The sequence below is a fragment of the Pseudophryne corroboree genome, unplaced genomic scaffold, assembly GCF_028390025.1.
Source record: "Pseudophryne corroboree isolate aPseCor3 unplaced genomic scaffold, aPseCor3.hap2 scaffold_704, whole genome shotgun sequence".
Taxonomy (NCBI): domain Eukaryota; kingdom Metazoa; phylum Chordata; class Amphibia; order Anura; family Myobatrachidae; genus Pseudophryne; species Pseudophryne corroboree.
In genome coordinates, this window is record NW_026970287.1 from 44,493 (window position 1) to 112,451 (window position 67,959).

A 67,959-nucleotide genomic window follows, 5' to 3' on the forward strand; every position below is an offset into this window, starting at 1 on the left:
ATTTTAATATATCACTTGTACATTTTGTATTGCTCTTCTGGTGACAATGTAGTTTGTTTTTGTCAATTACCATTTTAATAATAGGGTAAAGAAAATGAAGTGGATTTTTGAAAGAAAACAATACTGTCAATATACTATTAAAACAAATTAAAATGGTAAAAGTTATTGTACTTTAAGTAAAAATAAAAGAGACAAAATATCAATCCCAGTTTTGGATTACTTTAATTAACAAAAAAAAAATGCATATAGCAGAGGATAGTTTCAATCTGCCTACCTCTGGGTTATGGGCCCAGCATGCTTCCATTGCAGTACTCTGCTGCACATGTAAGTTCAAGAGATCCTGAAGCACTCACTCATCATGGGAAAGTACCAATGTGTTTCTTCGTTGGTTGATGTAAGAAACATCTTACAAAAACTCTCCAGATTATTGACTTTTTAAAGTTTTTCTAGGAAACGTTTTAGATGAATGCTTATTAGCCTTTGTCAGTATGGACTTTTGCAAAGTGTCTCTGTGGCGCAATCAGTTAGTATGTACGGCTATTAACCAAAAGGTTGGTGGTTCAATCCCACCCAGGGACCTAATTGACCTTGTTATCAGATTTTGGTGATCTTTAAGTAGACAAGTCAAAATTTCAAACCCCCTGTTATGGTGTAGGGTACCTGGCCTTCTCTGATGTAATCAGAGTTAGATTTGATTCAGTGATTTTATAAAAACAGCTAGGAAGCACAATTTAGCAGTGGGTTGCAGAGAAAAAAAATATGCTGGCAGAAAAATCCAATTGAGTGATTAAACAGCTCTTTATTTTCTGGCTTTATTTTTATGCTAACAAATTTGTTCTCTGAAAAGTGTCCACAAAGCCAAGTCTCTGATTAACACCTTTGTAAGGATGGTTTTTCACCTATTACTAAATTAAACTTGCTTCATTGGAAAGGCAGCAAGATGCATCCTCATTTCAATGTCTACTGAAATAATACAGGTTGACACCAGGAAACATTAACGCCACTGCATCCTTGCTGCTTTCTCATGTGGAAGTCTGTTTAATGTGAAAACAAGGTGATATCTAATTAGCACACAGGTAAGGAATTAAGAAAATCTTTATTTAAGGGTGAAGATGTTTCTCACAAAATCGTTGCCCCCATGCATCATTGAAATTCAAGCTGGAAAGATGATTTTAATATATCACTTGTACATTTTGTATTGCTCTTCTGGTGACAATGTAGTTTGTTTTTGTCAATTACCACTTTATTATAGGGTAAAGAAAATTAAGTGGATTTTTGAAAGAAAACAATACTGTCAATATACTATTAAAACAAATTAAAATGGTAAAAGTTATTGTACTTTAAGTAAAAATAAAAGAGCCAAAATATCAATCCCAGTTTTGGATTACTTTAATTAACAAACAAAAAAATGCATATAGCATTCTGCCTACCTCTGGGTTATGGGCCCAGCATGCTTCCATTGCAGTACTCTGCTGCACATGTAAGTGCAAGAGATCCTGAAGCACTCACTTATCATGGGAAAGTACCAATGTGTTTCTTCGTTGGTTGATGGAAGAAACATCTTACAAAAACTCTCCAGATTATTGACTTTTTAAAGTTTTTCTAGGAAACGTTTTAGATGAATGCTTATTAGCCTTTGTCAGTATGGACTTTCGCAAAGTGTCTCTGTGGCGCAATCGGTTAGTGTGTTTGGCTATTAACCAAAAGGTTGGTGGTTCAATCCCACCCAGGGACATAATTAACCTTGTGATCAGATTTTGGTGATATTTAAGTAGACAAGTCAAAATTTCAAACCTCCTCTTATGGTGTAGGGTACATGGCCTTCTCTGATGTAATCAGAGTTAGATTTGATTCAGTGATTTTATAAAAAACAGCTAGGAAGCACAATTTAGCAGTGGGTTGCAGAGAAAAAAAATATGCTGGCAGAAAAATCCAATCGAGTGATTAAACAGCTCTTCATTTTCTGGCTTTATTTTTATGCTAACAAATTTGTTCTCTGAAAAGTGTCCACAAAGCCAAGTCTCTGATTAACACCTTTGTAAGGATGGTTTTTCACCTATTACTAAATTAAACTTGCTTCATTGGAAAGGCAGCAAGATGCATCCTCATTTCAATGTCTACTGAAATAATACAAGTTGACACCAGGAAACATTAACGCCACTGCATCCTTGCTGCTTTCTCATGTGGAAGTCTGTTTAATGTGAAAACAAGGTGATATCTAATTAGCACACAGGTAAGGAATTAAGAAAATCTTTATTTAAGGGTGAAGATGTTTCTCACAAAATTGTTGACCCAATGCAACATTGAAATTCAAGCTGGAAAGATGATTTTAATATATCACTTGTACATTTTGTATTGCTCTTCTGGTGACAATGTAGTTTGTTTTTGTCAATTACCATTTTAATAATAGGGTAAAGAAAATGAAGTGGATTTTTGAAAGAAAGCAATACTGTCAATATACTATTAAAACAAATTAAAATGGTAAAAGTTATTGTACTTTAAGTAAAAATAAAAGAGACAAAATATCAATCCCAGTTTTGGATTACTTTAATTAACAAAAAAAAAAATGCATATAGCAGAGGATAGTTTCAATCTGCCTACCTCTGGGTTATGGGCCCAGCATGCTTCCATTGCAGTACTCTGCTGCACATGTAAGTTCAAGAGATCCTGAAGCACTCACTCATCATGGGAAAGTACCAATGTGTTTCTTCGTTGGTTGATGGAAGAAACATCTTACAAAAACTCTCCAGATTATTGACTTTTGAAAGTTTTTCTAGGAAACGTTTTAGATGAATGCTTATTAGCCTTTGTCAGTATGGACTTTTGCAAAGTGTCTCTGTGGCGCAATCAGTTAATATGTACGGCTATTAACCATAAGGTTGGTGGTTCAATCCCACCCAGGGACCTAATTGACCTTGTTATCAGATTTTGGTGATCTTTAAGTAGACAAGTCAAAATTTCAAACCCCCTGTTATGGTGTAGGGTACCTGGCCTTCTCTGATGTAATCAGAGTTAGATTTGATTCAGTGATTTTATAAAAACAGCTAGGAAGCACAATTTAGCAGTGGGTTGCAGAGAAAAAAAATATGCTGGCAGAAAAATCCAATTGAGTGATTAAACAGCTCTTTATTTTCTGGCTTTATTTTTATGCTAACAAATTTGTTCTCTGAAAAGTGTCCACAAAGCCAAGTCTCTGATTAACACCTTTGTAAGGATGGTTTTTCACCTATTACTAAATTAAACTTGCTTCATTGGAAAGGCAGCAAGATGCATCCTCATTTCAATGTCTACTGAATTAATACAGGTTGACACCAGGAAACATTAACGCCACTGCATCCTTGCTGCTTTCTCTTGTGTAAGTCTGTTTAATGTGAAAACAAGGTGATATCTAATTAGCACACAGGTAAGGAATTAAGAAAATCTTTATTTAAGGGTGAAGATGTTTCTCACAAAATCGTTGCCCCAATGCATCATTGAAATTCAAGCTGGAAAGATGATTTTAATATATCACTTGTACATTTTGTATTGCTCTTCTGGTGACAATGTAGTTTGTTTTTGTCAATTACCATTTTAATAATAGGGTAAAGAAAATTAAGTGGATTTTTGAAAGAAAACAATACTGTCAATATACTATTAAAACAAATTAAAATGGTAAAAGTTATTGTACTTTAAGTAAAAATAAAAGAGCCAAAATATCAATCCCAGTTTTGGATTACTTTAATTAACAAACAAAAAAATGCATATAGCAGAGGATAGTTTCAATCTGCCTACCTCTGGGTTATGGGCCCAGCATGCTTCCATTGCTGTACTCTGCTGCACATGTAAGTGCAAGAGATCCTGAAGCACTCACTCATCATGGGAAAGTACCAATGTGTTTCTTCGTTGGTTGATAGAAGAAACATCTTACAAAAACTCTCCAGATTATTGACTTTTTTAAGTTTTTCTAGGAAACGTTTTAGATGAATGCTTATTAGCATTTGTCAGTATGTACTTTTGCAAAGTGTCTCTGTGGCGCAATCAGTTAGTGTGTACGGCTATTAACCAAAAGGTTGGTGGTTCAATCCCACCCAGGGACGTAATTGACCTTGTTATCAGATTTTGGTGATCTTTAAGTAGACAAGTCAAATTTCATACCCCCTGTTATGGTGTAGGGTACCTGGCCTTCTCTGATGTAATCAGAGTTAGATTTGATTCAGTGATTTTATAAAAACATCTAGGAAGCACAATTTAGCAGTGGGTTGCAGAGAAAAAGAAATATGCTGGCAAAAAAATCAAATTGCGTGATTAAACAGCTCTTCATTTTCTGGCTTTATTTTTATGCTAACAAATTTGTTCTCTGAAAAGTGTCCACAAAGCCAAGTCTCTGATTAACACCTTTGTAGGGATGGTTTTTCACCTATTACTAAATTAAACTTGCTTCATTGGAAAGGCAGCAAGATGTATCCTCATTTCAATGTCTACTGAAATAATACAGGTTGACACCAGGAAACATTAACGCCACTGCATCCTTGCTGCTTTCTCATGTGGAAGTCTGTTTAATGTGAAAACAAGGTGATATCTAATTAGCACACAGGTAAGGAATTAAGAAAATCTTTATTTAAGGGTGAAGATGTTTCTCACAAAATTGTTGACCCAATGCAACATTGAAATTCAAGCTGGAAAGATGATTTTAATATATCACTTGTACATTTTGTATTGCTCTTCTGGTGACAATGTAGTTTGTTTTTGTCAATTACCATTTTAATAATAGGGTAAAGAAAATGAAGTGGATTTTTGAAAAAAAAACAATACTGTCAATATACTATTAAAACAAATTAAAATGGTAAAAGTTATTGTACTTTAAGTAAAAATAAAAGAGACAAAATATCAATCCCAGTTTTGGATTACTTTAATTAACAAAAAAAAAATGCATATAGCAGAGGATAGTTTCAATCTGCCTACCTCTGGGTTATGGGCCCAGCATGCTTCCATTGCAGTACTCTGCTGCACATGTAAGTGCAAGAGATCCTGAAGCACTCACTCATCATGGGAAAGTACCAATGTGTTTCTTCGTTGGTTGATGGAAGAAACATCTTACAAAAACTCTCCAGATTATTGACTTTTGAAAGTTTTTCTAGGAAACGTTTTAGATGAATGCTTATTAGCCTTTGTCAGTAAGGACTTTTGCAAAGTGTCTCTGTGGCGCAATCAGTTAGTATGTACGGCTATTAACCATAAGGTTGGTGGTTCAATCCCACCCAGGGACCTAATTGACCTTGTTATCAGATTTTGGTGATCTTTAAGTAGACAAGTCAAAATTTCAAACCCCCTGTTATGGTTTAGGGTACCTGGCCTTCTCTGATGTAATCAGAGTTAGATTTGATTCAGTGATTTTATAAAAACAGCTAGGAAGCACAATTTAGCAGTGGGTTGCAGAGAAAAAAAATATGCTGGCAGAAAAATCCAATTGAGTGATTAAACAGCTCTTCATTTTCTGGCTTTATTTTTATGCTAACAAATTTGTTCTCTGAAAAGTGTCCACAAAGCCAAGTCTCTGATTAACACCTTTGTAAGGATGGTTTTTCACCTATTACTAAATTAAACTTGCTTCATTGGAAAGGCAGCAAGATGCATCCTCATTTCAATGTCTACTAAAATAATACAAGTTGACACCAGGAAACATTAACGCCACTGCATCCTTGCTGCTTTCTCATGTGGAAGTATGTTTAATATGAAAACAAGGTGATATCTAATTAGCACACAGGTAAGGAATTAAGAAAATCTTTATTTAAGGGTGAAGATGTTTCTCACAAAATCGTTGCCCCAATGCATCATTGAAATTCAAGCTGGAAATGTGATTTTAATATATCACTTGTACATTTTGTATTGCTCTTCTGGTGACAATGTAGTTTGTTTTTGTCAATTACCATTTTAATAATAGGGTAAAGAAAATGAAGTGGATTTTTGAAAGAAAACAATACTGTCAATATACTATTAAAACAAATTAAAATGGTAAAAGTTATTGTACTTTAAGTAAAAATAAAAGAGACAAAATATCAATCCCAGTTTTGGATTACTTTAATTAACAAAAAAAAATGCATATAGCAGAGGATAGTTTCAATCTGCCTACCTCTGGGTTATGGGCCCAGCATGCTTCCATTGCAGTACTCTGCTGCACATGTAAGTTCAAGAGATCCTGAAGCACTCACTCATCATGGGAAAGTACCAATGTGTTTCTTCGTTGGTTGATGTAAGAAACATCTTACAAAAACTCTCCAGATTATTGACTTTTGAAAGTTTTTCTAGGAAACGTTTTAGATGAATGCTTATTAGCCTTTGTCAGTATGGACTTTTGCAAAGTGTCTCTGTGGCGCAATCAGTTAGTATGTACGGCTATTAACCAAAAGGTTGGTGGTTCAATCCCACCCAGGCACCTAATTGACCTTGTTATCAGATTTTGGTGATCTTTAAGTAGACAAGTCAAAATTTCAAACCCCCTGTTATGGTGTAGGGTACCTGGCCTTCTCTGATGTAATCAGAGTTAGATTTGATTCAGTGATTTTATAAAAACAGCTAGGAAGCACAATTTAGCAGTGGGTTGCAGAGAAAAAAAATATGCTGGCAGAAAAATCCAATTGAGTGATTAAACAGCTCTTTATTTTCTGGCTTTATTTTTATGCTAACAAATTTGTTCTCTGAAAAGTGTCCACAAAGCCAAGTCTCTGATTAACACCTTTGTAAGGATGGTTTTTCACCTATTACTAAATTAAACTTGCTTCATTGGAAAGGCAGCAAGATGCATCCTCATTTCAATGTCTACTGAAATAATACAGGTTGACACCAGGAAACATTAACGCCACTGCATCCTTGCTGCTTTCTCATGTGGAAGTCTGTTTAATGTGAAAACAAGGTGATATCTAATTAGCACACAGGTAAGGAATTAAGAAAATCTTTATTTAAGGGTGAAGATGTTTCTCACAAAATCGTTGCCCCCATGCATCATTGAAATTCAAGCTGGAAAGATGATTTTAATATATCACTTGTACATTTTGTATTGCTCTTCTGGTGACAATGTAGTTTGTTTTTGTCAATTACCATTTTATTATAGGGTAAAGAAAATTAAGTGGATTTTTGAAAGAAAACAATACTGTCAATATACTATTAAAACAAATTAAAATGGTAAAAGTTATTGTACTTTAAGTAAAAATAAAAGAGCCAAAATATCAATCCCAGTTTTTGATTACTTTAATTAACAAACAAAAAAATGCATATAGCAGAGGATAGTTTCAATCTGCCTACCTCTGGGTTATGGGCCCAGCATGCTTCCATTGCAGTACTCTGCTGCACATGTAAGTGCAAGAGATCCTGAAGCACTCACTTATCATGGGAAAGTACCAATGTGTTTCTTCGTTGGTTGATGGAAGAAACATCTTACAAAAACTCTCCAGATTATTGACTTTTTAAAGTTTTTCTAGGAAACGTTTTAGATGAATGCTTATTAGCCTTTGTCAGTATGGACTTTTGCAAAGTGTCTCTGTGGCGCAATCGGTTAGTGTGTTTGGCTATTAACCAAAAGGTTGGTGGTTCAATCCCACCCAGGGACGTAATTAACCTTGTGATCAGATTTTGGTGATATTTAAGTAGACAAGTCAAAATTTCAAACCTCCTCTTATGGTGTAGGGTACATGGCCTTCTCTGATGTAATCAGAGTTAGATTTGATTCAGTGATTTTATAAAAAACAGCTAGGAAGCACAATTTAGCAGTGGGTTGCAGAGAAAAAAAATATGCTGGCAGAAAAATCCAATCGAGTGATTAAACAGCTCTTCATTTTCTGGCTTTATTTTTATGCTAACAAATTTGTTCTCTGAAAAGTGTCCACAAAGCCAAGTCTCTGATTAACACCTTTGTAAGGATGGTTTTTCACCTATTACTAAATTAAACTTGCTTCATTGGAAAGGCAGCAAGATGCATCCTCATTTCAATGTCTACTGAAATAATACAAGTTGACACCAGGAAACATTAACGCCACTGCATCCTTGCTGCTTTCTCATGTGGAAGTCTGTTTAATGTGAAAACAAGGTGATATCTAATTAGCACACAGGTAAGGAATTAAGAAAATCTTTATTTAAGGGTGAAGATGTTTCTCACAAAATTGTTGACCCAATGCAACATTGAAATTCAAGCTGGAAAGATGATTTTAATATATCACTTGTACATTTTGTATTGCTCTTCTGGTGACAATGTAGTTTGTTTTTGTCAATTACCATTTTAATAATAGGGTAAAGAAAATGAAGTGGATTTTTGAAAGAAAGCAATACTGTCAATATACTATTAAAACAAATTAAAATGGTAAAAGTTATTGTACTTTAAGTAAAAATAAAAGAGACAAAATATCAATCCCAGTTTTGGATTACTTTAATTAACAAAAAAAAAATGCATATAGCAGAGGATAGTTTCAATCTGCCTACCTCTGGGTTATGGGCCCAGCATGCTTCCATTGCAGTACTCTGCTGCACATGTAAGTTCAAGAGATCCTGAAGCACTCACTCATCATGGGAAAGTACCAATGTGTTTCTTCGTTGGTTGATGGAAGAAACATCTTACAAAAACTCTCCAGATTATTGACTTTTGAAAGTTTTTCTAGGAAACGTTTTAGATGAATGCTTATTAGCCTTTGTCAGTATGGACTTTTGCAAAGTGTCTCTGTGGCGCAATCAGTTAGTATGTACGGCTATTAACCATAAGGTTGGTGGTTCAATCCCACCAAGGGACCTAATTGACCTTGTTATCAGATTTTTGTGATCTTTAAGTAGACAAGTCAAAATTTCAAACCCCCTGTTATGGTGTAGGGTACCTGGCCTTCTCTGATGTAATCAGAGTTAGATTTGATTCAGTGATTTTATAAAAACAGCTAGGAAGCACAATTTAGCAGTGGGTTGCAGAGAAAAAAAATATGCTGGCAGAAAAATCCAATTGAGTGATTAAACAGCTCTTTATTTTCTGGCTTTATTTTTATGCTAACAAATTTGTTCTCTGAAAAGTGTCCACAAAGCCAAGTCTCTGATTAACACCTTTGTAAGGATGGTTTTTCACCTATTACTAAATTAAACTTGCTTCATTGGAAAGGCAGCAAGATGCATCCTCATTTCAATGTCTACTGAATTAATACAGGTTGACACCAGGAAACATTAACGCCACTGCATCCTTGCTGCTTTCTCTTGTGTAAGTCTGTTTAATGTGAAAACAAGGTGATATCTAATTAGCACACAGGTAAGGAATTAAGAAAATCTTTATTTAAGGGTGAAGATGTTTCTCACAAAATCGTTGCCCCAATGCATCATTGAAATTCAAGCTGGAAAGATGATTTTAATATATCACTTGTACATTTTGTATTGCTCTTCTGGTGACAATGTAGTTTGTTTTTGTCAATTACCATTTTAATAATAGGGTAAAGAAAATGAAGTGGATTTTTGAAAGAAAACAATACTGTCAATATACTATTAAAACAAATTAAAATGGTAAAAGTTATTGTACTTTAAGTAAAAATAAAAGAGCCAAAATATCAATCCCAGTTTTGGATTACTTTAATTAACAAACAAAAAAATGCATATAGCAGAGGATAGTTTCAATCTGCCTACCTCTGGGTTATGGGCCCAGCATGCTTCCATTGCTGTACTCTGCTGCACATGTAAGTGCAAGAGATCCTGAAGCACTCACTCATCATGGGAAAGTACCAATGTGTTTCTTCGTTGGTTGATAGAAGAAACATCTTACAAAAACTCTCCAGATTATTGACTTTTTTAAGTTTTTCTAGGAAACGTTTTAGATGAATGCTTATTAGCATTTGTCAGTATGTACTTTTGCAAAGTGTCTCTGTGGCGCAATCAGTTAGTGTGTACAGCTATTAACCAAAAGGTTGGTGGTTCAATCCCACCCAGGGACGTAATTGACCTTGTTATCAGATTTTGGTGATCTTTAAGTAGACAAGTCAAATTTCATACCCCCTGTTATGGTGTAGGGTACCTGGCCTTCTCTGATGTAATCAGAGTTAGATTTGATTCAGTGATTTTATAAAAACATCTAGGAAGCACAATTTAGCAGTGGGTTGCAGAGAAAAAGAAATATGCTGGCAAAAAAATCAAATTGCGTGATTAAACAGCTCTTCATTTTCTGGCTTTATTTTTATGCTAACAAATTTGTTCTCTGAAAAGTGTCCACAAAGCCAAGTCTCTGATTAACACCTTTGTAGGGATGGTTTTTCACCTATTACTAAATTAAACTTGCTTCATTGGAAAGGCAGCAAGATGTATCCTCATTTCAATGTCTACTGAAATAATACAGGTTGACACCAGGAAACATTAACGCCACTGCATCCTTGCTGCTTTCTCATGTGGAAGTCTGTTTAATGTGAAAACAAGGTGATATCTAATTAGCACACAGGTAAGGAATTAAGAAAATCTTTATTTAAGGGTGAAGATGTTTCTCACAAAATTGTTGCCCCAATGCAACATTGAAATTCAAGCTGGAAAGATGATTTTAATATATCACTTGTACATTTTGTATTGCTCTTCTGGTGACAATGTAGTTTGTTTTTGTCAATTACCATTTTAATAATAGGGTAAAGAAAATGAAGTGGATTTTTGAAAAAAAACAATACTGTCAATATACTATTAAAACAAATTAAAATGGTAAAAGTTATTGTACTTTAAGTAAAAATAAAAGAGACAAAATATCAATCCCAGTTTTGGATTACTTTAATTAACAAAAAAAAAATGCATATAGCAGAGGATAGTTTCAATCTGCCTACCTCTGGGTTATGGGCCCAGCATGCTTCCATTGCAGTACTCTGCTGCACATGTAAGTGCAAGAGATCCTGAAGCACTCACTCATCATGGGAAAGTACCAATGTGTTTCTTCGTTGGTTGATGGAAGAAACATCTTACAAAAACTCTCCAGATTATTGACTTTTGAAAGTTTTTCTAGGAAACGTTTTAGATGAATGCTTATTAGCCTTTGTCAGTACGGACTTTTGCAAAGTGTGTCTGTGGCGCAATCAGTTAGTATGTACGGCTATTAACCATAAGGTTGGTGGTTCAATCCCACCCAGGGACCTAATTGACCTTGTTATCAGATTTTGGTGATCTTTAAGTAGACAAGTCAAAATTTCAAACCCCCTGTTATGGTTTAGGGTACCTGGCCTTCTCTGATGTAATCAGAGTTAGATTTGATTCAGTGATTTTATAAAAACAGCTAGGAAGCACAATTTAGCAGTGGGTTGCAGAGAAAAAAAATATGCTGGCAGAAAAATCCAATTGAGTGATTAAACAGCTCTTCATTTTCTGGCTTTATTTTTATGCTAACAAATTTGTTCTCTGAAAAGTGTCCACAAAGCCAAGTCTCTGATTAACACCTTTGTAAGGATGGTTTTTCACCTATTACTAAATTAAACTTGCTTCATTGGAAAGGCAGCAAGATGCATCCTCATTTCAATGTCTACTAAAATAATACAAGTTGACACCAGGAAACATTAACGCCACTGCATCCTTGCTGCTTTCTCATGTGGAAGTCTGTTTAATATGAAAACAAGGTGATATCTAATTAGCACACAGGTAAGGAATTAAGAAAATCTTTATTTAAGGGTGAAGATGTTTCTCACAAAATCGTTGCCCCAATGCATCATTGAAATTCAAGCTGGAAATGTGATTTTAATATATCACTTGTACATTTTGTATTGCTCTTCTGGTGACAATGTAGTTTGTTTTTGTCAGTTACCATTTTAATAATAGGGTAAAGAAAATGAAGTGGATTTTTGAAAGAAAACAATACTGTCAATATACTATTAAAACAAATTAAAATGGTAAAAGTTATTGTACTTTAAGTAAAAATAAAAGAGACAAAATATCAATCCCAGTTTTGGATTACTTTAATTAACAAAAAAAAAATGCATATAGCAGAGGATAGTTTCAATCTGCCTACCTCTGGGTTATGGGCCCAGCATGCTTCCATTGCAGTACTCTGCTGCACATGTAAGTTCAAGAGATCCTGAAGCACTCACTCATCATGGGAAAGTACCAATGTGTTTCTTCGTTGGTTGATGGAAGAAACATCTTACAAAAACTCTCCAGATTATTGACTTTTGAAAGTTTTTCTAGGAAACGTTTTAGATGAATGCTTATTAGCCTTTGTCAGTATGGACTTTTGCAAAGTGTCTCTGTGGCGCAATCAGTTAGTATGTACGGCTATTAACCAAAAGGTTGGTGGTTCAATCCCACCCAGGGACCTAATTGACCTTGTTATCAGATTTTGGTGATCTTTAAGTAGACAAGTCAAAATTTCAAACCCCCTGTTATGGTGTAGGGTACCTGGCCTTCTCTTATGTAATCAGAGTTAGATTTGATTCAGTGATTTTATAAAAACAGCTAGGAAGCACAATTTAGCAGTGGGTTGCAGAGAAAAAAAATATGCTGGCAGAAAAATCCAATTGAGTGATTAAACAGCTCTTTATTTTCTGGCTTTATTTTTATGCTAACAAATTTGTTCTCTGAAAAGTGTCCACAAAGCCAAGTCTCTGATTAACACCTTTGTAAGGATGGTTTTTCACCTATTACTAAATTAAACTTGCTTCATTGGAAAGGCAGCAAGATGTATCCTCATTTCAATGTCTACTGAAATAATACAGGTTGACACCAGGAAACATTAACGCCACTGCATCCTTGCTGCTTTCTCATGTGGAAGTCTGTTTAATGTGAAAACAAGGTGATATCTAATTAGCACACAGGTAAGGAATTAAGAAAATCTTTATTTAAGGGTGAAGATGTTTCTCACAAAATCGTTGCCCCCATGCATCATTGAAATTCAAGCTGGAAAGATGATTTTAATATATCACTTGTACATTTTGTATTGCTCTTCTGGTGACAATGTAGTTTGTTTTTGTCAATTACCATTTTATTATAGGGTAAAGAAAATTAAGTGGATTTTTGAAAGAAAACAATACTGTCAATATACTATTAAAACAAATTAAAATGGTAAAAGTTATTGTACTTTAAGTAAAAATAAAAGAGCCAAAATATCAATCCCAGTTTTGGATTACTTTAATTAACAAACAAAAAAATGCATATAGCAGAGGATAGTTTCAATCTGCCTACCTCTGGGTTATGGGCCCAGCATGCTTCCATTGCAGTACTCTGCTGCACATGTAAGTGCAAGAGATCCTGAAGCACTCACTCATCATGGGAAAGTACCAATGTGTTTCTTCGTTGGTTGATGGAAGAAACATCTTACAAAAACTCTCCAGATTATTGACTTTTGAAAGTTTTTCTAGGAAACGTTTTAGATGAATGCTTATTAGCCTTTGTCAGTACGGACTTTTGCAAAGTGTGTCTGTGGCGCAATCAGTTAGTATGTACGGCTATTAACCATAAGGTTGGTGGTTCAATCCCACCCAGGGACCTAATTGACCTTGTTATCAGATTTTGGTGATCTTTAAGTAGACAAGTCAAAATTTCAAACCCCCTGTTATGGTTTAGGGTACCTGGCCTTCTCTGATGTAATCAGAGTTAGATTTGATTCAGTGATTTTATAAAAACAGCTAGGAAGCACAATTTAGCAGTGGGTTGCAGAGAAAAAAAATATGCTGGCAGAAAAATCCAATTGAGTGATTAAACAGCTCTTCATTTTCTGGCTTTATTTTTATGCTAACAAATTTGTTCTCTGAAAAGTGTCCACAAAGCCAAGTCTCTGATTAACACCTTTGTAAGGATGGTTTTTCACCTATTACTAAATTAAACTTGCTTCATTGGAAAGGCAGCAAGATGCATCCTCATTTCAATGTCTACTAAAATAATACAAGTTGACACCAGGAAACATTAACGCCACTGCATCCTTGCTGCTTTCTCATGTGGAAGTCTGTTTAATATGAAAACAAGGTGATATCTAATTAGCACACAGGTAAGGAATTAAGAAAATCTTTATTTAAGGGTGAAGATGTTTCTCACAAAATCGTTGCCCCAATGCATCATTGAAATTCAAGCTGGAAATGTGATTTTAATATATCACTTGTACATTTTGTATTGCTCTTCTGGTGACAATGTAGTTTGTTTTTGTCAGTTACCATTTTAATAATAGGGTAAAGAAAATGAAGTGGATTTTTGAAAGAAAACAATACTGTCAATATACTATTAAAACAAATTAAAATGGTAAAAGTTATTGTACTTTAAGTAAAAATAAAAGAGACAAAATATCAATCCCAGTTTTGGATTACTTTAATTAACAAAAAAAAAATGCATATAGCAGAGGATAGTTTCAATCTGCCTACCTCTGGGTTATGGGCCCAGCATGCTTCCATTGCAGTACTCTGCTGCACATGTAAGTTCAAGAGATCCTGAAGCACTCACTCATCATGGGAAAGTACCAATGTGTTTCTTCGTTGGTTGATGGAAGAAACATCTTACAAAAACTCTCCAGATTATTGACTTTTGAAAGTTTTTCTAGGAAACGTTTTAGATGAATGCTTATTAGCCTTTGTCAGTATGGACTTTTGCAAAGTGTCTCTGTGGCGCAATCAGTTAGTATGTACGGCTATTAACCAAAAGGTTGGTGGTTCAATCCCACCCAGGGACCTAATTGACCTTGTTATCAGATTTTGGTGATCTTTAAGTAGACAAGTCAAAATTTCAAACCCCCTGTTATGGTGTAGGGTACCTGGCCTTCTCTGATGTAATCAGAGTTAGATTTGATTCAGTGATTTTATAAAAACAGCTAGGAAGCACAATTTAGCAGTGGGTTGCAGAGAAAAAAAATATGCTGGCAGAAAAATCCAATTGAGTGATTAAACAGCTCTTTATTTTCTGGCTTTATTTTTATGCTAACAAATTTGTTCTCTGAAAAGTGTCCACAAAGCCAAGTCTCTGATTAACACCTTTGTAAGGATGGTTTTTCACCTATTACTAAATTAAACTTGCTTCATTGGAAAGGCAGCAAGATGTATCCTCATTTCAATGTCTACTGAAATAATACAGGTTGACACCAGGAAACATTAACGCCACTGCATCCTTGCTGCTTTCTCATGTGGAAGTCTGTTTAATGTGAAAACAAGGTGATATCTAATTAGCACACAGGTAAGGAATTAAGAAAATCTTTATTTAAGGGTGAAGATGTTTCTCACAAAATCGTTGCCCCCATGCATCATTGAAATTCAAGCTGGAAAGATGATTTTAATATATCACTTGTACATTTTGTATTGCTCTTCTGGTGACAATGTAGTTTGTTTTTGTCAATTACCATTTTATTATAGGGTAAAGAAAATTAAGTGGATTTTTGAAAGAAAACAATACTGTCAATATACTATTAAAACAAATTAAAATGGTAAAAGTTATTGTACTTTAAGTAAAAATAAAAGAGCCAAAATATCAATCCCAGTTTTGGATTACTTTAATTAACAAACAAAAAAATGCATATAGCAGAGGATAGTTTCAATCTGCCTACCTCTGGGTTATGGGCCCAGCATGCTTCCATTGCTGTACTCTGCTGCACATGTAAGTGCAAGAGATCCTGAAGCACTCACTCATCATGGAAAAGTACCAATGTGTTTCTTCGTTGGTTGATAGAAGAAACATCTTACAAAAACTCTCCAGATTATTGACTTTTTTAAGTTTTTCTAGGAAACGTTTTAGATGAATGCTTATTAGCATTTGTCAGTATGTACTTTTGCAAAGTGTCTCTGTGGCGCAATCAGTTAGTGTGTACGGCAATTAACCAAAAGGTTAGTGGTTCAATCCCACCCAGGGACGTAATTGACCTTGTTATCAGATTTTGGTGATCTTTAAGTAGACAAGTCAAATTTCATACCCCCTGTTATGGTGTAGGGTACCTGGCCTTCTCTGATGTAATCAGAGTTAGATTTGATTCAGTGATTTTATAAAAACATCTAGGAAGCACAATTTAGCAGTGGGTTGCAGAGAAAAAGAAATATGCTGGCAAAAAAATCAAATTGCGTGATTAAACAGCTCTTCATTTTCTGGCTTTATTTTTATGCTAACAAATTTGTTCTCTGAAAAGTGTCCACAAAGCCAAGTCTCTGATTAACACCTTTGTAGGGATGGTTTTTCACCTATTACTAAATTAAACTTGCTTCATTGGAAAGGCAGCAAGATGTATCCTCATTTCAATGTCTACTGAAATAATACAGGTTGACACCAGGAAACATTAACGCCACTGCATCCTTGCTGCTTTCTCATGTGGAAGTCTGTTTAATGTGAAAACAAGGTGATATCTAATTAGCACACAGGTAAGGAATTAAGAAAATCTTTATTTAAGGGTGAAGATGTTTCTCACAAAATTGTTGACCCAATGCATCATTGAAATTCAAGCTGGAAAGATGATTTTAATATATCACTTGTACATTTTGTATTGCTCTTCTGGTGACAATGTAGTTTGTTTTTGTCAATTACCATTTTATTATAGGGTAAAGAAAATTAAGTGGATTTTTGAAAGAAAACAATACTGTCAATATACTATTAAAACAAATTAAAATGGTAAAAGTTATTGTACTTTAAGTAAAAATAAAAGAGCCAAAATATCAATCCCAGTTTTGGATTACTTTAATTAACAAACAAAAAAATGCATATAGCAGAGGATAGTTTCAATCTGCCTACCTCTGGGTTATGGGCCCAGCATGCTTCCATTGCTGTACTCTGCTGCACATGTAAGTGCAAGAGATCCTGAAGCACTCACTCATCATGGAAAAGTACCAATGTGTTTCTTCGTTGGTTGATAGAAGAAACATCTTACAAAAACTCTCCAGATTATTGACTTTTTTAAGTTTTTCTAGGAAACGTTTTAGATGAATGCTTATTAGCATTTGTCAGTATGGACTTTTGCAAAGTGTCTCTGTGGCGCAATCAGTTAGTGTGTACGGCAATTAACCAAAAGGTTAGTGGTTCAATCCCACCCAGGGACGTAATTGACCTTGTTATCAGATTTTGGTGATCTTTAAGTAGACAAGTCAAATTTCATACCCCCTGTTATGGTGTAGGGTACCTGGCCTTCTCTGATGTAATCAGAGTTAGATTTGATTCAGTGATTTTATAAAAACATCTAGGAAGCACAATTTAGCAGTGGGTTGCAGAGAAAAAGAAATATGCTGGCAAAAAAATCAAATTGCGTGATTAAACAGCTCTTCATTTTCTGGCTTTATTTTTATGCTAACAAATTTGTTCTCTGAAAAGTGTCCACAAAGCCAAGTCTCTGATTAACACCTTTGTAGGGATGGTTTTTCACCTATTACTAAATTAAACTTGCTTCATTGGAAAGGCAGCAAGATGTATCCTCATTTCAATGTCTACTGAAATAATACAGGTTGACACCAGGAAACATTAACGCCACTGCATCCTTGCTGCTTTCTCATGTGGAAGTCTGTTTAATGTGAAAACAAGGTGATATCTAATTAGCACACAGGTAAGGAATTAAGAAAATCTTTATTTAAGGGTGAAGATGTTTCTCACAAAATTGTTGACCCAATGCATCATTGAAATTCAAGCTGGAAAGATGATTTTAATATATCACTTGTACATTTTGTATTGCTCTTCTGGTGACAATGTAGTTTGTTTTTGTCAATTACCATTTTAATAATAGGGTAAAGAAAATGAAGTGGATTTTTGAAAGAAAACAATACTGTCAATATACTATTAAAACAAATTAAAATGGTAAAAGTTATTGTACTTTAAGTAAAAATAAAAGAGCCAAAATATCAATCCCAGTTTTGGATTACTTTAATTAACAAACAAAAAAATGCATATAGCAGAGGATAGTTTCAATCTGCCTACCTCTGGGTTATGGGCCCAGCATGCTTCCATTGCAGTACTCTGCTGCACATGTAAGTTCAAGAGATCCTGAAGCACTCACTCATCATGGGAAAGTACCAATGTGTTTCTTCGTTGGTTGATGGAAGAAACATCTTACAAAAACTTTCCAGATTATTGACTTTTTAAAGTTTTTCTAGGAAACGTTTTAGATGAATGCTTATTAGCCTTTGTCAGTATGGACTTTTGCAAAGTGTCTCTGTGGCGCAATCAGTTAGTATGTACGGCTATTAACCAAAAGGTTGGTGGTTCAATCCCACACAGGGACCTAATTGACCTTGTTATCAGATTTTGGTGATCTTTAAGTAGACAGTCAAAATTTCATACCCCCTTTTATGGTGTAGGGTACCTGGCCTTCTCTGATGTAATCAGAGTTAGATTTGATTCAGTGATTTTATAAAAACAGCTAGGAAGCACAATTTAGCAGTGGGTTGCAGAGAAAAAAAATATGCTGGCAGAAAAATCCAATTGAGTGATTAAACAGCTCTTTATTTTCTGGCTTTATTTTTATGCTAACAAATTTGTTCTCTGAAAAGTGTCCACAAAGCCAAGTCTCTGATTAACACCTTTGTAAGGATGGTTTTTCACCTATTACTAAATTAAACTTGCTTCATTGGAAAGGCAGCAAGATGCATCCTCATTTCAATGTCTACTGAAATAATACAGGTTGACACCAGGAAACATTAACGCCACTGCATCCTTGCTGCTTTCTCATGTGGAAGTCTGTTTAATGTGAAAACAAGGTGATATCTAATTAGCACACAGGTAAGGAATTAAGAAAATCTTTATTTAAGGGTGAAGATGTTTCTCACAAAATCGTTGCCCCAATGCATCATTGAAATTCAAGCTGGAAAGATGATTTTAATATATCACTTGTACATTTTGTATTGCTCTTCTGGTGACAATGTAGTTTGTTTTTGTCAATTACCATTTTAATAATAGGGTAAAGAAAATGAAGTGGATTTTTGAAAGAAAACAATACTGTCAATATACTATTAAAACAAATTAAAATGGTAAAAGTTATTGTACTTTAAGTAAAAATAAAAGAGACAAAATATCAATCCCAGTTTTGGATTACTTTAATTAACACAAAAAAAATGCATATAGCAGAGGATAGTTTCAATCTGCCTACCTCTGGGTTATGGGCCCAGCATCACTGTATGCAAATCCGTCTTCTGCAGACCTTCCCCCAGGAATGCTTGTACTAGTTGTTGCATTTGGTTTGTTGTTTGGGGGTGCTTCAGTATTAGGCAGCCTTCTGCCCTCCCATGTTCATTTGAAAATATGTGTTCTCCCTGCAGTTGTTGTCCCCAGATGAGAGTTCCCTTGTGCTGCCTCAGTTGAATCGCCTTTACTTGACAGAGATGTGCCTGAGCAGCGGCCCTCCCCAGCCCTATCCCAAATCATACTTATTTTGCATAGGAGATATCATGGTCATGAAGATTGTTCTCCCAGGGTGAGGTTCATTCATTGCATTCTGGGTATGATGACCCCTGTGATTTCCCCAAATATGGGAAACACGACTGCATTATTTGTGGTAGTGGGGGACTGTGTTTGTGCTTTCCTCTGGTCAGCTCTGGTAAAAGTCAGATTTCTTTGTCTCAGATCTTCCTCTAGCCTTGTTCTTCTTTCGAGAGTTCCCTTGTGCTGCCTCAGTTGGATCTCCTTCACTTGACAGGGGGGTGCCCGAGCAGCGACCCTCCCCAGCTCTAGCCCAACTCCTACTTACCTGCCAGGTGAGATACTATGATCAGGAAGGTGCTTCTCCCAGGGCAAGGCTCACCCATTGCACTCTGGGTGTGCTGCCCCTTTGATTTCCCCAAATGTGGGACACTTGACTGCATAATTTGTGTTTCCCCTGGTCGGCTCTCATATAATTCAGATCTCTTTGTCTCAGGTCTCTCTTCAGCCTAGTTTGCTGTCTGTTTCCACTTCTCTTTTCTTGAGCCGCTCCCTTCTATGCCCTTGCACACTAGCCTGACTTCTCCCATCTGCTTACTTTGTGCCTTCCAACGCACAATGTGAACTACAGGTAGTGCTGCAGGGCCCACACCCTTTTACTTGCCTTACAGAGCAGCTCTGGAGCTGTTACAGTGCCCAGCTGCTGCAAGAAATCAGCTTGAATGCTTCAGGGGCTGGGGCATAGCCAACATGAGCCCCACACCGAAGGAGGGTGGAGGTGTTTAATGCGAACTAGGGGTCATCCAAGCGCCGCAAAAGGCCGCCATGCCCTGCATGCCCCTTTTCTCTTTTCATATGCAGACGAGGGTTGAAGCCAACTTTGACCCACTGCTTGGATGACATCACCATATGCAAATCCATCTGCTGCAGGCCTTCCCCCAGGAATGCTTGCACTAGTTGTTGCATTTGGTTTGTTGTTTGGGGGTGCTTCAGTATTAGGCAGCCTTCTGCCCTCCCATGTTCATCTGAAAATATGTGTTCTCCCTGCAGTTGTTGTCCCCAGATGAGAGTTCCCTTGTGCTGCCTCAGTTGAATCTCCTTTACTTGACAGAGATGTGCCTGAGCAGCGGCCCTCCCCAGCCCTATCCCAAATCATACTTATTTTGCATAGGAGATACCATGGTCATGAAGATTGTTCTCCCAGGGTGAGGTTCATTCATTGCATTCTGGGTATGCTGACCCCTGTGATTTCCCCAAATGTGGGAAACTCGACTGCATTATTTGTGGTAGTGGGGGACTGTGTTTGTGCTTTCCTCTGGTCAGCTCTGGTAAAAGTCAGATTTCTTTGTCTCAGATCTTCCTCTAGCCTTGTTCTTCTTTCGAGAGTTCCCTTGTGCTGCCTCAGTTGGATCTCCTTCACTTGACAGGGGGGTGCCCGAGCAGCGACCCTCCCCAGCTCTAGCCCAACTCCTACTTACCTGCCAGGTGAGATACTATGATCATGAAGGTGCTTCTCCCAGGGCAAGGCTCATCCATTGCACTCTGGGTGTGCTGCTCCTGTGATTTCCCCAAATGTGGGAAACTTGACTGCATAATTTGTGTTTCCACTGGTCGGCTTTCATATAATTCAGATCTCTTTGTCTCAGGTCTCTCTCCAGCCTAGTTTGCTGTCTGTTTCCACTTCTTTTTTTTTGAGCCCCTCCCTTCTATACCCTTGTGCACTATCCTGACTTCTACTCCTGTCTGCTTACTTTGTGCCTTCCAATGCACAATGCAAACTACAGGTAGTGCTGCAGGGCCCACAACCTTTTACTTGCCTTACAGAGCAGCTCTGGAGCTGTTACAGTGCCAAGCTGCTGCAAGAAATCAGCTTGAATGCTGGGGCATTGCCAATATGAGCCCCACACCGAAGGAGGGTGGGGGTGTTTAATGCGAACTAAGGGTCATCCAAGCGCCGCAAAAGGCCGCCATGCCCTGCATACCTCTTTTCTCTTTTCATATGCAGATGAGGGTTCCAGCCAACTTTGGCCCACTGCTTGGATGACATCACTGTATGCAAATCCGTCTTCTGCAGACCTTCCCCCAGGAATGCTTGTACTAGTTGTTGCATTTGGTTTGTTGTTTGGGGGTGCTTCAGTATTAGGCAGCCTTCTGCCCTCCCATGTTCATTTGAAAATATGTGTTCTCCCTGCAGTTGTTGTCCCCAGATGAGAGTTCCCTTGTGCTGCCTCAGTTGAATCTCCTTTACTTGACAGAGATATGCCTGAGCAGCGGCCCTCCCCAGCCCTATCCCAAATCATACTTATTTTGCATAAGAGATACCATGGTCATGAAGATTGTTCTCCCAGGGTGAGGTTCATTCATTGCATTCTGGGTATGCTGACCCCTGTGATTTCCCCAAATGTGGGAAACTCGACTGCATTATTTGTGGTAGTGGGGGACTGTGTTTGTGCTTTCCTCTGGTCAGCTCTGGTAAAAGTCAGATTTCTTTGTCTCAGATCTTCCTCTAGCCTTGTTCTTCTTTCGAGAGTTCCCTTGTGCTGCCTCAGTTGGATCTCCTTCACTTGACAGGGGGGTGCCCGAGCAGCGACCCTCCCCAGCTCTAGCCCAACTCCTACTTACCTGCCAGGTGAGATACTATGATCAGGAAGGTGCTTCTCCCAGGGCAAGGCTCACCCATTGCACTCTGGGTGTGCTGCTCCTGCGATTTCCCCAAATGTGGGACACTTGACTGCATAATTTGTGTTTCCTCTGGTCGGCTCTCGTATAATTCAGATCTCTTTGTCTCAGGTCTCTCTCCAGCCTAGTTTGCTGTCTGTTTCCACTTCTCTTTTCTTGAGCCGCTCCCTTCTATGCCCTTGCGCACTATCCTGACTTCTCCCGTCTGCTTACTTTGTGCCTTCCAACGCACAATGCGAACTACAGGTAGTGCTGCAGGGCCCACACCCTTTTAGTTGCCTTACAGAGCAGCTCTGGAGCTGTTACAGTGCCCAGCTGCTGCAAGAAATCAGCTGGAATGCTTCAGGGGCTGGGGCATTGCCAACATGAGCCCCACACCGAAGGAGGGTGGGGGTGTTTAATGCGAACTAAGGGTCATCCAAGCGCCGCAAAAGGCCGCCATGCCCTGCATACCCCTTTTCTCTTTTCATATGCAGATGAGGGTTCCAGCCAACTTTGGCCCACTGCTTGGATGACATCACTGTATGCAAATCCGTCTTCTGCAGACCTTCCCCCAGGAATGCTTGTACTAGTTGTTGCATTTGGTTTGTTGTTTGGGGGTGCTTCAGTATTAGGCAGCCTTCTGCCCTCCCATGTTCATTTGAAAATATGTGTTCTCCCTGCAGTTGTTGTCCCCAGATGAGAGTTCCCTTGTGCTGCCTCAGATGAATCTCCTTTACTTGACAGATATATGCCTGAGCAGCGGCCCTCCCCAGCCCTATCCCAAATCATACTTATTTTGCATAGGAGATACCATGGTCATGAAGATTGTTCTCCCAGGGTGAGGTTCATTCATTGCATTCTGGGTATGCTGACCCCTGTGATTTCCCCAAATGTGGGAAACTCGACTGCATTATTTGTGGTAGTGGGGGACTGTGTTTGTGCTTTCCTCTGCTCAGCTCTGGTAAAAGTCAGATTTCTTTGTCTCAGATCTTCCTCTAGCCTTGTTCTTCTTTCGAGAGTTCCCTTGTGCTGCCTCAGTTGGATCTCCTTCACTTGACAGGGGGGTGCCCTAGCAGCGACCCTCCCCAGCTCTAGCCCAACTCCTACTTACCTGCCTGGTGAGATATTATGATCAGGAAGGTGCTTCTCCCAGGGCAAGGCTCACCCATTGCACTCTGGGTGTGCTGCTCCTGCGATTTCCCCAAATGTGGGGCACTTGACTGCATAATTTGTGTTTCCTCTGGTCGGCTCTCGTATAATTCAGATCTCTTTGTCTCAGGTCTCTCTCCAGCCTAGTTTGCTGTCTGTTTCCACTTCTCTTTTCTTGAGCCGCTCCCTTCTATGCCCTTGCGCACTATCCTGACTTCTCCCGTCTGCTTACTTTGTGCCTTCCAACGCACAATGCGAACTACAGGTAGTGCTGCAGGGCCCACACCCTTTTACTTGCCTTACAGAGCAGCTCTGGAGCTGTTACAGTGCCCAGCTGCTGCAAGAAATCAGCTTGAATGCTTCAGGTGCTGGGGCATAGCCAACATGAGCCCCACACCGAAGGAGGGTGGAGGTGTTTAATGCGAATTAGGGGTCATGCAAGCGCCGCAAAAGGCCGCCATGCCCTGCACATCCCTTTTTTCTTTTCATATGCAGACGAGGGTTGAAGCCAACTTTGACCCACTGCTTGGATGACATCACCATATGCAAATCCATCTGCTGCAGGCCTTCCCCCAGGAATGCTTGCACTAGTTGTTGCATTTGGTTTGTTGTTTTTTGGGTGCTTCAGTATTAGGCAGCCTTCTGCCCTCCCATGTTCATCTGAAAATATGTGTTCTCCCTGCAGTTGTTGTCCCCAGATGAGAGTTCCCTTGTGCTGCCTCAGTTGAATCGCCTTTACTTGACAGAGATGTGCCTGAGCAGCGGCCCTCCCCAGCCCTATACCAAATCATACTTATTTTGCATAGGAGATATCATGGTCATGAAGATTGTTCTCCCAGGGTGAGGTTCATTCATTGCATTCTGGGTATGATGACCCCTGTGATTTCCCCAAATGTGGGAAACTCGACTGCATTATTTGTGGTAGTGGGGGACTGTGTTTGTGCTTTCCTCTGGTCAGCTCTGGTAAAAGTCAGATTTCTTTGTCTCAGATCTTCCTCTAGCCTTGTTCTTCTTTCGAGAGTTCCCTTGTGCTGCCTCAGTTGGATCTCCTTCACTTGACAGGGGGGTGCCCGAGCAGCGACCCTCCCCAGCTCTAGCCCAACTCCTACTTACCTGCCAGGTGAGATACTATGATCATGTAGGTGCTTCTCCCAGGGCAAGGCTCACCCATTGCACTCTGGGTGTGCTGCCCCTTTGATTTCCCCAAATGTGGGAAACTTGACTGCATAATTTGTGTTTCCCCTGGTCGGCTCTCATATAATTCAGATCTCTTTGTCTCAGGTCTCTCTTCAGCCTAGTTTGCTGTCTGTTTCCACTTCTCTTTTCTTGAGCCGCTCCCTTCTATGCCCTTGCGCACTATCCTGATTTCTCCCATCTGCTTACTTTGTGCCTTCCAACGCACAATGCGAACTACAGGTAGTGCTGCAGGGCCCACACCCTTTTACTTGCCTTACAGAGCAGCTCTGGAGCTGTTACAGTGCCCAGCTGCTGCAAGAAATCAGCTTGAATGCTTCAGGGGCTGGGGCATAGCCAACATGAGCCCCACACCGAAGGAGGGTGGAGGTGTTTAATGCGAACTAGGGGTCATCCAAGCGCCGCAAAAGGCCGCCATGCCCTGCACGCCCCTTTTCTCTTTTCATATGCAGATGAGGGTTGAAGCCAACTTTGACCCACTGCTTGGATGACATCACCATATGCAAATCCATCTGCTGCAGGCCTTCCCCCAGGAATGCTTGTACTAGTAGTTGCATTTGGTTTGTTGTTTGGGGGTGCTTCAGTATTAGGCAGCCTTCTGCCCTCCCATGTTCATCTGAAAATATGTGTTCTCCCTGCAGTTGTTGTCCCCAGATGAGAGTTCCCTTGTGCTGCCTCAGTTGAATCTCCTTTACTTGACAGAGATGTGCCTGAGCAGCGGCCCTCCCCAGCCCTATCCCAAATCATACTTATTTTGCATAGGAGATACCATGGTCATGAAGATTGTTCTCCCAGGGTGAGGTTCATTCATTGCATTCTGAGTATGCTGACCCCTGTGATTTCCCCAAATGTGGGAAACTCGACTGCATTATTTGTGGTAGAGGGGGACTATGTTTGTGCTTTCCTCTGGTCAGCTCTGGTAAAAGTCAGATTTCTTTGTCTCAGATCTTCCTCTAGCCTTGTTCCTCTTTCGAGAGTTCCCTTGTGCTGCCTCAGTTGGATCTCCTTCACTTGACAGGGGGGTTCCCGAGCAGCGACCCTCCCCAGCTCTAGCCCAACTCCTACTTACCTGCCAGGTGAGATACTATGATCATGAAGGTGCTTCTCCCAGGGCAAGGCTCACCCATTGCACTCTGGGTGTGCTGCTCCTGCAATTTCCCCAAATGTGGGACACTTGACTGCATAATTTGTGTTTCCCCTTGTCGGCTCTCGTATAATTCAGATCTCTTTGTCTCAGCCTAGTTTGCTGTCTGTTTCCACTTCTCTTTTCTTGAGCCGCTCCCTTCTATGCCCTTGCGCACTATCCTGACTTCTCCCGTCTGCTTACTTTGTGCCTTACAATGCACAATGCAAACTACAGGTAGTGCTGCAGGGCCCACACCCTTTTACTTGCCTTACAGAGCAGCTCTGGAGCTGTTACAGTGCCCAGCTGCTGCAAGAAATCAGCTTGAATGCTTCAGGGGCTGAGGCATAGCCAACATGAGCCCCACACCGAAGGAGGGTGGAGGTGTTTAATGCGAACTAAGGGTCATCCAAGTGCCGCAAAAGGCCGCCATGCCCTGCACGCCCCTTTTCTCTTTTCATATGCAGACGAGGGTTGAAGCCAACTTTGACCCACTGCTTGGATGGCATTACCATATGCAAATCAATCTGCTGCAGGCCTTCCCCCAGGAATGCTTGCACTAGTTGTTGCATTTGGTTTGTTGTTTGGGGGTGCTTCAGTATTAGGCAGCCTTCTGCCCTCCCATGTTCATCTGAAAATATGTGTTCTCCCTGCAGTTGTTGTCCCCAGATGAGAGTTCCCTTGTGCTGCCTCAGTTGAATCTCCTTTACTTGACAGAGATGTGCCTGAGCAGCGGCCCTCCCCAGCCCTATCCCAAATCATACTTATTTTGCATAGGAGATACCATGGTCATGAAGATTGTTCTCCCAGGGTGAGGTTCATTCATTGCATTCTGGGTATGCTGACCCCTGTGATTTCCCCAAATGTGGGAAACTCGACTGCATTATTTGTGGTAGTGGGGGACTGTGTTTGTGCTTTCCTCTGGTCAGCTCTGGTAAAAGTCAGATTTCTTTGTCTCAGATCTTCCTCTAGCCTTGTTCTTCTTTCGAGAGTTCCCTTGTGCTGCCTCAGTTGGATCTCCTTCACTTGACAGGGGGGTGCACGAGCAGCGACCCTCCCCAGCTCTAGCCCAACTCCTATTTACCTGCCAGGTGAGATACCATGATCAGGAAGGTGCTTCTCCCAGGGCAAGGCTCACCCATTGCACTCTGGGTGTGCTGCTCCTGCGATTTCCCCAAATGTGGGACACTTGACTGCATAATTTGTGTTTCCTCTGGTCGGCTCTCATATAATTCAGATCTCTTTGTCTAAGGTATTTCTCCAGCCTAGTTTGCTGTCTGTTTCCACTTCTCTTTTCTTGAGCCGCTCCCTTCTATGCAGTTGCGCACTATCCTGACCTCTCCCGTCTGCTTACTTTGTGCCTTCCAACGCACAATGCATACTACAGGTAGTGCTGCAGGGCCCACACCCTTTTACATGCTTTACAGAGCAACTCTGGAGCTGTTACAGTGCCCAGCTGCTGCAAGAAATCATCTTGAATGCTTCAGGGGCTGGGGCATAGCCAACATGAGCCCCACACCGAAGGAGGGGTCATCCAAGCGCCACAAAAGGACACCATGCCCTGCACATCCCTTTTTTCTTTTCATATGCAGACGAGGGTTGAAGCCAACTTTGACCCACTGCTTGGATGACATCACCATATGCAAATCCATCTGCTGCAGGCCTTCCCCAAGGAATGCTTGCACTAGTTGTTGCATTTGGTTTGTTGTTTGGGGGTGCTTCAGTATTAGGCAGCCTTCTGCCCTCCCATGTTCATCTGAAAATATGTGTTCTCCCTGCAGTTGTTGTCCCCAGATGAGAGTTCCCTTGTGCTGCCTCAGTTGAATCTCCTTTACTTGACAGAGATGTGCCTGAGCAGCGGCCCTCCCCAGCCCTATCCCAAATCATACTTATTTTGCATAGGAGATACCATGGTCATGAAGATTGATCTCCCAGGGTGAGGTTCATTCATTGCATTCTGGGTATGCTGACCCCTGTGATTTCCCCAAATGTGGGAAACTCGACTGCATTATTTGTGGTAGTGGGGGACTGTGTTTGTGCTTTCTTCTGGTCAACTCTGGTAAAAATCAGATTTCTTTGTCTCAGATCTTCCTCTAGCCTTGTTCCTCTTTCGAGATTTCCCTTGTGCTGCCTCAGTTGGATCTCCTTCACTTGACAGGGGGGTACCCGAGCAGCGACCCTCCCCAGCTCTAGCCCAACTCCTACTTACCTGCCAGGTGAGATACTATGATCATGTAGGTGCTTCTCCCAGGGCAAGGCTCACCCATTGCACTCTGGGTGTGCTGCCCCTGTGATTTCCCCAAATGTGGGAAACTTGACTGCATAATTTGTGTTTCCCCTGGTCGTCTCTCGTATAATTCAGATCTCTTTGTCTCAGGTCTCTCTCCAGCCTAGTTTGCTGTCTGTTTCCACTTCTCTTTTCTTGAGCCGCTCCCTTCTATGCCCTTGCGCACTATCCTGACTTCTCCCGTCTGCTTACTTTGTGCCTTCCAACACACAATGCAAACTACAGGTAGTGCTGCAGGGCCCACACCCTTTTACTTGCCTCACAGAGCAGCTCTGGAGCTGTTACAGTACCCAGCTGCTGCAAGAAATCAGCTTGAATGCTTCAGGGGCTGGGGCATTGCCAACATGAGCCCCACACCGAAGGAGGGTGGAGGTGTTTAATGCGAACTAAGGGTCACCCAAGCGCCGCAAAAGGCCGCCATGCCCTGCACGCCCCTTTTCTCTTTTCATATGCAGACGAGGGTTGAAGCCAACTTTGACCCACTGCTTGGATGGCATTACCATATGCAAATCAATCTGCTGCAGGCCTTCCCCCAGGAATGCTTGCACTAGTTGTTGCATTTGGTTTGTTGTTTGGGGGTGCTTCAGTATTAGGCAGCCTTCTGCCCTCCCATGTTCATCTGAAAATATGTGTTCTCCCTGCAGTTGTTGTCCCCAGATGAGAGTTCCCTTGTGCTGCCTCAGTTGAATCTCCTTTACTTGACAGAGATGTGCCTGAGCAGCGGCCCTCCCCAGCCCTATCCCAAATCATACTTATTTTGCATAGGAGATACCATGGTCATGAAGATTGTTCTCCCAGGGTGAGGTTCATTCATTGCATTCTGGGTATGCTGACCCCTGTGATTTCCCCAAATGTGGGAAACTCGACTGCATTATTTGTGGTAGTGGGGGACTGTGTTTGTGCTTTCCTCTGCTCAGCTCTGGTAAAAGTCAGATTTCTTTGTCTCAGATCTTCCTCTAGCCTTGTTCTTCTTTCGAGAGTTCCCTTGTGCTGCCTCAGTTGGATCTCCTTCACTTGACAGGGGGGTGCCCGAGCAGCGACCCACCCCAGCTCTAGCCCAACTCCTACTTACCTGCCAGGTGAGATACTATGATCAGGAAGGTGCTTCTCCCAGGGCAAGGCTCACCCATTGCACTCTGGGTGTGCTGCTCCTGTGATTTCCCCAAATGTGGGAAACTTGACTGCATAATTTGTGTTTCCTCTGGTCGGCTCTCGTATAATTCAGATCTCTTTGTCTCAGGTCTTTCTCCAGCCTAGTTTGCTGTCTGTTTCCACTTCTCTTTTCTTGAGCCGCTCCCTTCTATGCCCTTGCGCACTATCCTGACCTCTCCCGTCTGCTTACTTTGTGCCTTCCAACGCACAATGCATACTACAGGTAGTGCTGCAGGGCCCACACCCTTTTACATGCTTTACAGAACAGCTCTGGAGCTGTTACAGTGCCCAGCTGCTGCAAGAAATCATCTTGAATGCTTCAGGGGCTGGGGCATAGCCAACATGAGCCCCACACCGAAGGAGGGTGGAGATGTTTAATGCGAATTAAGGGTCATCCAAGCGCCACAAAAGGACGCCATGCCCTGCACATCCCTTTTTTGTTTTCATATGCAGACGAGGGTTGAAGCCAACTTTGACCCACTGCTTGGATGACATCACCATATGCAAATCCATCTGCTGCAGGCCTTCCCCCAGGAATGCTTACACTAGTTGTTGCATTTGGTTTGTTGTTTGGGGGTGCTTCAGTATTAGGCAGCCTTCTGCCCTCCCATGTTCATCTGAAAATATGTGTTCTCCCTGCAGTTGTTGTCCCCAGATGAGAGTTCCCTTGTGCTTCCTCAGTTGAATCTCCTTTACTTGACAGAGCTGTGCCTGAGCAGCGGCCCTCCCCAGCCCTATCCCAAATCATACTTATTTTGCATAGGAGATACCATGGTCATGAAGATTGTTCTCCCAGGGTGAGGTTCATTCATTGCATTCTGGGTATGCTGACCCCTGTGATTTCCCCAAATGTGGGAAACTCGACTGCATTATTTGTGGTAGTGGGGGACTGTGTTTGTGCTTTCTTCTGGTCAACTCTGGTAAAAGTCAGATTTCTTTGTCTCAGATCTTCCTCTAGCCTTGTTCTTCTTTCGAGAGTTCCCTTGTGCTGCCTCAGTTGGATCTCCTTCACTTGACAGGGGGGTGCCCGAGCAGCGACCCTCCCCAGCTCTAGCCCAACTCCTACTTACCTGCCAGGTGAGATACTATGATCAGGAAGGTGCTTCTCCCAGGGCAAGGCTCACCCATTGCACTCTGGGTGTGCTGCTCCTGCGATTTCCCCAAATGTGGGACACTTGACTGCATAATTTGTGTTTCCTCTGGTCGGCTCTCGTATAATTCAGATCTCTTTGTCTCAGGTCTCTCTCCAGCCTAGTTTGCTGTCTGTTTCCACTTCTCTTTTCTTGAGCCGCTTCCTTCTATGCCCTTGCGCACTATCCTGACTTCTCCCGTCTGCTTACTTTGTGCCTTCCAACGCACAATGCGAACTACAGGTAGTGCTGCAGGGCCCACACCCTTTTAGTTGCCTTACAGAGCAGCTCTGGAGCTGTTACAGTGCCCAGCTGCTGCAAGAAATCAGCTTGAATGCTTCAGGTGCTGGGGCATAGCCAACATGAGCCCCACACCTAAGGAGGGTGGAGGTGTTTAATGCGAATTAGGGGTCATGCAAGCGCCGAAAAAGGCCGCCATGCCCTGCACATCCCTTTTTTCTTTTCATATGCAGACGAGGGTTGAAGCCAACTTTGACCCACTGCTTGGATGACATCACCATATGCAAATCCATCTGCTGCAGGCCTTCCCCCAGGAATGCTTGCACTAGTTGTTGCATTTGGTTTGTTGTTTGGGGGTGCTTCAGTATTAGGCAGCCTTCTGCCCTCCCATGTTCATCTGAAAATATGTGTTCTCCCTGCAGTTGTTGTCCCCAGATGAGAGTTCCCTTGTGCTGCCTCAGTTGAATCTCCTTTACTTGACAGAGATGTGCCTGAGCAGCGGCCCTCCCCAGCCCTATCCCAAATCATACTTATTTTGCATAGGAGATACCATGGTCATGAAGATTGTTCTCCCAGGGTGAGGTTCATTCATTGCATTCTGGGTATGATGACCCCTGTGATTTCCCCAAATGTGGGAAACTCGACTGCATTATTTGTGGTAGTGGGGGACTGTGTTTGTGCTTTCTTCTGGTCAACTCTGGTAAAAATCAGATTTCTTTGTCTCAGATCTTCCTCTAGCCTTGTTCCTCTTTCGAGAGTTCCCTTGTGCTGCCTCAGTTGGATCTCCTTCACTTGACAGGGGGGTACCCGAGCAGCGACCCTCCCCAGCTCTAGCCCAACTCCTACTTACCTGCCAGGTGAGATACTATGATCATGTAGGTGCTTCTCCCAGGGCAAGGCTCACCCATTGCACTCTGGGTGTGCTGCCCCTGTGATTTCCCCAAATGTGGGAAACTTGACTGCATAATTTGTGTTTCCCCTGGTCGTCTCTCGTATAATTCAGATCTCTTTGTCTCAGGTCTCTCTCCAGCCTAGTTTGCTGTCTGTTTCCACTTCTCTTTTCTTGAGCCGCTCCCTTCTATGCCCTTGCGCACTATCCTGACTTCTCCCGTCTGCTTACTTTGTGCCTTCCAACACACAATGCAAACTACAGGTAGTGCTGCAGGGCCCACACCCTTTTACTTGCCTCACAGAGCAGCTCTGGAGCTGTTACAGTACCCAGCTGCTGCAAGAAATCAGCTTGAATGCTTCAGGGGCTGGGGCATTGCCAACATGAGCCCCACACCGAAGGAGGGTGGAGGTGTTTAATGCGAACTAAGGGTCACCCAAGCGCCGCAAAAGGCCGCCATGCCCTGCACGCCCCTTTTCTCTTTTCATATGCAGACGAGGGTTGAAGCCAACTTTGACCCACTGCTTGGATGGCATTACCATATGCAAATCAATCTGCTGCAGGCCTTCCCCCAGGAATGCTTGCACTAGTTGTTGCATTTGGTTTGTTGTTTGGGGGTGCTTCGGTATTAGGCAGCCTTCTGCCCTCCCATGTTCATCTGAAAATATGTGTTCTCCCTGCAGTTGTTGTCCCCAGATGAGAGTTCCCTTGTGCTGCCTCAGTTGAATCTCCTTTACTTGACAGAGATGTGCCTGAGCAGCGGCCCTCCCCAGCCCTATCCCAAATCATACTTATTTTGCATAGGAGATACCATGGTCATGAAGATTGTTCTCCCAGGGTGAGGTTCATTCATTGCATTCTGGGTATGCTGACCCCTGTGATTTCCCCAAATGTGGGAAACTCGACTGCATTATGTGTGGTAGTGGGGGACTGTGTTTGTGCTTTCCTCTGCTCAGCTCTGGTAAAAGTCAGATTTCTTTGTCTCAGATCTTCCTCTAGCCTTGTTCTTCTTTCGAGAGTTCCCTTGTGCTGCCTCAGTTGGATCTCCTTCACTTGACAGGGGGGTGCCCGAGCAGCGACCCTCCCCAGCTCTAGCCCAACTCCTACTTACCTGCCAGGTGAGATACTATGATCAGGAAGGTGCTTCTCCCAGGGCAAGGCTCACCCATTGCACTCTGGGTGTGCTGCTACTGCGATTTCCCCAAATGTGGGAAACTTGACTGCATAATTTGTGTTTCCTCTGGTCGGCTCTCGTATAATTCAGATCTCTTTGTCTCAGGTCTTTCTCCAGCCTAGTTTGCTGTCTGTTTCCACTTCTCTTTTCTTGAGCCGCTCCCTTCTATGCCCTTGCGCACTATCCTGACCTCTCCCGTCTGCTTACTTTGTGCCTTCCAACGCACAATGCATACTACAGGTAGTGCTGCAGGGCCCACACCCTTTTACATGCTTTAAAGAACAGCTCTGGAGCTGTTACAGTGCCCAGCTGCTGCAAGAAATCATCTTGAATGCTTCAGGGGCTGGGGCATAGCCAACATGAGCCCCACACCGAAGGAGGGTGGAGATGTTTAATGCGAATTAAGGGTCATCCAAGCGCCACAAAAGGACGCCATGCCCTGCACATCCCTTTTTTCTTTTCATATGCAGACGAGGGTTGAAGCCAACTTTGACCCATTGCTTGGATGACATCACCATATGCAAATCCATCTGCTGCAGGCCTTCCCCCAGGAATGCTTACACTAGTTGTTGCATTTGGTTTGTTGTTTGGGGGTGCTTCAGTATTAGGCAGCCTTCTGCCCTCCCATGTTCATCTGAAAATATGTGTTCTCCCTGCAGTTGTTGTCCCCAGATGAGAGTTCCCTTGTGCTGCCTCAGTTGAATCTCCTTTACTTGACAGAGATGTGCCTGAGCAGCGGCCCTCCCCAGCCCTATCCCAAATCATACTTATTTTGCATAGGAGATACCATGGTCATGAAGATTGTTCTCCCAGGGTGAGGTTCATTCATTGCATTCTGGGTATGCTGACCCCTGTGATTTCCCCAAATGTGGGAAACTCGACTGCATTATTTGTGGTAGTGGGGGACTGTGTTTGTGCTTTCTTCTGGTCAACTCTGGTAAAAGTCAGATTTCTTTGTCTCAGATCTTCCTCTAGCCTTGTTCTTCTTTCGAGAGTTCCCTTGTGCTGCCTCAGTTGGATCTCCTTCACTTGACAGGGGGGTGCCCGAGCAGCGACCCTCCCCAGCTCTAGCCCAACTCCTACTTATCTGCCAGGTGAGATACTATGATCAGGAAGGTGCTTCTCCCAGGGCAAGGCTCACCCATTGCACTCTGGGTGTGCTGCTCCTGCGATTTCCCCAAATGTGGGACACTTGACTGCATAATTTGTGTTTCCTCTGGTCGGCTCTCGTATAATTCAGATCTCTTTGTCTCAGGTCTCTCTCCAGCCTAGTTTGCTGTCTGTTTCCACTTCTCTTTTCTTGAGCCGCTCCCTTCTATGCCCTTGCGCACTATCCTGACTTCTCCTGTCTGCTTACTTTGTGCCTTCCAACGCACAATGCGAACTACAGGTAGTGCTGCAGGGCCCACACCCTTTTAGTTGCCTTACAGAGCAGCTCTGGAGCTGTTACAGTGCCCAGCTGCTGCAAGAAATCAGCTTGAATGCTTCAGGTGCTGGGGCATAGCCAACATGAGCCCCACACCTAAGGAGGGTGGAGGTGTTTAATGCGAATTAGGGGTCATGCAAGCGCCGCAAAAGGCCGCCATGCCCTGCACATCCCTTTTTTCTTTTCATATGCAGACGAGGGTTGAAGCCAACTTTGACCCACTGCTTGGATGACATCACCATATGCAAATCCATCTGCTGCAGGCCTTCCCCCAGGAATGCTTGCACTAGTTGTTGCATTTGGTTTGTTGTTTGGGGGTGCTTCAGTATTAGGCAGCCTTCTGCCCTCCCATGTTCATCTGAAAATATGTGTTCTCCCTGCAGTTGTTGTCCCCAGATGAGAGTTCCCTTGTGCTGCCTCAGTTGAATCGCCTTTACTTGACAGAGATGTGCCTGAGCAGCGGCCCTCCCCAGCCCTATCCCAAATCATACTTATTTTGCATAGGAGATATCATGGTCATGAAGATTGTTCTCCCAGGGTGAGGTTCATTCATTGCATTCTGGGTATGATGACCCCTGTGATTTCCCCAAATGTGGGAAACTCGACTGCATTATTTGTGGTAGAGGGGGACTGTGTTTGTGCTTTCCTCTGGTCAGCTCTGGTAAAAGTCAGATTTCTTTGTCTCAGATCTTCCTCTAGCCTTGTTCTTCTTTCGAGAGTTCCCTTGTGCTGCCTCAGTTGGATCTCCTTCACTTGACAGGGGGGTGCCCGAGCAGCGACCCTCCCCAGCTCTAGCCCAACTCCTACTTACCTGCCAGGTGAGATACTATGATCAGGAAGGTGCTTCTCCCAGGGCAAGGCTCACCCATTGCACTCTGGGTGTGCTGCTCCTGCGATTTCCCCAAATGTGGGAAACTTGACTGCATAATTTGTGTTTCCTCTGGTCGGCTCTCGTATAATTCAGATCTCTTTGTCTCAGGTCTTTCTCCAGCCTAGTTTGCTGTCTGTTTCCACTTCTCTTTTCTTGAGCCGCTCCCTTCTATGCCCTTGCGCACTATCCTGACCTCTCCCGTCTGCTTACTTTGTGCCTTCCAACGCACAATGCATACTACAGGTAGTGCTGCAGGGCCCACACCCTTTTACATGCTTTAAAGAACAGCTCTGGAGCTGTTACAGTGCCCAGCTGCTGCAAGAAATCATCTTGAATGCTTCAGGGGCTGGGGCATAGCCTACATGAGCCCCACACCGAAGGAGGGTGGAGATGTTTAATGCGAATTAAGGGTCATCCAAGCGCCACAAAAGGACGCCATGCCCTGCACATCCCTTTTTTCTTTTCATATGCAGACGAGGGTTGAAGCCAACTTTGACCCATTGCTTGGATGACATCACCATATGCAAATCCATCTGCTGCAGGCCTTCCCCCAGGAATGCTTACACTAGTTGTTGCATTTGGTTTGTTGTTTGGGGGTGCTTCAGTATTAGGCAGCCTTCTGTCCTCCCATGTTCATCTGAAAATATGTGTTCTCCCTGCAGTTGTTGTCCCCAGATGAGAGTTCCCTTGTGCTGCCTCAGTTGAATCTCCTTTACTTGACAGAGATGTGCCTGAGCAGCGGCCCTCCCCAGCCCTATCCCAAATCATACTTATTTTGCATAGGAGATACCATGGTCATGAAGATTGTTCTCCCAGGGTGAGGTTCATTCATTGCATTCTGGGTATGCTGACCCCTGTGATTTCCCCAAATGTGGGAAACTCGACTGCATTATTTGTGGTAGTGGGGGACTGTGTTTGTGCTTTCTTCTGGTCAACTCTGGTAAAAGTCAGATTTCTTTGTCTCAGATCTTCCTCTAGCCTTGTTCTTCTTTCGAGAGTTCCCTTGTGCTGCCTCAGTTGGATCTCCTTCACTTGACAGGGGGGTGCCCGAGCAGCGACCCTCCCCAGCTCTAGCCCAACTCCTACTTACCTGCCAGGTGAGATACTATGATCAGGAAGGTGCTTCTCCCAGGGCAAGGCTCACCCATTGCACTCTGGGTGTGCTGCTCCTGCGATTTCCCCAAATGTGGGACACTTGACTGCATAATTTGTGTTTCCTCTGGTCGGCTCTCGTATAATTCAGATCTCTTTGTCTCAGGTCTCTCTCCAGCCTAGTTTGCTGTCTGTTTCCACTTCTCTTTTCTTGAGCCGCTCCCTTCTATGCCCTTGCGCACTATCCTGACTTCTCCTGTCTGCTTACTTTGTGCCTTCCAACGCACAATGCGAACTACAGGTAGTGCTGCAGGGCCCACACCCTTTTAGTTGCCTTACAGAGCAGCTCTGGAGCTGTTACAGTGCCCAGCTGCTGCAAGAAATCAGCTTGAATGCTTCAGGTGCTGGGGCATAGCCAACATGAGCCCCACACCTAAGGAGGGTGGAGGTGTTTAATGCGAATTAGGGGTCATGCAAGCGCCGCAAAAGGCCGCCATGCCCTGCACATCCCTTTTTTCTTTTCATATGCAGACGAGGGTTGAAGCCAACTTTGACCCACTGCTTGGATGACATCACCATATGCAAATCCATCTGCTGCAGGCCTTCCCCCAGGAATGCTTGCACTAGTTGTTGCATTTGGTTTGTTGTTTGGGGGTGCTTCAGTATTAGGCAGCCTTCTGCCCTCCCATGTTCATCTGAAAATATGTGTTCTCCCTGCAGTTGTTGTCCCCAGATGAGAGTTCCCTTGTGCTGCCTCAGTTGAATCGCCTTTACTTGACAGAGATGTGCCTGAGCAGCGGCCCTCCCCAGCCCTATCCCAAATCATACTTATTTTGCATAGGAGATATCATGGTCATGAAGATTGTTCTCCCAGGGTGAGGTTCATTCATTGCATTCTGGGTATGATGACCCCTGTGATTTCCCCAAATGTGGGAAACTCGACTGCATTATTTGTGGTAGAGGGGGACTGTGTTTGTGCTTTCCTCTGGTCAGCTCTGGTAAAAGTCAGATTTCTTTGTCTCAGATCTTCCTCTAGCCTTGTTCTTCTTTCGAGAGTTCCCTTGTGCTGCCTCAGTTGGATCTCCTTCACTTGACAGGGGGGTGCCCGAGCAGCGACCCTCCCCAGCTCTAGCCCAACTCCTACTTACCTGCCAGGTGAGATACTATGATCAGGAAGGTGCTTCTCCCAGGGCAAGGCTCACCCATTGCACTCTGGGTGTGCTGCTCCTGCGATTTCCCCAAATGTGGGACACTTGACTGCATAATTTGTGTTTCCTCTGGTCGGCTCTCGTATAATTCAGATCTCTTTGTCTCAGGTCTCTCTCCAGCCTAGTTTGCTGTCTGTTTCCACTTCTCTTTTCTTGAGCCGCTCCCTTCTATGCCCTTGCGCACTATCCTGACTTCTCCCGTCTGCTTACTTTGTGCCTTCCAACGCACAATGCGAACTACAGGTAGTGCTGCAGGGCCCACACCCTTTTACTTGCCTTACAGAGCAGCTCTGGAGCTGTTACAGTGCCCAGCTGCTGCAAGAAATCAGCTTGAATGCTTCAGGTGCTGGGGCATAGCCAACATGAGCCCCACACCTAAGGAGGGTGGAGGTGTTTAATGCGAATTAGGGGTCATGCAAGCGCCGCAAAAGGCCGCCATGCCCTGCACATCCCTTTTTTCTTTTCATATGCAGACGAGGGTTGAAGCCAACTTTGACCCACTGCTTGGATGACATCACCATATGCAAATCCATCTGCTGCAGGCCTTCCCCCAGGAATGCTTGCACTAGTTGTTGCATTTGGTTTGTTGTTTGGGGGTGCTTCAGTATTAGGCAGCCTTCTGCCCTCCCATGTTCATCTGAAAATATGTGTTCTCCCTGCAGTTGTTGTCCCCAGATGAGAGTTCCCTTGTGCTGCCTCAGTTGAATCTCCTTTACTTGACAGAGATGTGCCTGAGCAGCGGCCCTCCCCAGCCCTATCCCAAATCATACTTATTTTGCATAGGAGATACCATGGTCATGAAGATTGTTCTCCCAGGGTGAGGTTCATTCATTGCATTCTGGGTATGCTGACCCCTGTGATTTCCCCAAATGTGGGAAACTCGACTGCATTATTTGTGGTAGTGGGGGACTGTGTTTGTGCTTTCCTCTGGTCAGCTCTGGTAAAAGCCAGATTTCTGTGTCTCAGATCTTCCTCTAGCCTTGTTCTTCTTTCGAGAGTTCTCTTGTGCTGCCTCAGTTGGATCTCCTTCACTTGACAGGGGGGTGCCCGAGCAGCGACCCTCCTCAGCTCTTGCCCAACTCCTACTTACCTGCCAGGTGAGATACTATGATCATGAAGGTGCTTCTCCCAGGGCAAGGCTCACCCATTGCACTCTGTGTGTGCTGCTCCAGCTATTTCCCCAAATGTGGGAAACTCGACTGCATAATTTGTGTTTCCCCTGGTCGGCTCTCGTATAATTCAGATCTCTTTGTCTCAGGTCTCTCTCCAGCCTAGTTTGCTGTCTGTTTCCATTTCTCTTTTCTTGAGCCGCTCCCTTCTATGCCCTTGCGCACTATCCTGACTTCTCCCGTCTGCTTACTTTGTGCCTTCCAACGCACAATGCGAACTACAGGTAGTGCTGCAGGGCCCACACCCTTTTAGTTGCCTTACAGAGCAGCTCTGGAGCTGTTACAGTGCCCAGCTGCTGCAAGAAATCAGCATGAATGTTCTTCGTTGATTGATGGAAGAAACATCTTACAAAAACTCTCCAGATTATTGACTTTTTAAAGTTTTTCTAGGAAACGTTCTAGATGAATGCTTATTAGCGTTTGTCAGAATGTAAGTTTGCAAAGTGTCTCTGTGGCGCAATCAGTTAGCGTGTTCGGTTATTATCTAAAAGGTTGGTGGTTCAATCCCACCCAGGGACGTAATTTACCTTGTGATCAGATTTTGGTGATCTTAAAGTAGACAAGTCAAAATTTCAAACCCCCTGTTATGGTGTGGGTACCTGGCCTTCCCTGATGTAATCAGAGTTAGATTTGATTCAGTGATTTTATAAAAACAGCTAGGAAGCACAATTTAGCAGTAGGTTGCAGAGAAAAAAAAAATATGCTGGCAGAAAAATCCAATTGAGTGAATAAACAGCTCTTCATTTTCTGGCTTTATTTTTATGCTAACAAATTTGTTCTCTGAAAAGTGTCCACAAAGCCAAGTCTCTGATTAACACCTTTGTAAGGATGGTTTTTCACCTATTACTAAATTAAACTTGCTTCATTGGAAAGGCAGCAAGATGCATCCTCATTTCAATGTCTACTGAAATAATACAGGTTGACACCAGGAAACATTAACGGCACTGCATCCTTGCTGCTTTCTCATGTGGAAGTCTGTTTAATGTGAAAACAAGGTGATATCTAATTAGCACACAGGTAAGCAATTAAGAAAATCTTTATTTAAGGGTGAAGATGTTTCTCACAAAATCGTTGCCCCAATGCATCATTGAAATTCAACCTGGAAAGATGATTTTAATATATCACTTGTACATTTTGTATTGCTCTTCTGGTGACAATGTAGTTTGTTTTTGTCAATTACCATTTTAATAATAGGGTAAAGAAAATTAAGTGGATTTTTGAAAGAAAACAATACTGTCAATATACTATTAAAACAAATTAAAATGGTAAAAGTTATTGTACTTTAAGTAAAAATAAAAGAGCAAAAATATCCATCCCAGTTTTGGATTACTTTAATTAACAAAAAAAATGCATATAGCAAAGGATAGTTTCAATCTGCCTACCTCTGGGTTATGGGCCCAGCATGCTTCCATTGCAGTACTCTGCTGCACATGTAAGTGCAAGAGATCCTGAAGCACTCACTCATCATGGGAAAGTACCAATGTGTTTCTTTGTTGGTTGATGGAAGAAACATCTTACAAAAACTCTCCAGATTATTGACTTTTTAAAGTTTTTCTAGGAAACGTTCTAGATGAATGCTTATTAGCCTTTGTCAGTATGTACTTTTTGCAAAGTGTCTCTGTGGCGCAATTGGTTAGTGTGTACGGCTATTAACCAAAAGGTTGGTGGTTAAATCCTACCCAGGGACGTAATTGACCTTGTGATCAGATTTTGGTAATATTTAAGTAGACAAGTCAAAATTTCAAACCCCCTCTTATTGTGTAGGGTACCTAGCCTTCTCTGATGTAATCAGAGTTAGATTTGATTCAGTGATTTTATAAAAACAGCTAGGAAGCACAATTTAGCAGTGGGTTGCAGAGAAAAAGAAATATGCTGGCAAAAAAATCCAATTGAGTGATTAAACAGCTCTTCATTTCTGGCTTTATTTTTATGCTAACAAATTTGTTCTCTGAAAAGTGTCCACAAAGCCAAGTCTCTGATTAACACCTTTGTAGGGATGGTTTTTCACGTATTACTAAATTAAACTTGCTTCATTGGAAAGGCAGCAAGATGCATCCTCATTTCAATGTCTACTGAAATAATACAAGTTGACACCAGGAAACATTAACGCCACTGCATCCTTGCTGCTTTCTCATGTGGAAGTCTGTTTAATGTGAAAACAAGGTGATATCTAATTAGCACACAGGTAAGGAATTAAGAAAATCTTTATTTAAGGGTGAAGATGTTTCTCACAAAATCGTTGCCCCAATGCATCATTGAAATTCAAGCTGGAAAGATGATTTTAATATATCACTTGTACATTTTGTATTGCTCTTCTGGTGACAATGTAGTTTGTTTTTGTCAATTACCATTTTAATAATAGGGTAAAGAAAATTAAGTGGATTTTTGAAAGAAAACAATACTGTCAATATACTATTAAAACAAATTAAAATGGTAAAAGTTATTGTACTTTAAGTAAAAATAAAAGAGCAAAAATATCAATCCCAGTTTTGGATTACTTTAATTAACAAAAAAAAATGCATATAGCAAAGGATAGTTTCAATCTGCCTACCTCTGGGTTATGGGCCCAGCATGCTTCCATTGCAGTACTCTGCTGCACATGTAAGTGCAAGAGATCCTGAAGCACTCACTCATCATGGGAAAGTACCAATGTGTTTCTTCGTTGGTTGATGGAAGAAACATCTTACAAAAACTCTCCAGATTATTGACTTTTTAAAGTTTTTCTAGGAAACGTTCTAGATGAATGCTTATTAGCCTTTGTCAGTATGTACTTTTGCAAAGTGTCTCTGTGGCGCAATTAGTTAGTGTGTAAGGCTATTAATCAAAAGGTTGGTGGTTCAATCTCACCCAGGAATGTAATTGACCTTGTGATCAGATTTTGGTGATATTTAAGTAGACAAGTCAAAATTTCAAACCCCCTCTTATTGTGTAGGGTACCTGGCCTTCTCTGATGTAATCAGAGTTAGATTTGATTCAGTGATTTTATAAAAAACAGCTAGGAAGCACAATTTAGCAGTGGGTTGCAGATAAAAAAAATATGCTGGCAGAAAAATCCAATTGAGTGATTAAACAGCTCTTCATTTTCTGGCTTTATTTTTATGCTAACAAATTTGTTCTCTGAAAAGTGTCCACAAAGCCATGTCTCTGATTAACACCTTTGTAGGGATGGTTTTTCACCTATTACTAAATTAAACTTGCTTCATTGGAAAGGCAGCAAGATGCATCCTCATTTCAATGTCTACTGAAATAATACAGGTTGACACCAGGAAACATTAACGCCACTGCATCCTTGCTGCTTTCTCATGTGGAAGTCTGTTTAATGTGAAAACAATGTGATATCTAATTAGCACACAGGTAAGGAATTAAGAAAATCTTTATTTAAGGGTGAAGATGTTTCTCACAAAATCGTTGCCCCAATGCATCATTGAAATTCAAGCTGGAAAGATGATTTTAATATATCACTTGTACATTTTGTATTGCTCTTCTGGTGACAATGTAGTTTGTTTTTGTCAATTACCATTTTAATAATAGGGTAAAGAAAATTAAGTGGATTTTTGAAAGAAAACAATACTGTCAATATACTATTAAAACAAATTAAAATGGTAAAAGTTATTGTACTTTAAGTAAAAATAAAAGAGCAAAAATATCAATCCCAGTTTTGGATTACTTTAATTAACAAAAAAAAATGCATATAGCAAAGGATAGTTTCAATCTGCCTACCTCTGGGTTATGGGCCCAGCATGCTTCCATTGCAGTACTCTGCTGCACATGTAAGTGCAAGAGATCCTGAAGCACTCACTCATCATGGGAAAGTACCAATGTGTTTCTTCATTGGTTGATGGAAGAAACATCTTACAAAAACTCTCCAGATTATTGACTTTTTAAAGTTTTTCTAGGAAACGTTCTAGATGAATGCTTATTAGCCTTTGTCAGTATGGACTTTTGCAAAGTGTCTCTGTGGCGCAATTGGTTAGTGTGTAAGGCTATTAACCAAAAGGTTGGTGGTTCAATCCCACCCAGGGACGTAATTGACCTTGTGATCAGATTTTGGTGATATTTAAGTAGACAAGTCAAAATTTCAAACCCCATCTTATTGTGTAGGGTACCTGGCCTTCTCTGATGTTATCAGAGTTAGATTTGATTCAGTGGTTTTATAAAAAACAGCTAGGAAGCACAATTTAGCAGTGGGTTGCAGAGAAAAAAAATATGCTGGCAAAAAAATCCAATTGAGTGATTAAACAGCTCTTCATTTTCTGGTTTATTTTTATGCTAACAAATTTGTTCTCTGAAAAGTGTCCACAAAGCCAAGTCTCTGATTAACACCTTTGTAGGGATGGTTTTTCACCTATTACTAAATTAAACTTGCTTCATTGGAAAGGCAGCAAGATGCATCCTCATTTCAATGTCTACTGAAATAATACAGGTTGACACCAGGAAACATTAACGCCACTGCATCCTTGCTGCTTTCTCATGTGGAAGTCTGTTTAATGTGAAAACAAGGTGATATCTAATTAGCACACAGGTAAGGAATTAAGAAAATCTTTATTTAAGGGTGAAGATGTTTCTCACAAAATCGTTGCCCCAATGCATCATTGAAATTCAAGCTGGAAAGATGATTTTAATATATCACTTGTACATTTTGTATTGCTCTTCTGGTGACAATGTAGTTTGTTTTTGTCAATTACCATTTTAATAATAGGGTAAAGAAAATTAAGTGGATTTTTGAAAGAAAACAATACTGTCAATATACTATTAAAACAAATTAAAATGGTAAAAGTTATTGTACTTTAAGTAAAAATAAAAGAGCAAAAATATCAATCCCAGTTTTGGATTACTTTAATTAACAAAAAAAATGCATATAGCAAAGGATAGTTTCAATCTGCCTACCTCTGGGTTATGGGCCCAGCATGCTTCCATTGCAGTACTCTGCTGCACATGTAAGTGCAAGAGATCCTGAAGCACTCACTCATCATGGGAAAGTACCAATGTGTTTCTTCATTGGTTGATGGAAGAAACATCTTACAAAAACTCTCCAGATTATTGACTTTTTAAAGTTTTTCTAGGAAACGTTCTAGATGAATGCTTATTAGCCTTTGTCAGTATGTACTTTTGCAAAGTGTCTCTGTGGCGCAATTGGTTAGTGTGTAAGGCTATTAACCAAAAGGTTGGTGGTTCAATCCCACCCAGGGACGTAATTGACCTTGTGTTCAGATTTTGGTGATCTTTAAGTAGACAAGTCAAAATTTCAAACCCCCTCTTATTGTGTAGGGTACCTGGCCTTCTCTGATGTTATCAGAGTTAGATTTGATTCAGTGATTTTATAAAAAACAGCTAGGAAGCACAATTTAGCAGTGGGTTGCAGAGAAAAAAATATGCTGGCAAAAAAATCCAATTGAGTGATTAAACAGCTCTTCATTTTCTGGTTTATTTTTATGCTAACAAATTTGTTCTCTGAAAAGTGTCCACAAAGCCAAGTCTCTGATTAACACCTTTGTAGGGATGGTTTTTCACCTATTACTAAATTAAACTTGCTTCATTGGAAAGGCAGCAAGATGCATCCTCATTTCAATGTCTACTGAAATAATACAGGTTGACACCAGGAAACATTAACGCCACTGCATCCTTACTGCTTTCTCATGTGGAAGTCTGTTTAATGCGAAAACAAGGTGATATCTAATTAGCACACAGGTAAGGAATTAAGAAAATCTTTATTTAAGGGTGAAGATGTTTCTCACAAAATCGTTGCCCCAATGCATCATTGAAATTCAAGCTGGAAAGATGATTTTAATATATCACTTGTACATTTTGTATTGCTCTTCTGGTGACAATGTAGTTTGTTTTTGTCAATTACCATTTTAATAATAGGGTAAAGAAAATTAAGTGGATTTTTGAAAGAAAACAATACTGTCAATATACTATTAAAACAAATTAAAATGGTAAAAGTTATTGTACTTTAAGTAAAAATAAAAGAGCCAAAATATCAATCCCAGTTTTGGATTACTTAAATTAAAAAAAAAAAGCATACAGCAGAGGATAGTTTCAATCTGCCTACCTCTGGGTTATGAGCCCAGCATGCTTCCATTGCTGTACTCTGCTGCACATGTAAGTGCAAGAGATCCTGAAGCACTCACTCATCATGGGAAAGTACCAATGTGTTTCTTCGTTGGTTGATGGAAGAAACATCTTACAAAAACTCTCCAGATTATTGACTTTTTAAAGTTTTTCTAGGAAACGTTTTAGATGAATGTTTATTAGCCTTTGTCAGTATGCACTTTCGCAAAGTGTCTCTGTGGCGCAATCAGTTAGTGTGTACGGCTATTAACTAAAAGGTTGGTGGTTCAATCCCACCCAGAGATGTAATTGATCTTGTTATCAGATTTTGGTGATCTTTCAGTAGACAAGTCAAAATTTCAAACCCCCTCTTATGGTGTAGGGTACCTGGCCTTCTCTGATGTAATCAGAGTTAGATTTGATTCATTGATTTTATAAAAACAGCTAGGAAGCACAATTTAGCAGTGGGTTGCAGAGAAAAAGAAATATGCTGGCAAAAAAATCAAATTGCGTGATTAAACAGCTCTTCATTTTCTGGCTTTATTTTTATGCTAACAAATTTGTTCTCTGAAAAGTGTCCACAAAGCCAAGTCTCTGATTAACACCTTTGTATGGATGGTTTTTCACCTATTACTAAATTAAACTTGCTTCATTGGAAAGGCAGCAAGATGCATCCTCATTTCAATGTCTACTGAAATAATACAGGTTGAAACCAGGAAACATTAACGCCACTGCATCCTTGCTGCTTTCTCATGTGGAAGTCTGTTTAATGTGAAAACAAGGTGATATCTAATTAGCACACAGGTAAGGAATTACGAAAATCTTTATTTAAGGGTGAAGATGTTTCTCACAAAATTGTTGCCCCAATGCATCATTGAAATTCAAGCTGGAAAGATGATTTTAATATATCACTTGTACATTTTGTATTGCTCTTCTGGTGACAATGTAGTTTTTTTTGTCAATTACCATTTTAATAATAGGGTAAAGAAAATGAAGTGGATTTTTGAAAGAAAACAATACTGTCAATATACTATTAAAACAAATTAAAATGGTAAAAGTTATTGTACTTTAAGTAAAAATAAAAGAGCAAAAATATCAATCCCAGTTTTGATTACTTAAATTAACAAAAAAAAATGCATATAGCAAAGAATAGTTTCAATCTGCCTACCTCTGGGTTATGGGTCCAGCATGCTTCCATTGCAGTACTCTGCTGCACATGTAAGTGCAAGAGATCCTGAAGCACTCACTCATCATGGGAAAGTACCAATGTGTTTATTTGTTGGTTGATGGAAGAAACATCTTACAAAAACTCTCCAGATTATTGATTTTTTAATGTTTTTCTAGGAAACGTTCTAGATGTATGCTTATTAGCCTTTGTCAGTATGTACTTTTCGCAAAGTGTCTCTGTGGCGCAATCGGTTAGTGTGTTCGGCTATTAACCAAAAGGTTGGTGGTTCAATCCCACCCAGGGACGTAATTGACCTTGTGGTCAGATTTTGGTGATATTTAAGTAGACAAGTCAAATTTCAAACCCCCTCTTATTGTGTAGGGTACCTGGCCTTCTCTGATGTAATCAGAGTTAGATTTGATTCAGTGAATTTATAAAAAACAGCTAGGAAGCACAATTTAGCAGTGGGTTGCAGAGAAAAAAAATATGCTGGCAGAAAAATCCAATTGAGTGATTAAACAGCTCTTCATTTTCTGGCTTTATTTTTATGCTAACAAATTTGTTCTCTGAAAAGTGTGCACAAAGCCAAGTCTCTGATTAACACCTTTGTAAGGATGGTTTTTCACCTATTACTAAATTAAACTTGCTTCATTGGAAAGGCAGCAAGATGCATCCTCATTTCAATGTCTACTGAAATAATACAAGTTGACACCAGGAAACATTAACGCCACTGCATCCTTGCTGCTTTCTCATGTGGAAGTCTGTTTAATGTGAAAACAAGGTGATATCTAATTAGCACACGGGTAAGGAATTAAGAAAATCTTTATTTAAGGGTGAAGATGTTTCTCACAAAATTGTTGACCCAATGCATCATTGAAATTCATGCTGGAAAGATGAATTTAATATATCACTTGTACATTTTGTATTGCTCTTCTGGTGACAATGTAGTTTGTTTTTGTCAATTACCATTTTAATAATAGGGTAAAGAAAATGAAGTGGATTTTTGAAAGAAAACAATACTGTCAATATACTATTAAAACAAATTAAAATGGTAAAAGTTATTGTACTTTAAGTAAAAATAAAAGAGCCAAAATATCAATCCCAGTTTTGGATTACTTTAATTAACAAAAAAAAATGCATATAGCAGAGGATAGTTTCAATCTGCCTACCTCTGGGTTATGGGCCCAGCATGCTTCCATTGCTGTACTCTGCTGCACATGTAAGTGCAAGAGATCCTGAAGCACTCACTCATCATGGGAAAGTACCAATGTGTTTCTTCGTTGGTTGATAGAAGAAACATCTTACAAAAACTCTCCAGATTATTGACTTTTTTAAGTTTTTCTAGGAAACGTTTTAGATGAATGCTTATTAGCATTTGTCAGTATGTACTTTTGCAAAGTGTATCTGTGGCGCAATCAGTTAGTGTGTACGGCTATTAACCAAAAGGTTGGTGGTTCAATCCCACCCAGGGACGTAATTGACCTTGTTATCAGATTTTGGTGATCTTTAAGTAGACAAGTCAAATTTCATACCCCCTGTTATTGTGTAGGGTACCTGGCCTTCTCAGATGTAATCAGAGTTAGATTTGATTCAGTGATTTTATAAAAACATCTAGGAAGCACAATTTAGCAGTGGGTTGCAGAGAAAAAGAAATATGCTGGCAAAAAAATCAAATTGCGTGATTAAACAGCTCTTCATTTTCTGGCTTTATTTTTATGCTAACAAATTTGTTCTCTGAAAAATGTCCACAAAGCCAAGTCTCTGATTAACACCTTTGTAGGGATGGTTTTTCACCTATTACTAAATTAAACTTGCTTCATTGGAAAGGCAGCAAGATGCATCCTCATTTCAATGTCTACTGAAATAATACAGGTTGAAACCAGGAAACATTAACGCCACTGCATCCTTGCTGCTTTCTCATGTGGAAGTCTGTTTAATGTGAAAACAAGGTGATATCTAATTAGCACACAGGTAAGGAATTACGAAAATCTTTATTTAAGGGTGAAGATGTTTCTCACAAAATTGTTGCCCCAATGCATCATTGAAATTCAAGCTGGAAAGATGATTTTAATATATCACTTGTACATTTTGTATTGCTCTTCTGGTGACAATGTAGTTTTTTTTGTCAATTACCATTTTAATAATAGGGTAAAGAAAATTAAGTGGATTTTTGAAAGAAAACTATACTGTCAATATACTATTAAAACAAATTAAAATGGTAAAAGTTATTGTACTTTAAGTAAAAATAAAAGAGCAAAAATATCAATCCCAGTTTTGATTACTTAAATTAACAAAAAAAAATGCATATAGCAAAGAATAGTTTCAATCTGCCTACCTCTGGGTTATGGGTCCAGCATGCTTCCATTGCAGTACTCTGCTGCACATGTAAGTGCAAGAGATCCTGAAGCACTCACTCATCATGGGAAAGTACCAATGTGTTTATTTGTTGGTTGATGGAAGAAACATCTTACAAAAACTCTCCAGATTATTGATTTTTTAATGTTTTTCTAGGAAACGTTCTAGATGTATGCTTATTAGCCTTTGTCAGTATGAACTTTTCACAAAGTGTCTCTGTGGCGCAATCGGTTAGTGTGTTCGGCTATTAACCAAAAGGTTGGTGGTTCAATCCCACCCAGGGACGTAATTGACCTTGTGGTCAGATTTTGGTGATATTTAAGTAGACAAGTCAAAATTTCAAACCCCCTCTTATTGTGTAGGGTACCTGGCCTTCTCTGATGTAATCAGAGTTAGATTTGATTCAGTGATTTTATAAAAAACAGCTAGGAAGCACAATTTAGCAGTGGGTTGCAGAGAAAAAAAATATGCTGGCAGAAAAATCCAATTGAGTGATTAAACAGCTCTTCATTTTCTGGCTTTATTTTTATGCTAACAAATTTGTTCTCTGAAAAGTGTCCACAAAGCCAAGTCTCTGATTAACACCTTTGTAAGGATGGTTTTTCACCTATTACTAAATTAAACTTGCTTCATTGGAAAGGCAGCAAGATGCATCCTCATTTCAATGTCTACTGAAATAATACAAGTTGACACCAGGAAACATTAACGCCACTGCATCCTTGCTGCTTTCTCATGTGGAAGTCTGTTTAATGTGAAAACAAGGTGATATCTAATTAGCACACAGGTAAGGAATTAAGAAAATCTTTATTTAAGGGTGAAGATGTTTCTCACAAAATTGTTGACCCAATGCATCATTGAAATTCATGCTGGAAAGATGAATTTAATATATCACTTGTACATTTTGTATTGCTCTTCTGGTGACAATGTAGTTTGTTTTTGTCAATTACCATTTTAATAATAGGGTAAAGAAAATGAAGTGGATTTTTGAAAGAAAACAATACTGTCAATATACTATTAAAACAAATTAAAATGGTAAAAGTTATTGTACTTTAAGTAAAAATAAAAGAGACAAAATATCAATCCCAGTTTTGGATTACTTTAATTAACAAAAAAAAATGCATATAGCAGAGGATAGTTTCAATCTGCCTATCTCTGGGTTATGGGCCCAGCATGCTTCCATTGCAGTACTCTGCTGCACATGTAAGTGCAAGAGATCCTGAAGCACTCACTCATCATGGGAAAGTACCAATGTGTTTCTTCATTGGTTGATGGAAGAAACATCTTACAAAAACTCTCCAGATTATTGACTTTTTAAAGTTTTTCTAGGAAACGTTCTTGATGAATGCTTATTAGCCTTTGTCAGTATGTACTTCTTGCAATGTGTCTCTGTGGCGCAATCGGTTAGTGTGTAAGGCTAATAACCAAAAGGTTGGTGGTTCAATCCCACCCAGGAACGTAATTGACCTTGTGATCAGATTTTGGTGATATTTAAGTAGACAAGTCAAAATTTCAAACCCCCTCTAATTGTGTAGGGTACCTGGCCTTCTCTGATGTAATCAGAGTTAGATTTGATTCAGTGATTTTATAAAAAACAGCTAGGAAGCACAATTTAGCAGTGGTTTGCAGAGAAAAAAAATATGCTGGCAGAAAAATCCAATTGAGTGATTAAACAGCTCTTCATTTTCTGGCTTTATTTTTATGCTAACAAATTTGTTCTCTGAAAAGTGTCCACAAAGCCAAGTCTCTGATTAACACCTTTGTAAGGATGGTTTTTCACCTATTACTAAATTAAACTTGCTTCATTGGAAAGGCAGCAAGATGCATCCTCATTTCAATGTCTACTGAAATAATACAAGTTGACACCAGGAAACATTAACGCCACTGCATCCTTGCTGCTTTCTCATGTGGAAGTCTGTTTAATGCGAAAACAAGGTGATATCTAATTATCACACAGGTAAGGAATTAAGAAATCTTTATTTAAGGGTGAAGATGTTTCTCACAAAATCGTTTCCCCAATGCATCATTGAAATTCAAGCTGGAAAGATGATTTTAATATATCACTTGTACATTTTGTATTGCTCTTCTGGTGACAATGTAGTTTGTTTTTGTCAATTACCATTTTAATAATAGGGTAAAGAAAATTAAGTGGATTTTTGAAAGAAAACAATACTGTCAATATACTATTAAAACAAATTAAAATGGTAAAAGTTATTGTACTTTAAGTAAAAATAAAAGAGCCAAAATATCAATCCCAGTTTTGGATTACTTTAATTAACAAAAAAAATGCATATAGCAGAGGATAGTTTCAATCTGCCTACCTCTGGGTTATGGGCCCAGCATGCTTCCATTGCTGTACTCTGCTGCACATGTAAGTGCAAGAGATCCTGAAGCACTCACTCATCATGGGAAAGTACCAATGTGTTTCTTCGTTGGTTGATAGAAGAAACATCTTACAAAAACTCTCCAGATTATTGATTTTTTATGTTTTTCTAGGAAACGTTCTAGATGTATGCTTATTAGCCTTTGTCAGTATGCACTTTTTGCAAAGTGTCTCTGTAGCGCAATCGGTTAGTGTGTTTGGCTATTAACCGAAAGGTTGGTGGTTCAATCCCACCTAGGGACGTAATTAAACTTGTGATCAGATTTTGGTGATATTTAAGTAGACAAGTCAAAATTTCAAACCCCCTCTTATGGTGTAGGGTACATGGCCTTCTCTGATGTAATCAGAGTTAGATTTTATTCAGTGATTTTATAAAAAAACAGCTAGGAAGCACAATTTAGCAGTGGGTTGCAGAAAAAAAAAATATGCTGGCAGAAAAATCCAATCCAGTGATTAAACAGCTCTTCATTTTCTGGCTTTATTTTTATGCTAACAAATTTGTTCTCTGAAAAGTGTCCACAAAGCCAAGTCTCTGATTAACACCTTTGTAAGGATGGTTTTTCACCTATTACTAAATTAAACTTGCTTCATTGGAAAGGCAGCAAGATGCATCCTCATTTCAATGTCTACTGAAATAATACAAGTTGATACCAGGAAACATTAACGCCACTGCTTCCTTGCTGCTTTCTCATGTGGAAGTCTGTTTAATGTGAAAACAAGGTGATATCTAATTAGCACACAGGTAAGGAATTAAGAAAATCTTTATTTAAGGGTGAAGATGTTTCTCACAAATTTGTTGACCCAATGCATCATTGAAATTCAAGCTGGAAAGATGATTTTAATATATCACTTGTACATTTTGTATTGCTCTTCTGGTGACAATGTAGTTTGTTTTTGTCAATTACCATTTTAATAATAGGGTAAAGAAAATGAAGTGGATTTTTGAAAGAAAACAATACTGTCAATATACTATTAAAACAAATTAAAATGGTAAAAGTTATTGTACTTTAAGTAAAAATAAAAGAGCCAAAATATCAATCCCAGTTTTGGATTACTTTAATTAACAAAAAAAAAATGCATATAGCAGAGGATAGTTTCAATCTGCCTACCTCTGGGTTATGGGCCCAGCATGCTTCCATTGCTGTACTCTGCTGCACATGTAAGTGCAAGAGATCCTGAATCACTCATTCATCATGGGAAAGTACCAATGTGTTTCTTCGTTGGTTGATAGAAGAAACATCTTACAAAAACGCTCCAGATTATTGACTTTTTTAAGTTTTTCTAGGAAACGTTTTAGATGAATGCTTATTAGCCTTTGTCAGTATGTACTTTTGCAAAGTGTCTCTGTGGCGCAATCAGTTAGTATGTACGGCTATTAACCAAAAGGTTGGTGGTTCAATCCCACCCAGGGACCTAATTGACCTTGTTATCAGATTTTGGTGATCTTTAAGTAGACAAGTCAAAATTTCAAACCCCCTGTCCCAAAGCTTCTGCCTTGTCTAATCTTTTGTGCAATGAGTTTACACTAGCATTTAAAACATTCCACATATCCATCCAATCAGCTGTCGGCGGAGACACCACATTCATTTGCTCCCGCTCCTCTCTAATATAGCCTTCTTCCTCAGACATGTCGACACACGTGTACCGACACACTTCACACACAGGGAATGCTTTTTCTGAAGACAGTTTCCCCACAAGGCCCTTTGGAGAGACAGAGAGAGAGTATGCCAGCACACCCCCCAGCGCTATATAACCCAGGAATAAAACAGTAACTTAATGTTTGCCCAGTAGTGCTGCTGTATGTAATTTGCGAATTATGTGCCCCCCCCCCCCCCCCCTCTTTTCAACCCTCTTGTCTAACGTGGTATAAGCAGGGTAGAGTCCGGGGAGCTTCCTCTCAGCGGTGCTGTGGAGAAAAAATGGCGCTGGTGAGTGCTGAGGGAGAAGCCCCGCCCCCTCGGAGGCGGGCTTCTGTCCCGCTTAAACTGTAAAATTGGTGGGGGCTTATACATATATAAAGTGCCCAGCTGTATATATGTTATATTTTTGCGAAAGAGGTTTATATTGCTGCCCAGGGCGCCCCCCCTGCGCCCTGCACCCTTACAGTGACCGGAGTGTGTGAGGTGTATGGGAGCAAAGGCGCACAGCTGCAGTGCTGTGCGTTACCTCAGTGAAGATCATGAAGTCTTCTGCCGCCTCTGAAGTCTTCTTTTCTTCTCATACTCACCCGGCTTCTATCTTCCGGCTCTGCGAGGGGGACGGCGGCGCGGCTCTGGGACGGACGGCGAGGGTGAGATCCTGCGTACCAATCCCACTGGAGCTAATGGTGTCCAGTAGCCTAAGAAGCAGGACCTTGCAACTCAGAGAGTAGGGCTGCTTCTCTCCCCTCAGTCCCTCGATGAGGGAGTCTGTTGCCAGCAGTGCTCCCTGAAAATTAAAAACCTAACAAAATACTTTCTGTCAGAAAGCTCAGGAGAGCTCCTGAAAAGCACCCAGTCTCCACTGGGTACAGTATCAAACTGAGGTCTGGAGGAGGGGCATAGAGGGAGGAGCCAGTGCACACCCAGAACTAAAGTCTTTCTTAAAGTGCCCATGTCTCCTGCGGAGCCCGTCTATCCCCATGGTCCTTACGGAGTCCCCAGCATCCTCTAGGACGTTAGAGAAAATAGGATTTTAATACCTACCGGTAAATCCTTTTCTCTTAGTCCGTAGAGGATGCTGGGCACCCGTCCCAGTGCGTACTGTGTCTGCAGTTATTAAATGGCCCTTAACTCCAGAACATTTATGTGGAGATGAAAACATCCAAGGAAGACTTGACCATCTTCCTTGGATGTTTTCCCCCTGTGTGACTGCTCTCCAGCCTCAGAGGGTTGCATCCGTGGTCCCTAGGATCCCGTCCTGGATCCCGAACCATCGCCCCTCTAGGTGGTGAGAACTGTGCAGCCACCAATGGAGTGAGATTCTGGTCTTGGAAGACAGGATTATCCTCCGGTGCATGTGTAGGTGGGATCCGGACCACTTGTCCAACAGGTCCCACTGGAACACTCTGGCATGGAACCTGCCAAACAGAATGGCCTCGTAGGCCGCAACCATCTTCCCCAGCAACTGAATGCATTGATGGATTAACACTCTTGCTGGTTTCAGAATTTGTTTGACCAGACTCTGGATCTCCAGAGCCTTTCCACTAGAAGAAAACCTCTTCTGTGTCCAGTATCACTCCCAAAAACAACAACCGCGTCATTGGGACCAACTGCGATTTTGGCAAGTTTAGGAGCCAACCATGTTGTTGAAGAACTGTCAGGGAGAGTAGATGTTTTGCACCAACTGGTCCCTGGATCTCGCCTTTATCAGGAGATCATCCAAGTACGGGATAATTGTGACTCCTTGCTTGCGAAGGAGAACCATCATTTCCGCCATCACCCTGGTGAAAATCCTCGGAGCCGTGGACAGACCAAACGGCAACGTCTGAAATTGGTAATGACAATCCTGAATTGCAAACCTCAGGTAGCTTGATGCAGTGGCTAAATGGAAACATATAAGTAGGCATCCTTTATGTCTACCAAAACCATGAAATCTCCTTTATCCCCCGGACTGGAGATCACTACCCTGAGAGATTCCATCTTGAAATTGAATTTCTTTAGGTAGAAATTAAGGGATTTCAGATTTAAGATTGGTCTGACTGAGCCGTCCGGCTTCGGGACCACGAAGAGGCTTGAATAAAAACCTTCTCCCTGCTGACTAAGGCTGATTTGAACAATCGGTGAGGGGGAACGTCTTGAAACCCCAGTTTGTACCCTTGGGACACTATTTGTAAAGCCCACGAGTCCAGGTCCCAATGAATCCAGAACTGACTGAAGAGTTTTAGACGTGCCCCCCACTGGTGCGGGCTCCTGCAAGAGAGCCCCAGCGTCATGCAGTGGATTTGGCAAAAGCAGAGGACGATCTCTGCTCCTGCGATCTTGAAGAGGCTACAGACCTCTTCCCTCTTTTCCTTCCTCTACCTGCAAAGAAAGGGGAATCTTAACTTCTTGCATATCTATTGGGCCGAAATGACTGTGTCAGATAATGATGCGTCTTCATCCGTTGAGAGGGAACATAGGGCAAGAAGGATGACTTACCTGCGGGAGCTGCCGAGATCAAATTAACTAGGCCGTCGCCAAACAAGGCTTCACCTTCATAGGGAAGAGACTCCCTTTCTTCTTGGAGTCAGCATCAGCATTCCCTTGGTGAATCCACAATGCCCTCCTATCCGAGACTGCCATGAAATTGGCCCGTGAGCACTTGTGCCCGGTGTAGGATTTTTAAATATGTGTAGTTTACTGTATGCAAAGGTTTAAAACCTTTTAGGAACTGAGATCTAAGGTGTATTACATGTAGTTTAAAAAAAACAAAAAAGGTTTATTTTATGGCAGTAGTATGATGCTCACACCTGTTAAACTGGGTACACACAGAATGCCCTACACAGGGGGTGAAATGAGCGCCCCCCCCCCCCCCACCCCCCGTACGCTCAGCACACATCACGCTGTGCTGAGCGGGGGCAGAGATGTGTGCTGAGCAGTTCGCTCAGCACACATCTCTCCCCAAAATCGGGCCGTGAATACGGACCTTTAAACTGGATCCACACTTAGATTATCTGTCCAATTTTTTTTTTCTAGTTGAAACAAAATTATGCTAATATGTGGCAGCAAATGACAATTGACCATTTGCTCACAAACACTGGAGGTAGCCCTCCCGTCCCAGGATACGGCTACCCTCAAAGAGTGTGCTGACCGCAAACAGGAGATTTATCTGAGGGTGTGGGCCCTGCAGCACCACCTGTAGTTTGCATACACACATATATAGGACAGCATCTCTTATATGCCCCAGGGTCAATAAAATAGTATCCTTGTCTAGGCTATCCATCCCCTCAGATAAGGTATTTGTCCATGCCGCTACAGCACTACACACCCAGGCCGACGCAATTGCCGGTCTGAGTAAGGTACCTGAATGTGTATAAATGGACTTCAGGGTAATCTCCTGTTTGCGGTCAGCACACTCTTTGAGGGTAGCCGTATCCTGGGACGGGAGGGCTACCTTCTTGGATAAGCGTGTTAATGCTTTGTCCACCCTAGGGGAGGATTCCCATCGTAACCTATCCGTTGATGGGAAAGGATACGCCATAAGAATCCTTTTGGAAATCTGCAGTCTTTTATCTGGAGATTCCCAAGCTTTTTCACATAACTCGTTCAGCTCGTGTGAGGGGGGAAAGGTTACCTCAGGCTTCTTTCCCTTGTACATATGTACCCTCTTGTCAGCGACAGGGGGTTCCTCTGTGATGTGCAAAACATCTTTTATTGCCATAATCATAAATCGAATGGATTTTGCCAATTTTGGCTGTAACTTTGCATCATCGTAATCGACACTGGAGTCAGAATCCGTGTCGGTATCTGTGTCAACAATCTGGGATAGTGGGCGCTTATGAGACCCTGACAGTCCCTGCAACATAGGATCAGGCATGGGTTGAAACCCTGACTGTCCCAAAGCTTCTGCCTTGTCTAATCTTTTGTGCAATGAGTTTACACTAGCATTTAAAACATTCCACATATCCATCCAATCAGCTGTCGGCGGAGACACCACATTCATTTGCTCCCGCTCCTCTCTAATATAGCCTTCTTCCTCAGACATGTCGACACACGTGTACCGACACACTTCGCACACAGGGAATGCTTTTTCTGAAGACAGTTTCCCCACAAGGCCCTTTGGAGAGACAGAGAGAGAGTATGCCAGCACACCCCCCAGCGCTATATAACCCAGGAATAAAACAGTAACTTAATGTTTGCCCAGTAGTGCTGCTGTATGTAATTTGCGAATTATGTGCCCCCCCCCCCCCCCCCTCTTTTCAACCCTCTTGTCTAACGTGGTATAAGCAGGGTAGAGTCCGGGGAGCTTCCTCTCAGCGGTGCTGTGGAGAAAAAATGGCGCTGGTGAGTGCTGAGGGAGAAGCCCCGCCCCCTCGGAGGCGGGCTTCTGTCCCGCTTAAACTGTAAAATTGGTGGGGGCTTATACATATATAAAGTGCCCAGCTGTATATATGTTATATTTTTGCGAAAGAGGTTTATATTGCTGCCCAGGGCGCCCCCCCTGCGCCCTGCACCCTTACAGTGACCGGAGTATGTGAGGTGTATGGGAGCAAAGGCGCACAGCTGCAGTGCTGTGCGTTACCTCAGTGAAGATCATGAAGTCTTCTGCCGCCTCTGAAGTCTTCTTTTCTTCTCATACTCACCCGGCTTCTATCTTCCGGCTCTGCGAGGGGGACGGCGGCGCGGCTCTGGGACGGACGGCGAGGGTGAGATCCTGCGTACCAATCCCACTGGAGCTAATGGTGTCCAGTAGCCTAAGAAGCAGGACCTTGCAACTCAGAGAGTAGGGCTGCTTCTCTCCCCTCAGTCCCTCGATGAGGGAGTCTGTTGCCAGCAGTGCTCCCTGAAAATTAAAAACCTAACAAAATACTTTCTGTCAGAAAGCTCAGGAGAGCTCCTGAAAAGCACCCAGTCTCCACTGGGTACAGTATCAAACTGAGGTCTGGAGGAGGGGCATAGAGGGAGGAGCCAGTGCACACCCAGAACTAAAGTCTTTCTTAAAGTGCCCATGTCTCCTGCGGAGCCCGTCTATCCCCATGGTCCTTACGGAGTCCCCAGCATCCTCTAGGACGTTAGAGAAAATAGGATTTTAATACCTACCGGTAAATCCTTTTCTCTTAGTCCGTAGAGGATGCTGGGCACCCGTCCCAGTGCGTACTGTGTCTGCAGTTATTAAATGGCCCTTAACTCCAGAACATTTATGTGGAGATGAAAACATCCAAGGAAGACTTGACCATCTTCCTTGGATGTTTTCCCCCTGTGTGACTGCTCTCCAGCCTCAGAGGGTTGCATCCATGGTCCCTAGGATCCCGTCCTGGATCCCGAACCATCGCCCCTCTAGGTGGTGAGAACTGTGCAGCCACCAATGGAGTGAGATTCTGGTCTTGGAAGACAGGATTATCCTCCGGTGCATGTGTAGGTGGGATCCGGACCACTTGTCCAACAGGTCCCACTGGAACACTCTGGCATGGAACCTGCCAAACTGAATGGCCTCGTAGGCCGCAACCATCTTCCCCAGCAACTGAATGCATTGATGGATTAACACTCTTGCTGGTTTCAGAATTTGTTTGACCAGACTCTGGATCTCCAGAGCCTTTCCACTAGAAGAAAACCTCTTCTGTGTCCAGTATCACTCCCAAAAACAACAACCGCGTCATTGGGACCAACTGCGATTTTGGCAAGTTTAGGAGCCAACCATGTTGTTGAAGAACTGTCAGGGAGAGTAGATGTTTTGCACCAACTGGTCCCTGGATCTCGCCTTTATCAGGAGATCATCCAAGTACGGGATAATTGTGACTCCTTGCTTGCGAAGGAGAACCATCATTTCCGCCATCACCCTGGTGAAAATCCTCGGAGCCGTGGACAGACCAAACGGCAACGTCTGAAATTGGTAATGACAATCCTGAATTGCAAACCTCAGGTAGCTTGATGCAGTGGCTAAATGGGAACATATAAGTAGGCATCCTTTATGTCTACCAAAACCATGAAATCTCCTTTATCCCCCGGACTGGAGATCACTACCCTGAGAGATTCCATCTTGAAATTGAATTTCTTTAGGTAGAAATTAAGGGATTTCAGATTTAAGATTGGTCTGACTGAGCCGTCCGGCTTCGGGACCACGAAGAGGCTTGAATAAAAACCTTCTCCCTGCTGACTAAGGCTGATTTGAACAATCGGTGAGGGGGAACGTCTTGAAACCCCAGTTTGTACCCTTGGGACACTATTTGTAAAGCCCACGAGTCCAGGTCCCAATGAATCCAGAACTGACTGAAGAGTTTTAGACGTGCCCCCCACTGGTGCGGGCTCCTGCAAGAGAGCCCCAGCGTCATGCAGTGGATTTGGCAAAAGCAGAGGACGATCTCTGCTCCTGCGATCTTGAAGAGGCTACAGACCTCTTCCCTCTTTTCCTTCCTCTACCTGCAAAGAAAGGGGAATCTTAACTTCTTGCATATCTATTGGGCCGAAATGACTGTGTCAGATAATGATGCGTCTTCATCCGTTGAGAGGGAACATAGGGCAAGAAGGATGACTTACCTGCGGGAGCTGCCGAGATCAAATTAACTAGGCCGTCGCCAAACAAGGCTTCACCTTCATAGGGAAGAGACTCCCTTTCTTCTTGGAGTCAGCATCAGCATTCCCTTGGTGAATCCACAATGCCCTCCTATCCGAGACTGCCATGAAATTGGCCCGTGAGCACTTGTGCCCGGTGTAGGATTTTTAAATATGTGTAGTTTACTGTATGCAAAGGTTTAAAACCTTTTAGGAACTGAGATCTAAGGTGTATTACATGTAGTTTAAAAAAAAACAAAAAAGGTTTATTTTATGGCAGTAGTATGATGCTCACACCTGTTAAACTGGGTACACACAGAATGCCCTACACAGGGGGTGAAATGAGCGCCCCCCCCCCCCCCACCCCCCGTACGCTCAGCACACATCACGCTGTGCTGAGCGGGGGCAGAGATGTGTGCTGAGCAGTTCGCTCAGCACACATCTCTCCCCAAAATCGGGCCGTGAATACGGACCTTTAAACTGGATCCACACTTAGATTATCTGTCCAATTTTTTTTTTCTAGTTGAAACAAAATTATGCTAATATGTGGCAGCAAATGACAATTGACCATTTGCTCACAAACACTGGAAAACATCCAAAAATGGTCATTTAGATAAATTGGTTAAATCCATTTCATTTAGCTAATTTATCCAAACTACCTTTATTGTATCTTTGTGGGTGAATGATGTGTGGGTCAGTGTTGAGGGTGGTGGAGGAGATGGGTAATAGGCACAGCAGGGTGTGGACAGTCAAATAGTTTGCTTAGAGGTTCAGAGTCATTGTATGAGACTCTGGCAACAGTGACTTGATGAGTCTGGTGTCCATAGGGTGGGACGCATTAACCTTTTTATGCTATTGAAATAGTTCTCCTCCTGACCGACGCAGTTCCTTGCTCCGAGGTTGGTGTATTGTCCTGTTGCAGCGCCTCTCCACTGTGGTCACAGTGAGCTGTGTGGTGTTGCTGGCGCATGCCAATCTCCCCCCAACCTCCCTCTTGCATTTCAGACCTACGTACGCATGATGGGATCTTGTATGATATGCGCGTGTGCTGTAGAGATGAAAGTGGGGGTGAGGAGGCAGATCGTGAGATGGGGAAACTTTGTGGACTGTTAGCGAAGGGGAGCACTGGGCAATCTGAGTTGCAAAGAGGGCAGCAGAAGAGGTTATTGCATGTGCACTGGTGACAGGTCCATCCTTGGTGGCCAGCCTCAGTGGTAAAGGGGTACATGAGCTAGTGTCCCTTGGCCAGCCATGTACCATGGCCACCTCCCTACCTCCTATATATTCTCCCTGATCTGTCACTTTGTTACGGTCTGCTGCTGGCACTGGTGTATCGTCCTGCAGATGCCGTCTCCGCCCATTGCTGTGACTTCCCCCAGAGTTAGCCACACAGAGTGACAGATCTGGGAAAATATATAGGAGATCATTACTTTCACTTGCAGCCTACCTTATTTTTTGCAGCCTAGCATGCTCCTGACCCCTTCTCTCACTAATACTTATACAACATTCATGAACTCATCTTAAGGTTTCTTTATTATTCAGTCACACTGTCTTGGATCCAAACCATTTCCTGTGGCATTGCAGTCAAACAATTGAGCTATTTACCCTTGCATAGAAAGGTATAATCTAAGCTAGAGAATTCTATTTGGAGCTCACCTTGTACTTTGTGAAGAAATAATCAGCTTTGTGGCTGAGCAGATATATGGAGTGTGTGGCTGCACACTGCATTGATCTGCTGAGTTGCAATGCTAATAATTTTTTTTTGCAAAGTACCAATAGCTTCATTGTGAAGGTGGAAAGAAGGGTGTTACGGCATGGAATGTACAAACTGCGAGACCCTGCTGGTAGCGCCTTTGTCTATTTAGTAGGAAGGGCACGTAACAGCCGGGGGGCAATGGAGGAAGCCCCTTTAGGGCTGGAGCCTGGCGGCAACTGACTCCGTTGTCTCTGGCAGTTCCGCCCCTGGACTAGAGGAATGGTCAAGAACATGGCAACATTTAATGCCAAAAAATGCAAAATCATACACGTCTCAAAAATGCAAAGGCTAACTATAATATTAAGGGCATTATAATGGCAAGAGGAAAGCTATCTAAGTATTACTATTTCAGGTGAGCAATGTAACAAAGCAATAGGAAAGGCAAGTCAGATGCTTGTTTGCATAGGTTAAAGAACCAGTAGCAGAAAAAAGTAATACAGGTTGAGTATCCCATATCCAAATATTCCGAAATACGGAATATTCCGAAATACGGACTTTTTTGAGTGAGACTGAGATAGTGAAACCTTTGTGTTTTGATGGCTCAGTGTACACAAACTTTGTTTAATACTCAAAGTTATTAAAAATATTGTATTAAATGAACTTCAGACTGTGTGTATAAGGTGTATATGAAACATAAATGAATTCTGTGAATGTACACACACTTTGTTTAATGCACAAAGTTATAAAAAATATTGGCTAAAATGACCTTCAGGCTGTGTGTATAAGGTGTATATGAAACATAAATGCCTTCTGTGCTTAGATTTAGGTCCCATCACCATAATATCTCGTTATGGTATGCAATTATTCCAAAATACAGAAAAATCCGATATCCAAAATTCCTCTGGTCCCAAGCATTTTGGATAAGGGATACTCAACCTGTAATGCCACTGTATAGGTCCTTGGTACAGCCACATTTAGAATCCTGTGTTCAGTTCCAGAAGCCATATCTCCAGAAGGCTGTAAATACATTAGGGCAACTAAAATTGTGCATGGCCTACATCACAAAACTTACCTGGAAATACTAAAAAATTTTGATGTGTATAGTTTGGAGAAGGGAAGAGGGAACATACAGTAATAGAAACATTTAAATATATAGGGAGGAATGTAATAGGGTGTGAGAATCAGAAAGTGAGAGATTTTGTGTTTTTTCCTGTTGTTTTTTTTTTTTTTGTTTGTTTGATTGTTTGTTTTTAAAGTGGCAATCCTTTACATGGCAAAACCAGGTTGATATTTGCCATGTAAAGGATTGCCACCGTGGGCATGTGTAGAAGGGGCACTGCTACTGTTGGCATTATGTGTGTAAGCTGCACTGATATGGTGGTTATGTGTATAAAGGGCACTGCGACTGTGGGTATTATTATTATTATTATTACATGCGGTGTAATGACAATAAGATAGTGCTAATGTGTGGCGTATTTTGATTTGGGGTGCTTTTGTGTGGCCATGCCCCTTCCTTGTGATACCACACCTTCTTTTTTTAAGGAGCGCACTGTCCCTTTATTAAATATTGGAGAGAGGGCCCAAATTAATAGTTTGCAGGGAGGCGCCAAACACCCTAGCACTGGCCCTTTGGTAGGGGACAGGATTTGCTTCTGCTTGTGCACATATGTTATGATTGCCAGCCAACAGCACTGGTTTTGCCTATAACACTAACTATAAATATTTTGAATTGGTCCTGGACCACCAATCCAAGGCACCCCTGCAAGTGTCCTGAGGCACCCCAGGGTGCAGTTTGAGAACCACTGGTCTAGTGAGTACCCAGGATAATTATTGTAGCTGGTCTGCGGGTAACAGCTCTCAGATCCACTTCTAGAAAAAATGCAGCAATGTAATTTGAGTGACAAACTGCAGAGATGAACCCTTTCTGTGACTGCTGCACAGGGATCACACAAACTCTATTCATAGGGCTGACTTCACTTAGGGGAGATGTTCTCACCCCGCAAAGAAGTGCGAGTATATACCGCACTTACGGTACCATTGGATTTACAGATATTTTCTTGCAATACACTATGGGGGTCATTCTGAGTTGATTGCTCGCTAGCAGTTTTTAGCAGCCATGCAAACGCATTGTCGCTGCCCACTGGAGAGTGTATATTCACTTTGGAGAAGTGCGAATACTTGAGTAGCAGAGCGCCTGCAAAATTGTTTCAAAATAAGACCAGCACTGTAGTTACACTTCGTGTGCGTTGATTCTAACAACCGAGGGACGGCTTTTGATGTCACACACCCATCCAGCGAATGCCCAGCCACGTCTGCATTTCTTCTGCCACGCCTGCATTTTTCCAAGCACTCCCTGAAAACGGTCAGTTGACACCCAGAAACGCCCTCTTTCTGTCAATCTCCTTGTGGCCTGTTCTGTGATTGGAATAATCGCTAGAACTAGTGCAAAACCACAATGGACTTTGTACCCGTACGATGCGCATGCACATTACGGAGCATGCGCATGCACAGATTAGCCATTTTTTTTCAACTGATTGCTACGCAGCGAACAACGGCAGCAAGCGATCAACTCGGAAAGACCCCCTATATACATAGAAACATGGATTTTTACTGCAGGAATTATGGTTAGTTTAGGGGTATCGGTTAGGGTCAACAGAGGTGTAGCTAGGGGTCCAAGCGCCCCTGGCAAAGTAAGGGACTGGCGCCCCCCCTTTCGATAAAGCATTGCAGTCCATTGGCGGTTACCATGTTGGAGCCACAGCAACTGACCCCCTCCCCCACACGCTGCCCTACATCATCGGCTGGGATTCACTGTTGGTGTGAAGCCACTGGGAACATCCTGGTAGCATTAGCAGCAGTCTGTGTCATAGATAGGGAAGGCAGAAGGTTAACTAGCTAATAGCAGTCTGTTGGCAGCAGAGGCTGGGCGGGGGGCTGAGAATGAGCCAACGCTGATCAGTGTCCAGTCTGCTCAGACAAAAATATTTTGTGATCAGGGCTGGTTCTAGACCAAAGGAGCCAATGGCAAAAATTTCCTTTGGCACCCCCCCCCCCCCACACACACACATACACACACACACACACACACACACACACACACACACCAAAAAAGAACATATCCCAGTTTAACATAACGCTATGTGGTGCAAGGTGTGGAGCTGGTCACTTGTATCAGACCTCTGACATTTGCCTTTTCACCCATATTGCATACTTTTTCTTGCAGGTTGTGTCTTAATTCAAGAAGTGTTCTAAGTACTTCAGCTTAGTATCTTTACTGACCCCTCTTTACCCCACACTACATAACTGACCCCTCTATACCCTACACTACATCACTGACCTTTCTATAACCATCACTGCATTACTGACCCCTCTTTAGAGATGTGCACTTGAAATTTTTCGGGTTTTGTGTTTTGGTTTTGGGTTCGGTTCCGCGGCCGTGTTTTGGGTTCGACCGCGTTTTGGCAAAACCTCACCGAATTTTTTTTGTCGGATTCGGGTGTGTTTTGGATTCGGGTGTTTTTTTCAAAAAACACTAAAAAAACAGCTTAAATCATAGAATTTGGGGGTCATTTTGATCCCAAAGTATTATTAACCTCAAAAACCATAATTTCCACTCATTTTCAGTCTATTCTGAACGCCTCACACCTCACAATATTATTTTTAGTCCTAAAATTTGCACCGAGGTCGCTGGATGACTAAGCTAAGCGACCCTAGTGGCCGACACAAACACCTGGCCCATCTAGGAGTGGCACTGCAGTGTCACGCAGGATGGCCCTTCCAAAAAACACTCCCCAAACAGCATATGACGCAAAGAAAAAAAGAGGCGCAATGAGGTAGCTGTGTGAGTAAGCTAAGCGACCCTAGCGGCCGACACAAACACCTGGCCCATCTAGGAGTGGCACTGCAGTGTCACGCAGGATGGCCCTTCCAAAAAACACTCCCCAAACAGCACATGATGCAAAGAAAAAAAGAGGCGCAATGAGGTAGCTGTGTGAGTAAGATAAGCGACCCTAGTGGCCGACACAAACACCTGGCCCATCTAGGAGTGGCACTGCAGTGTCACGCAGGATGGCCCTTCCAAAAAACCCTCCCCAAACAGCACATGACGCAAAGAAAAAAAGAGGCGCAATGAGGTAGCTGTGTGAGTAAGATAAGCGACCCTAGTGGCCGACACAAACACCTGGCCCATCTAGGAGTGGCACTGCAGTGTCACGCAGGATGGCCCTTCAAAAAAATACTCCCCAAACAGCACATGACGCAAAGAAAAATGAAAGAAAAAAAAGAGGTGCAAGATGGAATTGTCCTTGGGCCCTCCCACCCACCCTTATGTTGTATAAACAGGACATGCACACTTTAACCAACCCATCATTTCAGTGACAGGGTCTGCCACACGACTGTGACTGAAATGACGGGTTGGTTTGGACCCCCACCAAAAAAGAAGCAATTAATCTCTCCTTGCACAAACTGGCTCTACAGAGGCAAGATGTCCACCTCATCATCATTCTCCGATATATCACCGTGTACATCCCCCTCCTCACAGATTATCAATTTGTCCCCACTGGAATCCACCATCTCAGCTCCCTGTGTACTTTGTGGAGGCAATTGCTGCTGGTCAATGTCTCCACGGAGGAATTGATTATAATTCATTTTAATGAACATCATCTTCTCCACATTTTCTGGAAGTAACCTCGTACGCCGATTGCTGACAAGGTGAGCGGCGGCACTAAACACTCTTTCGGAGTACACACTTGTGGGAGGGCAACTTAGGTAGAATAAAGCCAGTTTGTGCAAGGGCCTCCAAATTGCCTCTTTTTCCTGCCAGTATAAGTACGGACTGTCTGACGTGCCTACTTGGATGCGGTCACTCATATAATCCTCCACCATTCTTTCAATGGGGAGAGAATCATATGCAGTGCCAGTAGACGACATGTCCGACTCCGTAATCGTTGTCAGGTCCTACAGTCCGGACCAGATGTCAGCATCAGCAGTCGCTCCAGACTGCCCTGCATCACCGCCAGCGGGTGGGCTCGGAATTCTGAGCCTTTTCCTCGCACCCCCAGTTGCGGGAGAATGTGAAGGAGGAGATGTTGACAGGTCGCGTTCCGCTTGACTTGACAATTTTCTCACCAGCAGGTCTTTGAACCCCAGCAGACTTGTGTGTGCCGGAAAGAGAGATCCAAGGTAGGTTTTAAATCTAGGATCGAGCACGGTGGCCAAAATGTAGTGCTCTGATTTCAACGGATTGACCACCCGTGAATCCTTGTTAAGCGAATTAAGGGCTCCATCCACAAGTTCTACATGCCTAGCGGAATCGCTCTGTGTTAGCTCCTCCTTCAATGTCTCCAGCTTCTTCTGCAAAAGCCTGATGAGGGGAATGACCTGACTCAGGCTGGCAGTGTCTGAACTGACTTCACGTGTGGCAAGTTCAAAGGGCAGCAGAACCTTGCACAACGTTGAAATCATTCTCCACTGCGCTTGAGACAGGTGCATTCCACCTCCTATATCGTGCTCAATTGTATAGGCTTGAATGGCCTTTTGCTGCTCCTCCAACCTCTGAAGCATATATAGGGTTGAATTCCACCTCGTTACCACTTCTTGCTTCAGATGATGGCAGGGCAGGTTCAGGCGTTTTTGGTGTTGCTCCAGTCTTCTGTACGTGGTGCCTGTACGCCGAAAGTGTCCCGCAATTCTTCTGGCCACCGACAGCATCTCTTGCACGCCCCTCTCGTTTTTTAAATAATTCTGCACCACCAAATTCAAGGTATGTGCAAAACATGGGACGTGCTGGAATTTGCCCATATTTAATGCACACACAATATTGCTGGCGTTGTCCGATGCCACAAATCCACAGGAGAGTCCAATTGGGGTAAGCCATTCCGCGATGATCTTCCTCAGTTGCCGTAAGAGGTTTTCAGCTGTGTGCGTATTCTGGAAAGCGGTGATACAAAGCGTAGCCTGCCTAGGAAAGAGTTGGCGTTTGCGAGATGCTGCTACTGGTGCCGCCGCTGCTGTTCTTGCGGCGGGAGTCCATACATCTACCCAGTGGGCTGTCACAGTCATATAGTCCTGACCCTGCCCTGCTCCACTTGTCCACATGTCCGTGGTTAAGTGGACATTGGGTACAACTGCATTTTTTAGGACACTGGTGAGTCTTTTTCTGACGTCCGTGTACATTCTCGGTATCGCCTGCCTAGAGAAGTGGAACCTAGATGGTATTTGGTAACGGGGGCACACTACCTCAAGAAATTGTCTAGTTCCCTGTGAACTAACGGCGGATACCGGACGCACGTCTAACACCAACATAGTTGTCAAGGCCTCAGTTATCCGCTTTGCAACAGGATGACTGCTGTGATATTTCATCTTCCTCGCAAAGGACTGTTGAACAGTCAATTGCTTACTGGAAGTAGTACAAGTGGGCTTACGACTTCCCCTCTGGGATGACCATCGACTCCCAGCAGCAACAACAGCAGCGCCAGCAGCAGTAGGCGTTACACGCAAGGATGCATCGGAGGAATCCCAGGCAGGAGAGGACTCGTCAGAATTGCCAGTGACATGGCCTGCAGGACTATTGGCATTCCTGGGGAAGGAGGAAATTGACACTGAGGGAGTTGGTGGGGTGGTTTGCGTGAGCTTGGTTACAAGAGGAAGGGATTTACTGGTCAGTGGACTGCTTCCGCTGTCGCCCAAAGTTTTTGAACTTGTCACTGACTTATTATGAATGCGCTGCAGGTGACGTATAAGGGAGGATGTTCCGAGGTGGTTAACGTCCTTACCCCTACTTATTACAGCTTGACAAAGGCAACACACGGCTTGACACCTGTTGTCCGCATTTCTGTTGAAATACTTCCACACCGAAGAGCTGATTTTTTTGGTATTTTCACCAGGCATGTCAATGGCCATATTCCTCCCACGGACAACAGGTGTCTCCCCGGGTGCCTGACTTAAACAAACCACCTCACCATCAGAATCCTCCTGGTCAATTTCCTCCCCAGCGCCAGCAACACCCATATCCTCCTCATCCTGGTGTACTTCAACACTGACATCTTCAATCTGACTATCAGGAACTGGACTGCGGGTGCTCCTTCCAGCACTTGCAGGGGGCGTGCAAATGGTGGAAGGCGCATGCTCTTCACGTCCAGTGTTGGGAAGGTCAGGCATCGCAACCGACACAATTGGACTCTCCTTGTGGATTTGGGATTTCAAAGAACGCACAGTTCTTTGCTGTGCTTTTGCCAGCTTGAGTCTTTTCATTTTTCTAGCGAGAGGCTGAGTGCTTCCATCCTCATGTGAAGCTGAACCACTAGCCATGAACATAGGCCAGGGCCTCAGCCGTTCCTTGCCACTCCGTGTGGTAAATGGCATATTGGCAAGTTTACGCTTCTCCTCCGACAATTTTATTTTAGATTTTTGAGTCCTTTTTTTACTGATATTTGGTGTTTTGGATTTTACATGCTCTGTACTATGACATTGGGCATCGGCCTTGGCAGACAACGTTGCTGGCATTTCATCGTCTCGGCCATGACTAGTGGCAGCAGCTTCAGCACGAGGTGGAAGTCGATCTTGATCTTTCCCTATTTTTGGAACCTCAACATTTTTGTTCTCCATATTTTAATAGGCACAACTAAAAGGCACCTCAGGTAAACAATGGAGATGGATGGATACTAGTATACTTATGGATGACGAGCGACTGCCGACACAGAGGTAGCTACAGCCGTGGACTACCGTACTGTGTCTGCTGCTAATATAGACTGGATGATAATGAGATAAAATTAAAATATATATATATATATCACACTAGTACTGCAGCCGGACAGGTATATATTATGTAATGACGGACCTGCTGGACACTGTCTGTCAGCACTGCAGACTCCTAAAGTAAGCTACTAGTATCAAGAAGATAGAAAAAAAAAAACCACGGGTAGGTGGTTTACAATTATGGATGGACGAGCGACTGCCGACACAGAGGTAACTACAGCCGTGGACTACCGTACTGTGTCTGCTGCTAATATAGACTGGATGATAATGAGATAAAATTAAAATATATATATATTATATATCACACTAGTACTGCAGCCGGACAGGTATATATTATGTAATGACGGACCTGCTGGACACTGTCTGTCAGCACTGCAGACTC

At 42.2% G+C, this 67,959-nt stretch overlaps 33 non-coding genes and 3 pseudogenes across 33 annotated transcripts; all 36 read left to right on the plus strand.

Annotated features, from left to right (window-relative positions):
- Positions 1-1,661: 1,661 nt before the first annotated feature.
- Positions 1,662-1,735, plus strand: TRNAN-AUU (transfer RNA asparagine (anticodon AUU)). Its single transcript has one exon. It is a non-coding gene; the product is annotated as a tRNA-Asn (tRNA).
- Positions 1,736-7,509: 5,774 nt separating this feature from the next.
- Positions 7,510-7,583, plus strand: TRNAN-AUU (transfer RNA asparagine (anticodon AUU)). The gene has a single exon. It is a non-coding gene; the product is annotated as a tRNA-Asn (tRNA).
- Positions 7,584-19,243: 11,660 nt separating this feature from the next.
- Positions 19,244-19,407, plus strand: LOC135038156 (U1 spliceosomal RNA). The gene has a single exon (XR_010232557.1). It is a non-coding gene; the product is annotated as a U1 spliceosomal RNA (small nuclear RNA).
- Positions 19,408-19,559: 152 nt separating this feature from the next.
- On the plus strand, positions 19,560-19,701 carry LOC135038173 (U1 spliceosomal RNA; annotated as a pseudogene).
- Positions 19,702-20,393: 692 nt separating this feature from the next.
- Positions 20,394-20,557, plus strand: LOC135038143 (U1 spliceosomal RNA). The gene has a single exon (XR_010232544.1). It is a non-coding gene; the product is annotated as a U1 spliceosomal RNA (small nuclear RNA).
- A 152-nt stretch (positions 20,558-20,709) lies between these two features.
- On the plus strand, positions 20,710-20,872 carry LOC135038168 (U1 spliceosomal RNA). Its single transcript, XR_010232568.1, has one exon. It is a non-coding gene; the product is annotated as a U1 spliceosomal RNA (small nuclear RNA).
- Positions 20,873-21,537: 665 nt separating this feature from the next.
- Positions 21,538-21,701, plus strand: LOC135038149 (U1 spliceosomal RNA). The gene has a single exon (XR_010232550.1). It is a non-coding gene; the product is annotated as a U1 spliceosomal RNA (small nuclear RNA).
- A 152-nt stretch (positions 21,702-21,853) lies between these two features.
- Positions 21,854-22,016, plus strand: LOC135038158 (U1 spliceosomal RNA). The gene has a single exon (XR_010232559.1). It is a non-coding gene; the product is annotated as a U1 spliceosomal RNA (small nuclear RNA).
- A 671-nt stretch (positions 22,017-22,687) lies between these two features.
- LOC135038154 (U1 spliceosomal RNA) lies at positions 22,688-22,851 on the plus strand. The gene has a single exon (XR_010232555.1). It is a non-coding gene; the product is annotated as a U1 spliceosomal RNA (small nuclear RNA).
- Positions 22,852-23,003: 152 nt separating this feature from the next.
- Positions 23,004-23,166, plus strand: LOC135038169 (U1 spliceosomal RNA). Its single transcript, XR_010232569.1, has one exon. It is a non-coding gene; the product is annotated as a U1 spliceosomal RNA (small nuclear RNA).
- A 672-nt stretch (positions 23,167-23,838) lies between these two features.
- Positions 23,839-24,002, plus strand: LOC135038151 (U1 spliceosomal RNA). Its single transcript, XR_010232552.1, has one exon. It is a non-coding gene; the product is annotated as a U1 spliceosomal RNA (small nuclear RNA).
- Positions 24,003-24,154: 152 nt separating this feature from the next.
- LOC135038174 (U1 spliceosomal RNA) lies at positions 24,155-24,296 on the plus strand (annotated as a pseudogene).
- Positions 24,297-24,988: 692 nt separating this feature from the next.
- On the plus strand, positions 24,989-25,152 carry LOC135038147 (U1 spliceosomal RNA). Its single transcript, XR_010232548.1, has one exon. It is a non-coding gene; the product is annotated as a U1 spliceosomal RNA (small nuclear RNA).
- A 152-nt stretch (positions 25,153-25,304) lies between these two features.
- On the plus strand, positions 25,305-25,440 carry LOC135038166 (U1 spliceosomal RNA; annotated as a pseudogene).
- Positions 25,441-26,126: 686 nt separating this feature from the next.
- LOC135038165 (U1 spliceosomal RNA) lies at positions 26,127-26,290 on the plus strand. The gene has a single exon (XR_010232566.1). It is a non-coding gene; the product is annotated as a U1 spliceosomal RNA (small nuclear RNA).
- Positions 26,291-26,442: 152 nt separating this feature from the next.
- On the plus strand, positions 26,443-26,605 carry LOC135038163 (U1 spliceosomal RNA). The gene has a single exon (XR_010232564.1). It is a non-coding gene; the product is annotated as a U1 spliceosomal RNA (small nuclear RNA).
- A 646-nt stretch (positions 26,606-27,251) lies between these two features.
- On the plus strand, positions 27,252-27,415 carry LOC135038150 (U1 spliceosomal RNA). Its single transcript, XR_010232551.1, has one exon. It is a non-coding gene; the product is annotated as a U1 spliceosomal RNA (small nuclear RNA).
- Positions 27,416-27,567: 152 nt separating this feature from the next.
- On the plus strand, positions 27,568-27,730 carry LOC135038170 (U1 spliceosomal RNA). Its single transcript, XR_010232570.1, has one exon. It is a non-coding gene; the product is annotated as a U1 spliceosomal RNA (small nuclear RNA).
- Positions 27,731-28,401: 671 nt separating this feature from the next.
- Positions 28,402-28,565, plus strand: LOC135038176 (U1 spliceosomal RNA). Its single transcript, XR_010232573.1, has one exon. It is a non-coding gene; the product is annotated as a U1 spliceosomal RNA (small nuclear RNA).
- Positions 28,566-28,717: 152 nt separating this feature from the next.
- Positions 28,718-28,880, plus strand: LOC135038162 (U1 spliceosomal RNA). Its single transcript, XR_010232563.1, has one exon. It is a non-coding gene; the product is annotated as a U1 spliceosomal RNA (small nuclear RNA).
- A 671-nt stretch (positions 28,881-29,551) lies between these two features.
- LOC135038144 (U1 spliceosomal RNA) lies at positions 29,552-29,715 on the plus strand. Its single transcript, XR_010232545.1, has one exon. It is a non-coding gene; the product is annotated as a U1 spliceosomal RNA (small nuclear RNA).
- Positions 29,716-29,867: 152 nt separating this feature from the next.
- LOC135038159 (U1 spliceosomal RNA) lies at positions 29,868-30,030 on the plus strand. The gene has a single exon (XR_010232560.1). It is a non-coding gene; the product is annotated as a U1 spliceosomal RNA (small nuclear RNA).
- A 671-nt stretch (positions 30,031-30,701) lies between these two features.
- LOC135038155 (U1 spliceosomal RNA) lies at positions 30,702-30,865 on the plus strand. The gene has a single exon (XR_010232556.1). It is a non-coding gene; the product is annotated as a U1 spliceosomal RNA (small nuclear RNA).
- Positions 30,866-31,017: 152 nt separating this feature from the next.
- Positions 31,018-31,180, plus strand: LOC135038172 (U1 spliceosomal RNA). The gene has a single exon (XR_010232571.1). It is a non-coding gene; the product is annotated as a U1 spliceosomal RNA (small nuclear RNA).
- Positions 31,181-31,851: 671 nt separating this feature from the next.
- Positions 31,852-32,015, plus strand: LOC135038148 (U1 spliceosomal RNA). The gene has a single exon (XR_010232549.1). It is a non-coding gene; the product is annotated as a U1 spliceosomal RNA (small nuclear RNA).
- A 152-nt stretch (positions 32,016-32,167) lies between these two features.
- LOC135038164 (U1 spliceosomal RNA) lies at positions 32,168-32,330 on the plus strand. Its single transcript, XR_010232565.1, has one exon. It is a non-coding gene; the product is annotated as a U1 spliceosomal RNA (small nuclear RNA).
- Positions 32,331-33,001: 671 nt separating this feature from the next.
- On the plus strand, positions 33,002-33,165 carry LOC135038145 (U1 spliceosomal RNA). Its single transcript, XR_010232546.1, has one exon. It is a non-coding gene; the product is annotated as a U1 spliceosomal RNA (small nuclear RNA).
- A 152-nt stretch (positions 33,166-33,317) lies between these two features.
- Positions 33,318-33,480, plus strand: LOC135038167 (U1 spliceosomal RNA). Its single transcript, XR_010232567.1, has one exon. It is a non-coding gene; the product is annotated as a U1 spliceosomal RNA (small nuclear RNA).
- Positions 33,481-34,151: 671 nt separating this feature from the next.
- Positions 34,152-34,315, plus strand: LOC135038152 (U1 spliceosomal RNA). The gene has a single exon (XR_010232553.1). It is a non-coding gene; the product is annotated as a U1 spliceosomal RNA (small nuclear RNA).
- A 152-nt stretch (positions 34,316-34,467) lies between these two features.
- On the plus strand, positions 34,468-34,630 carry LOC135038157 (U1 spliceosomal RNA). The gene has a single exon (XR_010232558.1). It is a non-coding gene; the product is annotated as a U1 spliceosomal RNA (small nuclear RNA).
- A 671-nt stretch (positions 34,631-35,301) lies between these two features.
- Positions 35,302-35,465, plus strand: LOC135038146 (U1 spliceosomal RNA). The gene has a single exon (XR_010232547.1). It is a non-coding gene; the product is annotated as a U1 spliceosomal RNA (small nuclear RNA).
- A 152-nt stretch (positions 35,466-35,617) lies between these two features.
- LOC135038160 (U1 spliceosomal RNA) lies at positions 35,618-35,780 on the plus strand. Its single transcript, XR_010232561.1, has one exon. It is a non-coding gene; the product is annotated as a U1 spliceosomal RNA (small nuclear RNA).
- Positions 35,781-36,451: 671 nt separating this feature from the next.
- On the plus strand, positions 36,452-36,615 carry LOC135038153 (U1 spliceosomal RNA). Its single transcript, XR_010232554.1, has one exon. It is a non-coding gene; the product is annotated as a U1 spliceosomal RNA (small nuclear RNA).
- Positions 36,616-36,767: 152 nt separating this feature from the next.
- On the plus strand, positions 36,768-36,930 carry LOC135038161 (U1 spliceosomal RNA). Its single transcript, XR_010232562.1, has one exon. It is a non-coding gene; the product is annotated as a U1 spliceosomal RNA (small nuclear RNA).
- Positions 36,931-37,601: 671 nt separating this feature from the next.
- LOC135038177 (U1 spliceosomal RNA) lies at positions 37,602-37,765 on the plus strand. The gene has a single exon (XR_010232574.1). It is a non-coding gene; the product is annotated as a U1 spliceosomal RNA (small nuclear RNA).
- A 152-nt stretch (positions 37,766-37,917) lies between these two features.
- On the plus strand, positions 37,918-38,080 carry LOC135038175 (U1 spliceosomal RNA). Its single transcript, XR_010232572.1, has one exon. It is a non-coding gene; the product is annotated as a U1 spliceosomal RNA (small nuclear RNA).
- Positions 38,081-67,959: the final 29,879 nt, after the last annotated feature.